The following is a 72,089-nucleotide window of genomic DNA, read 5'->3' on the forward strand; positions in this document are numbered from 1 at the left end:
TTGAGGTTGCCTAAACACCACATTGTTGAGGTTGTCTAAACATCACATTTGTGAGGTTGACTAAACACAACATTGTTGAGGTTGCCTAAACACAACATTCTTGAGGTTGCCTAAACATCACATTGGTGGGGTTGCCTAAACACCACATTGTTGAGGTTGTCTAAACATCACATTTGTGAGGTTGCCTAAACACCACATTGTTGAGGTTGCCTAAACACCACATCGTTGAGGTTGCCTAAACATCACATTGTTGGGGTTGCTTAAACACAACATTGTGGAGCTTGCCTAAACCTCATATTGTTGAGGTTGCCTAAACACCACATTGTTGAGGTTGCCTAAACATCACATTGGTGGGGTTGACTAAACACAGCATTGTTGAGGTTGCTTTAACATCACATTGTTGAGGTTGCCAAAACACCACATTGTTGAGGTTGCCTAAACATCACATTGGTGGGGTTGACTAAACACAACATTGTTGAGCTTGCCCAAACCTCATATTGTTGAGGTTGCCTAAACATCACATTGGTGGGGCTGACAAAACACAACATTGTTGAGGTTGCCTAAAGATCACATTGTTGAGATTGCCAAAACACCACATTGTTGGGGTTGCCTAAACCTCACATTGTTGAGGTTGCCTAAACACCACATTGTTGAGGTTGCCAAAACACCTCATTTTGGAGGTTGCCTAAACATCCCATACGTGGGGTTGCCTAAACACAACATTTGTGGGGTTTGCTAAACATCACGTTGTTGAGGTTGCCGAAACACCACATTGTTGAGATTGACTAAACATCATATTGGTGGGGTTGCCAAAACACCACATTGTTTGGGTTGCATAAACATCATATTGGTGGGGTTGCCTAAAGATCACATTGTTGGGACTGCCTAAACACCTCATTGTTGGGGTTGTCTAAACACCACGTCACATTGTTGAGGTTGTCTTAGCATCACATTATTGGGGTTGCTTCAGCACCACATTGTTGGGGTTGTTTCAACACAACATTGTTGAGGTTGCCTAAACACCACATTGTTGGGTTTGCCTAAACAAAACATTGTTGAGGTTGCCTACACACAACACTGTTGAGGTTGCCTAAAGAACACATTGTTGAGGTTGCCTAAACACAACATCGTTGAGGTTGCCTAAACATCACATTGTTGAGGTTGCCTAAACATCACATTGGTGAGGTTGCCTAAACACCTCATTGTTGAGGTTGCCTAAACACCACATCGTTGAGGTTGCCTAAACATCACATTGATTGGGTTGCTTAAACACAACATTGCTGAGGTTGCCTAAACCTCACATTGTTGAGGTTGCCTAAACACAACGTTGTTGAAGTTGCCTAAACATCACATTGTTGAGGTTGCCTAAAATTCACATTCTTGAGGATGCCTAAACACCACATTGTTGAGGTTGCCTAAACCTCACATTGGTGGGGTTGCCTCAACACCACATTGTTGAGGTTGCCTAAACATCATATTGGTGGGGTTGCAAAACATCACACTGTTGAGTTTGCGTAAACGTCACATTGGCGGGGTTGCCAAAACACAACATTGTTAAGGTTGCCTCAACGCCACATTGGTTGTGTTGCTTAAACGCAACATTGTTGGGGATGCCTAAACACCACATTGTTGAGGTTGCCTAAACACCACATTGTTAGGGATGTTTCAGCACCACATTGTTGAGGTTGCCAAAACACCACATTGTTGAGGTTGCCTAAACATCACATTCTTTGGGTTGCTTCAGCACCACATTTTTTGGGGTGCTTCAGAACCAAATAGTTGAGGTTAATTAAACACCACATTGATGAGGGTGCCTCAACACCACATTGTTGAGGTTGCCTAAAGATCACATTGTTGAGTGTGCCTAAACATCACATTGGTGGGGTTGTCTAAACACAACATTGGTGGGGTTTGCTAAACATCACGTTGTTGAGGTTGCCTAAACACCACATTGTTGGTGTTGCCTCAACAGCACATTGTTGGGGTTGCCTCAGCACCACACTGTTGAGGTTGCCTAAACACCACATTGCTGAGGTTGTCTAAACATCACATTGTTGCGGTTGCTTCAGCACCACACTGTTGAGGTTGCCTAAACACCACATTGTTGAGGTTGTCTAAACATCACATTTGTGAGGTTGCCTAAACACCACATTGTTGAGGTTGCCTAAACACCACATCGTTGAGGTTGCCTAAACATCACATTGTTGGGGTTGCTTAAACACAACATTGTTGAGCTTGCCTAAACCTCATATTGTTGAGGTTGCCTAAACATCACATTGATGAGGTTGCCTAAACATCACATTGGTGTGGTTGCCAAAACACAACATTGTTGAGGTTGCCTCAACATCACATTGGTTGGGTTGCTTAAACGCAACATTGTTGGGGTTGCCTAAACATCACATTGTTGAGGTTGCCTAAACACCACATTGTTAGGGATGTTTCAGCACCACATTGTTGAGGTTGCCAAAACACAACATTGTTGAGGTTGCCTAAACACCACATTGATGAGGGTGCCTCAACACCACATTGTTGAGGTTGCCTAAAGATCACATTGTTGAGTGTGCCTAAACATCACATTGGTGGGGTTGTCTAAACACAACATTGGTGGGGTTTGCTAAACATCACGTTGTTGAGGTTGCCTAAACACCACATTGTTGGTGTTGCCTCAACAGCACATTGTTGGGGTTGCTTCAGCACCACACTGTTGAGGTTGCCTAAACACCACATTGTTGAGGTTGTCTAAACATCACATTTGTGAGGTTGCCTAAACACCACATTGTTGAGGTTGCCTAAACACCACATCGTTGAGGCTGCCTAAACATCACATTGTTGGGGTTGCTTAAACACAACATTGTTGAGCTTGCCCAAACCTCATATTGTTGAGGTTGCCTAAACACCACATTGTTGAGGTTGTCTAAAGATCACATTGGTAGGGCTGAGAAAACACAACATTGTTGAGGTTGCCTAAACATCACATTGGTGAGGTTGCCTAAACACCTCATTGTTGAGGTTGCCTAAACACCACATCGTTGAGGTTGCCTAAACATCACATTGATGGGGTTGCTTAAACACAACATTGTTGAGGTTGCCTAAACACCACATTGTAGAGGTTGCCTAAACACAACGTTATTGAAGTTGCCTAAGCATCAGATTCTTGAGGTTGCCTAAAATTCACATTGTTGAGGTTGCCTAAACACCACATTGTTGAGGTTGCCTAAACCTCACATTTTTGGGGTTGCCTCAACACCACATTGTTGAGGTTGCCTAAACATCATATTGGTGGGGTTGCAGAACATCACACTGTTGAGGTTGCCTAAACATCACATTGTTGAGGTTGCGTAAAGATCACATTGGTGGGGTTGCCAAAACACCACATTGTTGAGGTTGCCTAAACACCACATTGTTAGGGTTACTTCAGCACCACATTGTTGAGGTTGTCTAAACACCACATTGTTAGGGTTCAACACTAAGCTTCAGGTTGCCCCCCACATTGTTGAGGTTGCCTAAACATCACATTGGTGGGGTTGCCTAAACACAACATTGTTGAGGTTGCCTAAACATCACATTGTTGAGGTTGCCAAAACACCACATTGTTGAGGTTGCCTAAACCTCACATTGTTGAGGTTGCCTAAACACCACATTGTTGAGGTTGCCAAAACACCTCATTTTGGAGGTTGCCTAAACACCACATTGTTGAGGTTGCCTAAATACCATTGTTGAGGTTGCCTAAATACCACATTGTTGAGGTTGCCTAAACATCACATTGTTGAGGTTGCCTAAACACCACATTGTTGAGGTTGCCTAAACATCACATTGTTGAGGTTGCCTAAACACCACATTGTTGAGGTTGCCTAAACATCACATTGGTTGGGTTGCCTAAACGCAACATTGTTGGGGTTGCCTTAACACCAAATTGTTGGTGTTGTCTAAACAGCACGTCACATTGTTGAGGTTGCCTTAGCATCACATTATTGGGGTTGCATCACACCACATTGTTGGGGTTGTTTCACCCACACAACATTGTTGCCTAAACACAACATTGTTGAGGTTGCCTAAACACCACATTGTTTGTTGGGTTGCCTAAACACAACATTGTTGGGGTTACTCCTAAACACAACATTGTTGAGGTTGCCTACACACAACACTGTTGAGGTTGCCTAAACATCACATTGTTGAGGTTGCCTAAACACAACATTGTTGAGGTTGCCTAAACACCACATTGTTGAGGTTGCCTAAACATCACATTGTTGGGGTTGCCTAAACATCCACATTGTTGAGGTTGCCTAAACATCACATTGGTGGGGTTGCCTAAAACATCACATTGCCTCTTAAAGATTGGGGTTGCCTAAACATCACATTGTTGGGGTTGCATTGTTGGGGGTGCCTAAACATCACATTGGTAGGGTTTCCTAAACATGAAATTGTTGGGATTGGCTAACCACCACATTATTGCGGTTGCCTAAACATCACATTGTGTTATGATTGACTGAAGACGACATAGATGGATTGCCTCAATGGCATTGGATCACAATGTTTGAATATTTACCTAAATCGTCAACAGCTGTAGTCGCATCATGACTATGTGTCTAAATGGTCAATACACTTAGTCATATAATTAATATTTATCTAAATAGTCAGTACGTGTAGTCATATACTGCATATTTATCTAAATAGTCAGTACATGTAGTCATATAATGAATATTTATGTAAATAGCCAATACATGCAGTCATATAATGACTATGTATCTAAATAGTCAGTACGTGTAGTCATATAATGAATATTGATCTAAGTAATCAATACATGGAATCATATAATAACTATTTTTCTAAATAGTCAGTACGTGCAGTCACATAATGAATTATTTTCTAAATAGTCCATTCATGCTGTCACATAATGAATATTTATCTAAATAGTCAATACACGTAGTCATATGTATAATCAATATTTATCTAAATAGTCCATGCATGTAGTTATATAATCAATATTTATCTAAATTGTCAATACATGTAGTTATATAATGAATATTGATCTAAATAGTCAACACATGTAGTCATATCATGAATATTTATCTAAACTGTCAATATATTTTTCATGTCATGAATATTGATCTAAATAGTCAATACATGTTGTCATATCATGAATATTGATCTAAATAGTCAATACATGTAGTCATATCATGAATATTAATCTAAACAGCCAATACATGTAGCCATATAATAAATATTTTTCTAAATAGTCAATACATGTAGTCATATCATGAATATTGATCTATATAGTCAATACATGTAGTCATATCATAAATATTGATCTAAATAGTCAATACATGTAGTCATATCATGAATATTTATCTAAATAGTCAATACATGTAGTCATATAAGGAATATTTATCTAAATAGTCAATACATGTAGTCATATCATGAATATTTGTCTAAATAGTCAATATATGTAGTCATTTAAGGAATATTTATCTAAATAGTCAATACATGTAGCCATATAAGGAATATTTATCTAAATAGTCAATACATGTAGTCAGATAAGGAATATTTTTTCCCCTATCATGAATATTGTTCTAAATAGTCAATACCCGTAATCTTATAATGAACATTGATCTGAATAGTCAATACATGTAGTTATAGAATGAATATTGTTCTGAGTAACCAATACATGTAATTATTATTATTGATCGAAATAGTCAATATATGTAGTTAGATCATAGATATTCATCTAAATAATCTATACACATAGTCATATCAGAATATTTATCGAAAATAGTCAATACATGTACAAGCGCGTCCGGTAATTCTGCGCAGCTGCAATAGCGTACTTCCGTATCGAAGGTAAACATCGCCTTCTACCACATTTACGCTTGAAATCGGGACATTTCTACAAGGGACTGGCTTTTAATCACTAAAGATAGGTAAATAACAGTTACTGACAAATAAAATGACGTTTTCATCGGACTTTAAACCTTTTTTCTTCATCATTCATAATCGGATTTAATATGAAACACTCTTCCTTAAATTGATGAAGCGATCTTTGAAAATAATCTGGCCCTAAAACGCTTCCATACTTCGGATCGCCATCTGGATGTTATGCGCATCAGTTGCTGCGCAGAATTACCGGACAGCAAGCGATGTCGTCAGAACGCCGGTAAAGTCAACCGCATGGCATAATGAAACGTTAGAATCTTATAGTCGTCAATAAAACTTATATTTCTAGGTAAATATGATGCATACCAGCATGTTTAGTCACGTAAACCACAAAAAAATAGTTAGTTTCCGTGTTGCGAACGATGTGCTTAGGTGCGCGGAATTACCGGACGGCATTGTATGATGTCCAAGGTCCCTGCACTAACAAATCCACCCTTTGATTACAACCATTGAAACAAGAGCCATGTTTTATCAAGATCTCAGTCTGCCATTATTACCTTTGGGTTATTAAATTCGTTTGAAACCTACACCAGGTAATACAGGTAATACTAGTCCAACTGCATTGACATCCGTGTTGAATATGCAAATGATTTTCGGTCACTGAACCCGCTAGAAAACATTTGACAATACTTATAATAAATACTCTGCTTTGTAACACGTGTACATAGTCACTTGGTTATTGCTCTGTTTCAAATATCTGTAACTGTAGCGGTAACACGATACATATACTTGCTTCAGTACACTGTTTCCTTAACGTCCATGGTGTAATGGTTGCAACCATGATATAGTTCCCTGAAGTGATATGTTCTAAATGAAAATGAACATTTCTCTTTGTATTTACCAAGCATTACAGGTACAAAGTTATGCTACCGGGACTGTTAATGCATATTCAATACTCTCACCTGTGAACACAGTTCCGTGTGGTTAGTCCACTTATTTCCAAGCTGTACGTGGCGCACCCGCAAACACCGTCGTCTACCACACTGGTCACGTGAGCAGATGTTATAACAAGTGTGACCTGTCACCGTGACACTCCCAGCAATATAATTGTATCGATTTGTGTTCTGAAATTCTTCACAGCCAGTTAAAATAACGACTGGTCATTATAAAGGTTTACTAAACATACCCTTTCCTGTGCAATCCCCGAAAGTCCCTAAGGATAGTTGCACAACGCCCACAGATAACTCTTTTCTGGCTTGTTTAAAATACCTCTGGCAACAACAACCATTGTACACCGTGATCATGAAGGGCTGTATGTTCTCGCTTTGTCAACCGGGTCTCTGCGGGTATATGCTGCGGTCTTCTCGTGTCAGTTCTCAATTGTTAGTCTATTTTACAGCATTCTGGTTAGGCCAGTTCAGAATGGTTGAGTGATTTCTAACTACCAGCTGTCACCCCTTCCCTGTGACACTTGGACTGACTGACTGACTGAGTTTAGTTTTACGCCGCTTTTAGCAATATTCCAGCAATATCACGGCGGGGGACACCAGAAATGGGCTTAACACAGTGTGCCCATGTGGGGAATCGAACCCGGGTATTCGGCGTGACGCTGTGACACTTGGAACAGTCCAAGGAGCTAGAAGATCTTGTCAGTATGACTATGGTACTTTTGCATTACGTGTTGAACATACAAGGAAAATGAACGTATATTTCCTTCTGCCTACTTATTATCTTCTTTCAAAAACAAGATGTAAAATAAAACAGTAGGAAAACATACACAGTATAGTTGCAGTAGTACCATAGCACTTAGTACGATGTGTGTGTGTGTGTGTGTGTGTGTGTGTGTGTGTGTGTGTGTGTGTGAGTGTATTAACGTATCTGATATAAATAATCTGTACATTACATAATTACTGATTTGTATTATTGCACTGTCACATGTACACTAAACATAGCATGAGTCGCATTACATTGATGAGTAACTCATTCAACGTCAGTGTTTTAACCTTCTATACATAGTATTCCATACTGCTAAAATATCACTTAGACCACTATATTAAGGAATGTATTTGCAGCTACCTGTATTATGGCTACTCGGTGTAACTCATTAATAACATAAGCCAAATAGTTGGACGAGTCCATTCGGGCATAGGGTACCTACCTGTATAGGACGTAAAAGGATGTGTATTTCTACTACTGTAGTGAAGTTGGGATGTAGTCATACTGGGTCGTAGTCATAAGGGGATAGAACCGTGTCATACACGTGGGTAATTATCGACGCCACAGTAACAGGTAATCGGCGGGTGTATTTTCTCAGACCCTCAGAACTTTTTGTAAACATGTGACAGCCTCTCAATCGCTATCCTGTCACGGTTTCTTGTGTGTAAAATAATATCTTGTCACAGACTCGATGAAGTTAGGTCCCCAGCCGGACGTTATTCATCTCATACGCGCCACACCCTGAAGTGTAAGTAAAGACCTCAACAAAGCTTATAGTGTGTCAGATTAGTTTCGGTGAGTTAGCAATATTAGAGTAGGGGAACAAGAAATGGGCTTCAAGCAGTGTACCCATGTGGGCAAAGCTTATAGAAAGACTTGTGGTAGAAATATGGAGGGGGGTCTTCCTATGTTTGAGGAAAACAATTGACCTGCTTTTGAATGTGGCTGGGACGGGCTTCCTGCTGGGAGGTGGTTCGCGAACACCTGGTGTCATCACTATTTCAATCGGAATCGGAAAATGATTCTGCTTTCGTAGAGATCTCTTGTGATTATGCAAATGTTTTTGTCGCTTTGTATCCAGCTGATATTTCAACTGCAATTTTAATCCTATAATGACTTCAGTAAATAATTGATTGTGATTAGTTAATTAAAGTCATTCAGAGGTATATAATCACGTCCCATACCTCTGATTATCCAACACTGTGTGTATTTAAAAAAAAATCTTAATAACGCGGTTATTGTAGAATGCAGATAAACGTACTGTGTTGGAAAATCAGAGGTATATTACGAAATTATAATAGCCCTAAATTTGAACGCGAAATTTAGAGCTATTCTAATTTCGTTATATACTCTGATTTTCCAACACAGTATGTTAAGCTCCTAATTATACGTACACCTGGTCGATACAAAGACCGATTCGAGTTTGGCAAAACAAGATAACAGACTCCATAAATCATCATTTATAGGCGAACCCTTTAGACTTGGAATCCTTTTTCGCTTTAACATGTTCAGAACATAATCTTTGGAAACAATTTTAGAATTTCCCAAAAAGATTCAGTAGAACTATTTTGTCCCTATTCGTCCAATTGTACATTGTATTCCTGCAATTTGACTGCATATCTATTAATTTCGACAAAAACTTCATGACCTATCTCAATATGAAAATAAGCTATATCGAAACACAAATATTATCAAAGAAGATTTAGATATATTAACAAATACAAAAGCATATACATTACCCGGAATAACTACATGAACTATCCTACACCAATCCATTTTGTCGAAATGATTTTAGATTTTATGGACAAATACTTGGATATCATTGAAATCAATATATTAGCAATACACCTACTGTGAACACGTATATCCTAAAGCCTATTGCGTCCTTATCAAGATGCAGCTGGCGCTTGAAGTGGAGAGCTTTCATATATTTAAACCAGTATATCCAATAAAGCTTTATATTACATTCATTGATATCCTGCTGAGATATGGCTAACAATATTTTCAGGCAAATCAGTTGAAAAGATTATACTTTTATAGAACCCGTCGCGTTATTTCATATTAATGTGCCTGAAAATAGATTATGAGGACGTGATTAATCCCACTATAACACGGTATACTTGCCATAGGGAAATGTAAATCTACATGTGGTGTTATCTGTGTTTGCGTGGACGGTGGAACAGAAATGTTTAGATTGTCATGGTTATTAGGATGAGGAAGAGAGTTTTTATGGACATAAACGTCTTTATTATGACATTCAAACACCTGTTGTTAGGATGCATACTGACATATCTAGATTTCAAAATATGTATCATAAATGATAAATATGTACATGTGAAAATAATTGCTTGTTTGTTTTTACGTTTTGTGTGATGGTTTTATCAACTTCGATTATTGCACTTCCAGGATGTTGAAGTACCGTAGAAAGATTGTCCCCCTGTGTGAAGTATAATTCCATTATCGTCAACCTGTAATTTAATTATACACATTGCTCAGCAGTTTTCTTTGATATTGTCCGCATTGCGTACAACCACCGGTAGATGTGGAAACCTTTCTAGAATCCGCTACGTGGATTCATACAGTTTACACATCGTTTTTGCAACCCACACCTGGACCCATCATACGTATTCATATATCAGGTAGAATGGTTGCAGGGTGTGACAGTCCATATAGATTGAAAGGCACTGGTACAAGCAGATCTTTACGTTGATGGTTGTTCAGCGTATGTTCAATTAAACCTTTAATGTGAAGCGTTCTGGTTTACTGAAGATAAATAACGGTTCTGCACGGAAGCTATACTTGATGTGGGCTGACTTGTTCTACTGCTTAGCCCTGTTTCTGAATAGAATATTGTGTGTGAAAGAACCAGGAAGTAAATTAGGCATGTTGTACACGCTATAAGAAGAAATTCTAAAGGCAAACCGACTTTAAATACTTTAGGAATAACACGTAAGGATACTGAAGTATATCGGCCATTAAACTGTTGACATACGTGGAATAAATGTTCAAGTGTCTATAGGAAGCTATCGTGTGCACGTAATGGCGATAAGAGGGCATCTTTACGTGTACCTCTGGCTGGCTATCACGGGAGGTAAGTGACAGTGCATTGGCTGGGCTTGGTTCGTGATGATGGTGATTCGTGGGATTGTACATGTGAATATGTGTGTTCTAGTTCTAGTTCTAGAGAGAGAGTTCTAGAGAGAGAGAGAGAGTTCTAGAGAGAGAGTTCTAGAGAGAGAGAGAGAGTTCTAGAGAGAGAGAGAGAGAGAGAGAGAGAGAGAGAGAGAGAGAGAGAGAGAGAGAGAGAGAGAGAGAGAGAGAGAGAGAGAGAGAGAGAATCCATTTATCTACAACATAAAACGGCCAATTAAACCGTTCATTCAACAATGACAGTGGTCTGTAAATAATCAAATCTGGACCAGACAATCCATTGATTGACATCAGCATCAATTAGGATGCGATGCCATGCATCAGACCATGGCATCAGACCTTGCTCAAGACCAATTCTGTCCCGGATCTTCACAGGTTATCTCCTGTAAATAGAGGTATTTGTATAGGCAGATATAATCGTGGTGTGTCGTGATTGATGTCAGGTTTGTTCTCCTCATGTGAGGGTGTCGTCTCTCACATATCTCTCTCCCCTTCTCTCTCCCCCTCTCTCTCTCTCTGTCCCCTACCCCCCTCTCTGTCAGTGTATCTATCTCTCTCCCTCCCGAATGGTTGGGACGCTGTCTAATGCTATTTATAGACTGGCTCAGAAGTAGGCCAGTGGCACTTATTCGGGGTACAGAATATGGCAGAAAGAATTCAAAGCGAATGCTATACAGTATGTGTTGAACAACCACTGCTTTTGAAAGCAGGCGCTGTAGCTTGGGGCAACGCACTGTATTCCGGTTTGCGTACGTGTAAACAACAAAGAATAGTAACTAACTTACGTGGCATTTTAGAAGTAGGGGAGTTCAATATTGACAAACTTTATGGATAACGGCGAGAACTTATGGGTGTCAACTTATTTATTTGAAGACCACGACGTTTCGGAGTATATTCCTACTTCTTCAGGTGAATGAAAGCCTGGTACATAGATAGTTGTATATGTACATACTTATAAAACAGTGATGAAATAACAAGGGAAGTCAGACTGAGTATTTAATTAGAGCTTGCAAAGGTGGATGGACAGGTGGAAGTCAAGGATTATTAAATATGTATGCCTGGATTAGTAATCCTTGGATAATAACTTCGTGTATTTCGTGAGTGCGACATTTTTTAGACCGATGTTTGTATCGTTGTCTTTGAATTATAGGTGCATATGCCATAACACTATTGACCAATCCCCTTACACGCATGGGTCAAGCGTGACGCTTCCGACCGAATGTTTCACATTGTTCACGCGTCACTCTTTGACCAAAGTTTGACCATGTGAAACTGAAGTCAAATACTCTGTCACGTCTCACAAACCCTGATCGAAGATGTTAAAGTAAAGTGGAATGATTCTGTTCAATGCCACAACAACAAAATATAAGTGGAAACTGACAACCGACAAACATTATCATTCAGTTACTTTGTTCGAGGAATACATCCGTCAATATGCAGGTCACAGTGACAAAGAAATGTGCTCGATGCCACGTGACAATGTCACACATTTCGACAATGAGGGTATTATCCCTTACGACTTGCCTGAAATCGATAATTGAAACTTCGAGGCGAACAGCTTCCAGAGAACACTTGCCATATATGGAATGTAGACAATTACTCCGTACATCGAAAACTGTAGCACGCTGTTGTTGTTTGCGGTTGTTGTTTGGTGGTTTCAATCACAAGTTGTGCGTAGGATATTCGTAAAGAGCGCTCCAAGGGACATAACTCTATGGGGTTCGCTTGAAATAATGTTCGGCTGGTGGAGGGCGCGAGAGTTTGATTTATTGCAACGTTGCATTAATTCATTCGAACTTATTAATTTAATATTGTAATCTAAATACGTAATTGTTTTTGGAATAAATTATTATAGTGTAGCTTCCCTGAGGCCTGATAGTTTTATTGTGAGAAATGCAGTATTTCTCTTTAGAGAAGTGTGGTGTGATATTGGTGCCTTTAACAATCAGGTTTGTACAATACATGTAGCGTTCCGGGGTATTACAACTGGTGATAACTTCTCAACTTTGTACCGGTTGTTTTCACATAGGTGTAAAGTCATATTGGTGATCCGAGATAGCACACGTGACAACTATGCATGGGTCTTTGAAAAAAATAATTTAGTTCGATCCTAAGGAACAATCAATCAACGCATTATCGGCTAATCCTGGAAATAACGGACGCTGTTTTTATAACAGGCAATTTTACAAATGTGGGTGTATTTCATCTACTGTGTTAACTTTTCGTACACAAAAAATGTACTTTTGGTAAGTCCACTGTCAAGATAACAGTGATTAATCTATCAACGTACTATCGTTTAATCTTTTGATTGAATATTTGTTAAAACACTAAACTGATAAACCCTCTCTTAATGCACTTCCACGTGAATATTGCATGACATGTAACACAGTCACCGCATCAGACACCCCACCCCCATCCCCAATCGTTTATTGTCTGTTCATTCTCCGATAAAGAGAAGAAAAAGTAGGGTGGTGGAAAAAATGTTGGAGACTTGCGTCTACGGTTGGAATACAGGGCAATGAAGGTGTCTTCAAATTCCGGGGCTCAAATCTACCACATATTGACAGGGTGTACTGCGCCCTCGTTGAATGGTATATGCATCTAAGTCGAGCGACAGCACATTAATCAGTTCTAGACCAAATGCAATCAAGTGCCTATCTTTTATAGGTTGGTTGGTTTCTCGCACTCAGCAATGTTCCAGCTGTCGGTGGTCTGTAAATAATCGAGTCTGGACCAGACAATCCAGTAATCAACAGCATGAGCATCGATCTACGCAATTGGGATACGATGACATGTGTCAACCAAGTCAGCCAGCCTGACCATCTTAGTCGCCTCTTACGACAAGCATGGCTTCCTGAAGACCAATTCTAGGATCTTCACGTGTCCTATCTTTTAGGATCTCTCTAGTGAAAGTGTTATCAAGTGACATTTATGAAACCTCCCACCATCCAGATTTTGTCTCTATCTTCTAGCCACAGAATGTATCCGGTAACTGAAAACAGGTCACGTAAGTAGGTCACGACACTTTGCGAGACTTTAGTACTTCCGGCGACAAACAACGTTTACGGCAATGACGATAGCACTGTTACGAGGGGCATGTCCTGACTAATCATACTCGACACACGCTGCGTGACTTAGAAAACTATGATATGCATCAGGCTACAAAAACACTTAGACTATGTTGCATGAACAGCACGTGTATATCTGTCAACCGCTGTGCAGCAAAGTGTGGTAGTACAATTGATCCAATCTCGTGAAGTCATATTTTGCGGTCGCGCAATTTGGAACCAGAACTCGTTCTTGAATGCATGCGAGTCACCGGAAATCTATTACTGGAAGTAGCCACTCGCGACACGTACGGGCCCTATAGCATAAAAATGGTGCAAATTGTAAATTTCATTGCTTTACTCTGATATGTTTTATACTGAAGAAGAAGAAGATGTACTGTCCATAAATGTCCTCATGGGTCAAGTGGAAAAGCATGAACTCAAAAAGTTACACCGGCAAGTTATAAATTTTTGATGGAGACGTTAACATTGTAACGGAAATATTAATATATTAAGGTCAAGAGAGTATGATCATGTTTCCTTTACACGAACTACCATCCTTTCTCAAATAAGATCAGAACTTGGAGCAGCTATGCTGACCAACTACATGAATACTGAACAACCCCCTCTCTCTCACAGCCACACACACACACACACACACCACACCATGAACTTTATCATCCAAGGAGATATCGTTTTGACAGTAGATTTTGTACAATGCCCTGACAATGCTAAGGCGTCATGACTTGATTACGTCACAATGCTATGACATCGCTGCACTACAAGTCTAATGGCAGTATCGTTTTCAGAGATGTACATTTTTTAAATGAAACCTAATAATGAAGAGTGATTTTTGATGATAAGTAGAATCTCAGCCTCGTGTCTATTGATATCAAATATATCAACACTCGTTGATAAAAGTAAAAATATCCGAGGCTTGCTGGCTTTATCAACTCGTGGCGATGTATTTGATATCAAAAGACGCTCGAGTGAGATTCTCCATTTATTACCCACGTGGTCAACGTATGGGTAGTTGCATACTAATCTCGTACGTCACACGAGTGTCGTATCGCGTTGACCTGTGTCGTAACAACTTGACCTGAGATTCTAACGATTTGATTGGATAACCGATGACCTCTCAATTAGGTCACATTCTGACGTAACTATTTTTTCATTCATAACAAACACGTGAATCCATTCATTCTACAACTTAAATGCATTGTGGGAATGTAAACATCGCGAACGTTGCCGTGTCGCTGTTAAATTGTGAGCCGAACTGAGACATTCTACCCGTCGCAAAACGTAAACGCAATGTTTCCACCAGTGATGTTAGCCGAATGAAGCAACTGCAAACCAAGAAACGGGGTGCTACGGAGTAGTTTACTGTAGCATTCGTCACCATAGGAGGCTGTACGAGGCGATGACAACTGACATGCATCGTGACGTCGGTTACCAAGGCAGTGACGTCATTACAGTGACGTCATGCAAATATTGTACTACAGTGCAAAACTCATCCGCAACCTCTTTATGAAACCGGTTTCGGTTTGAAACCAAAATATTAACAAAAATACGCTATTTTGTCAATTTAATGCATGTAAGACGTGGGTAATAAATAAAATACCACACTCGGTCTCATTACATACGAATTATACGAAACTCGTGATCTTCCTATGATATTCTGACCTCGCTTTCGCTCGGTCAGATACCATAGGAAGGACACTCGTTTCGTATAATTCGTATGTAATGAGACCTCGTGTAGTATTCTCTATATATTCACAGTGGAGATAAGACCGGGTGTACCTGATACCCTAATATTATATCTACATTTGGCATAGGAGTATAATTAAGAATGGCCGACCTTGCCTTTATGGTCTGGTGAACTAAGTTAGGGGCGGCCCATGAACTCAAGATTTGCATATCACAGTCTCACACCCGTGTTACCCCCGTGTTTATGCATTCCCAATCCCTGTGGGGAGAACTGAGTGGGTGAGTTTAGTTTTACGCCACTTATAGCAATACTCCAGCAATATCACTGCGGGGGACACCAGCAATGGGCTTCACACAATGTACCCATGTAGTTATCGCGCATCTACGTCAGCAAATAATATGTCCCGCCCAACTTTATATTGAATTGCTAACGATCGCCAGCACACAAAGTCAGACGCCTAGACCGCTCAGCCACAGCCGCGGTGGCAGAGCGGTCTAGGCGTCTGACTTTGTGTGGAAGCTGCGGTTGCTGAGCGGTCTAGGCGTCTGACTTTCTGTGCTGGCGTTTAGGTGCCTGACTCTGAGGGTCAAGTGCTAGAATCTGTACTTTACTAAGAAAAAGTAATCCCAAATATAACATATGTTACAATTAATGTGAAACCACCGAATGACTGAGGAATCAATCTTAAGATTTCATCGATATCAGCAAACGGTTTAAACACCGGGTTCCCCTTCCTGATTGATGAAGGCGGTTGTTTCAATTGATTTGGGGGCGTCGGGTAGCCTAGCGGTTACAGCGTTCAAACGCCACACCCAAGACCCGGGTTCAATTCCCAACACGTGTGCAATGTGTGAAACCATTTCTGGTGTCCCCCGCCGTGATATTGCTGGAATATTACTAAATTAAAAGCGGCGTCAAACTAAATTCACTCACTCACTTCAATTGGTTTTAAGTGACTCACGTTTCATTACAGTTTCACAAGGAGCAGACCTTGACTGTGACTTTGAGACCGACTTCTGTCAGTGGACACATGGATCATCTGTCAGACAATGGCAGAGACATTTATTAGAGACTCAAATAACGGGAACTGGACCAAACACGGGTCACACCATCTCAGGAAGTAACGGTAAGTATCAATACTAGTATACAGAGAAGTTCCGTTAATCCTACGATTTTAGTCCTTTCTTTAGATTTAGACGATTTTATGCAATTTCACGTCAGTGATTTCTGGCAGAAAATCCTTTTCCGTCTGTGATGCAAAGCAACCAATTTTCTATTGAAACATATTTTAATGTATACGAACCCCTTTCATAACTGGGGCGGTGGGGTAGCGTAATTGTTAAATTGTTGTATAGGAGGGGTAAATAGATCGAAAAGGATTGCCATTTTATTTTTCTTATGAAATGTGACCTACTTAACTTGATGAGTTTGATTAATGAGTTTTTAATTCCTCTCACATGACCTCACACGTGGGTTGCTAGGTGACCTAATGGAAAAACCCATCCTTATCAGTTCAAGACACTCATAAGGGCATCTGTTGACATGGAAAATACTGAGACTACAAGCCAGTCTATGTAGGTTGAAACGTTTGAGTAACTGTATTTAGGCATCTTCATATCTGGGTATATGTATATGCCGTCTGTTTGTTGTTGGACTGGCCGTGATCTGATGTGTCTAGTGATCTGTCTGTTGTAACATCTAATCATCAGCCAATCACTTTACCTGATATTTTATCCATGAAATGAAATTACGGTAACATTCATGAAGAAATCACACTGTATGTGTTATAAGACTCAGTCACAACTTGAACCAAGACAGCTGTCTCCACCATGTCCAGCTTTGACAGTGTAAAGTCAGAGAGAGATAAATCCAGGTAGGGGTCACTGTCCGTTTACTTCATGACACAGTTGATGGGAAGTATGCTGATAATACATCGAGGGGCTCCTTAGATCGTTAAGTGGTCAAAATGTAGCCTGACCCATGTAAACTCATCTGCTGTGTATTGAATACCCTGAAACTACCATTAGCATTGAGTTGGTGTGTGCTTTAAACAAACTACAACGATAATAGCCCTTCATGAACTGATAAGGGTGGGTTTTTCCATTGTGTCACCTAGCAACCCACGTATGAGGTCGTGTGTTAACACACAGTCTTCATATTATAACGCGTGTATGCCATTCTTAATGGCAGTTAATTCATCTTTGAAGAAGGAAAAACGCAAAACATATCATTTTATTTAACTCGATGTACCGTTTAAGCAGTTAAGGATAAGCAATCTAAGATGTCTCCTGTGCATATACATGTAGTTAACACCATGAGAAGATCCGGGTTAGAACTGGTTCAGGTTGGTCTAGAAGCCTAGGCCCCGTTTCACAAAGCTATCGTAGCGCCATGACTGTCACAAATCCTATACTGTAACATAGACTTACGACAGTCGTAGCGCTAGGATAATTTGTGAAACGGGGTCCAGACCCCCAAAATGGGGAAAATGTGGTGCAGTAGTTCTGGTGACCGAATGGGATGTGACTTTTCACAATCAGGAATGATTTAGCTTTGATTTAAAGCCGGTTGTCATCAGCTACCGTGCGTCAATATGCAAGGGCCCTTTAAGCTGTAACATATCAGATCAGTTATGGTAATATTTCAACCGATAACTGGATGGTTTAATTTAATAACTCTGGTTTGGATAGACCGATTTCCATAAAAATAGTAGTTTTGGAATGCTCAGATCATGATTTAAAAATGTGGACAATTGCTCATCGCAAAGATATTTTGGTAAGGTCAAAGGTCAGTTTTAACAGAAAATGCATTTGATGAGAACAGTATGAATTAAACTTTACAGATTAAATATTGTTTTTTTTAATTCAGCTATATCATTTGAAGATCATATATACGTTTGATTGGCACTGTATGCATTGCAAGGAAATAAAAATTGCTACTTTGTATTTAGATCGGCAAAATGTTACAAAATGTCAGTCAAACAGTAACAGCTCCATGATTTACATAGTATCAACGATACCAAATATGTCGAAGATACTGTAAGACTGTCATTGAAATCACACAACATTACAGAAAGCTCTTAAATGTATAATGCTATTATAGCAGGTGTCTTTCTTTGCTCATCAAAGAATGATGGGTCATGTCATCATAATGCAAGCATCATTTCCTTCATATGAATCCGTATCTATTGTTCTTAATAGTCATGGTGTATTCCCAGTTGACATGTTATCACGGAGGAATATCTGATGGAGATCTATTACGACAGAAACCCATTGCTTTAAATACGAAACATTAAGTGCCAGCTTTCATGGACCACTCAAAGATATTCCTTGATAATATTTATATAAAATTTCCACTATAAGGTTCATAAAACTATGCAGGCCGCAGTTTTAGTAATATTTATGATATACACGAAAGAGTTACACATAGCCTCGTCATAACTAGCTCTAAATCAAAGCTAAATCATTCCTGATTGTGAAAAATCACATCCCATTCGGTCGCCATAACTGCACCACATTTGGGGATTCTGGCTTGTAGACCAGGGACCCGTTTCACAAAGCCCTCTTACCGGTACGACCTCGTAAAGCAGGTCGTAGACCACCTCCTACTTTTTTACCCTGTTTCACAAAGACCTCGTATATTTACACTGTACCGTAAACAGCCCAAAATGTAGGACCCCGATTGACCTGTCGTAAATGCTTTAGGAGGTCGTAAACACTACAAAGATGGCGTCGTCGTAGACCACCTCTTACTTTTTTACCCTGTTTCACAAAGACCTCGTATATTTTCACTGTACCGTAAACAGCCCAAAATTTAGGACCCCGATTGACCTGTCGTAAATGCTTTAGGAGGTCGTAAACACTACAAAGATGGCGTCAACGATTATGGCACTGCAAGTGATTAAAACGCGCTAACAAAGAAGACCTGAGAAATTTTGAGACAGGTCGAACGTGCTCGACACTCATGTTGTTTTCTAACTGTGCAGAAAGTTAGAGCCCCAACTGAACAAACCTACAAGGCGTTCACATGCTATTCCGACCTCCCTGCAAGTGTTGTGTACACAGAGGTATTTGGCAAAAGGGGTTTTCCTCAGTGAAATCGGGGATCTCCATGGAGTATACCGAGCTAGTGTGTCAAGAATACTCCGCGACACCGCTAGTGCTCTGGGGCGGTATTTATAAAAATTCTAAGAATTAAAAGTTACTCCTAAGTGTAGAAAATACTGAGAATTTTGTGAGAGTTACTCTTAATTTTAAGAATTTTCTCAAGACCTATTTATAAAGCCTCTTTACTCTTAAGAGTACTCTTAGAGTGAGGAAATGTTAGGAGTCCTCACAGAGGACTCCTAAGGCGACCTAAGAATTTTCTTAACTCAACAAAATGGCGGCCGCTAGACAACGCAGCCGTCACCTCAGACATTTTCAAGAACGTAAGGACGTTTTAACTTTTTACAATGACAATGAATTAGTCAAAAGATTCCGTTTTGATCGAGCGGGAATCATATTTTTGACAGATTTGGTGAGAGAATCTTTGCAATCACCCACGGACAGAAATTACTCTATCGCACCTGAACTGAAAATTGCCATCACCTTACGCTATTTATAGTCCAGTGGCCATTCTTCAAAAGGCCTATAAAAATAGGAGCAACCCCAACCGATGGTATAACAAGACACAACCTATATTTTCTTGTACATATATGTGTATTCTTCAAGAAAAGTATGGTTGTGGTCATATGAAATTGGTATGTAATATATATAATGCTCTGTTTCCATGGTTACAAGAGCAAAATATGTTTCGGACGGGAGGTTCACTTAACCACCCACTACAACATTATTTGATGGGGTACAACTCTCATCTTTTTTTTAAAATGATCTGTAATGTTCATCAATTCTTTCAGTACTAATCATTAACTCTATTGAAGCCACCGATGGACACAATGAATTATTTAATGCATCAGTTAGTGCAGAAAAAAATAATTGATAGTTTTCATTTATCATAAATAATTTTCAGAATGACACAGAAAGCCCTGTTTACACTCATATGATAGCACATGTAGAGGGCATTAATTTATTTGAAGGTATGTTACCATTACCAACTGTGACTAGGTCAAACAACCATTCTCAAAAACACTGTCTATTCATAAAGTTTCACCCAAGATTTTATGGGCGCTTAATTATTACTAAATTTGGCAATGTTTGTTGAGAGTGATTTCCCCTTCTGCTATCCAATATGGAGTATTAGTGACTGCTCTGTCTGTGATGACATAGATATTGAACACAGTGAAGTTTCAGTGATCAATGTAAGTTGGACTATGATGCTCATTATTGTGTAAACAATATAAGGATGGATTTGGCACCACCTGCCAAAAGAATCCGCCCAGTCCCACCAGATATAGGACATTGTATTCTCTGTCATAGACAGCTTGGGGAAAAAGGGAAAGAGGCATCAAATATTGTAAGAAAACCCACAGTAGATGGACTGCAAGCATTGTTTACAGCTTCTGAAGTACGTCTGGATGAAGTGTATCATCATCTATTGCCATTCAAAGATGATATTTTGACAGGGACTATTGAAGTTGCTTTTCACAAGTCTTGTCGAGCATCGTATACCAGCAAATCCAATTTGAAGCATGTACATGTAGACAACAGTCAAATATCTGACAACACACAGTCTGATGAATCCATATACAACAACACCCGCTTAAGCAGAAATGACACATCATCATTTAACATCCGGCAACATTGCTTCATTTGTAGCAAAGGGTGGAAAAAGGGTGAGAAACTAACACAGATTGCCACAGGAACAGGGCAGAGTACACATGAAAAGGTATTGGCTGCAGCTATTGCTAGAAATGATGAAACGGTTATTCTACGTATGACAACCTATTCTGACTTGTTTGCCTTCGATGCAAAGTACCACCGTTCTTGTTATGCTGCATACATCTCAGAACGAAACATTACAGCAGCAAGGAGAAAGTTTGACCATGACAAGGGAGATTCAGAATATGACAAGGCCTTTAAGCAACTTGTGTCTAACATTCAAGAAACAATACTTTCCAGGAGTAAATCTGTAAAAACATTATCTCAAGTAAGGATGGAATTTGAAAAGAATTTGTCAAGTTTGGGAATGCATGTTGAGGTGTATTCATGGAAACTGAAAGAGAAATTAAGTCAATATTTTGGAGAAAAACTTGTTTTCATTGAACGCCATGGACGTTCAGACTTATTGGTCTCCAGTACAGTCTCTGTGGGTGATGCTCTACGAAAAGCATCTGAATTGCAAGAACAGTATTTCATTGAAGATGCTGAAGATCTTTGTGATCTTACACCAACATCTGGACTATCTGAGATTGATGAAAGACAGATCCTTCATTCTGCAGCCAAGATATTGAGATACCAGATGTCAAGCATTTGTGACTCAAATTTGTATTATGAACCATGTACTCAACTAAATATGTTGACATGTGCCAAATTTGTTCCCAATTTACTGTATGATTTTGTAATGTGGGTTACCAACGAAAAATCATACAAACACATTTCAGATTGTGGTGATGCAAATGTTTCAAAGAATGATCTTGCAACACTTGCAATTTGTCATGACATCATCTCTAAATCTAGGCATGTAAGAACCCCCATGACTTTGGGTATTGGTGTGTACGTACATCATGAATTTGGGAGTAAGCTGCTCATAGATAAACTCCATTCACTGGGTCACTGTGTATCCTATGATGAAGTTCGGCGATTTCTTACCTCGGTCGCCCTTGATCAACAGGATCAAACTATGTATGTGCCTAGAGGTCTCCAGTTGTCAAGTGATCATAACCTTCAAATCAATGCAGCAATTGATAACTTTGATCAAAATGAAGAGACCCTTGTTGGAAAATCAACCACCCATGCCATGGCTGCGGTTGTGTTTCAGAGGGGAGAAACAGGAATATCAGTGGAATCTCCTATTCCACGTGTCACTCAAAAGTCCATCCAGCATGATGACAATGAAGCTCCATTGGCAAGGTATGTTATGAATTATTTGGGAATAGAAACCAAAATAAATAAATAAATTTAGTTGTATACATTGAAAAGAGTACATGATACTTACCACAATCTGATCATATAACTATCAGTTACATGCAATGTCAATTTCATAAATACAATGTGATATGAACAAGAAACAACATTGTTTGGAGTAATATTGTCAACCAACTATACTGGTTCATGAGAGTCTGGATTCAGTTCTAAGTAGGACCAAAGATGAGCCCAGTAGTAGACATACTGCACTGACGTAGATACATGACTAGCATTATCTAAGGTAAATGAATTTTCTTACTTCGTTTCAGGTATACCAAACCAGCACAACGTCCTCAGCCCAATCCAGTGGCTGATAGTTCTACTACTGAGGCCTATTCAACTTCCACTGCCTATGCTCGTGCCCAGAACAAGGACATGATATGGAAGCTAGCTCGTGTGAGAAAAGAAGAAGGGCAATCTCAGCATATTCCATCCTGGACCGGGTTCAATTCTTTTATATCAGAGGAAAGTTCACCTGTTGCATCCGTGAGATATCTTCCCTTTATTCAGGCATCTCCTACAGATCTCTCCACAATATACACTGTACTACTGCAGTTAGTTCAGCTGGCTGAGAAACTAGGCCAAGGCCATATACTTGTAACTGCTGACATGGCCATCTACTCGAAGGCACAGGAAATCCTGTGGGCAAAACCTCCTGCCTTGTACAAAAAAGTAACCATGAGAGTTGGAGGCATGCATCTCACAATGGCTTTTATTGCTAGCCTCGGCCATCTCTATTGTGAAGGAGGCCTTCTGTCTTTATTGACAGACTTTGATGTCTATGCAGTCAACACAGCCCGTAAGATGCTGCAGGGAAAGGAATATGCAAGAGGACTTCGAGGCTTGAAGTTGGTACATGAAGCTCTATTCCGTATGTTGCTTGTGGCAATGGAGTCATGGCTTCAAGAACAAGGACGCACTTTAGAGGCTTCCATTCTTGGCCAAAAATTGAAGGAACTGCAAGATGCATTTGCTACAAAAGATCATGATTCAGCAATCAAGATATCAAATGAACTTCAGTTTCAACACCTTGATACACTCATCAAAACTATTGATGAGTTTAGACAGGTTGGACGAACCATGTCTCAAACGTTCTCCTACTGGGACACTTTCTTGGATGGAGGAGATATACTTCTGCGCTTACTTAGGGCAGAGCGTGAAGCAAACTTCAGTCTTCATCTGAATACTGTATGTGAAACTATTCCCTGGTTTGTGGCTGCAGGTAGACACACATATGCCAAGTTTGTTCCAACATATGTAGCGGACATGAACAACTTGAAAGACAATGATCTGCCAGCCTACAGACACTTGGATGGAGGTGGGTTTGTCATACGAAGATCTTCAAGGCACAGCTTCAATAGTGTGGCAACAGATCAAGCCCTGGAACAAACCATCAACAGGGATGGCAAAAGCAAAGGAGGAGTTATTGGTCTGACACTACGCAAAGGTGCTCTTACCCGATGGTTAAAGACAAGGCATATCACTGCAGAATACGCTGAAGCGTTTAAGTCTCTGTGTAGTGATCGGAGCAGGACTGATAAGCCACATGAGGAACTTGGAAATGCAAGGCTTGTCAGGGATGAACAGGATGTTACCAAGATCATGGAGGCTGCTTCCCAATATCAAAATCCATTTGACCTACTGACTGTGCCTTCAGAATTGATCAACATTGCCACTGGACAGGTTGCCTCAGTTGAGGTAAGTAAAAGTTTGAATGGCTTCTTGGATAAAGGCAAGAAGAAACACCAGGATTTCCTAGCAAAGCGCCTCGTTAAAGAAACTAAGAACAAGAGTTTCTGGGATCCGGAACCTCGCATGAAAGTACTGACATTTTCAGAGATGCGCAAAGGTTTGCCAACAAAGAAGACTGACAGGTTTATGGTGGATTCTGAGGTGCTTTTTCGTCGACTGCTGGTTGTATCGAAGCAGAGAGATGTCAGTTTGGAATCTGTCCTTAAACATGAACTTGCAGCAGTCCCACCTTCCCTTTTCCATGATGATGGCACGATGAGGAAATGCACCAAATCTGATCTAGCAAAGAAACTTGAAGCTACATGTGATGAAGTTCACAGCTTGAACACAGGTCCTAGCACAGCTTATGTAGTTGATGGCATGGCACTCTTGCAAAGCTTGAAAGACACACAGTTCACCACCTTTGATGACTTAGGACATTGCGTTCTTCGACGGTTGAAGGTAATTCTTGATAGCAATCTTGGTGTTGGCGCCATTGCCATTGTGTTTGATAGATATGACAGCCCAAATTCAATCAAACAGTTGGAGCGACAAAGACGTGGAGATGAGTCAGGAGCCACGTTTGATGTAAAAGGTGGCCGTACAGTTCCAAACTACAGAAAATTCCTAAAGAATTCTGCTAACAAGGCAAGCTTAGCAGTATTTGTTTCAGATTATATTCTGCAAAGAAAAGAATTTCTTCTCAGTGGACAGGAACTCATCATTGCTGGTGGATTTGTTGATGGGTGTCCGATCTCACGGACCTATTCAGTTCCCACGAGGAAGCCGATACAAGGATGGTGCTGCATGCAATTCACTTTTCAGAGTGATATGACCGTATCGTTATTCGAAGTGACGACACAGATGTCATGGTACTTCTCCTGTACTATACAAATAATGCCATGCTTAGATCATCTGTATATATGGAAGCTGGACACAACACACAGTCAACCAACAGTCGGAGGTACGTTCCCATCAGTACCATAGCTGTAACAGTGGGACATGATGTCTGTCAGAGTTTGCCTGCAGCTCACACACTAACTGGCTGTGACACAACTAGCAGTTTCTACAAAGTTGGAAAATCCACTGTTTACAGCAAACTCTTGCAACATGTCAAGGAAGAATATGCATCTTTGGGGAGATTTGGTATGTCAGGCAATTTTGAGGATGATGTTACAATAGCAAGGAGATTTATTCTGTCAATATTCAAGAGAAAAAACCAGCCCTGTGCAACTCTGGATCGTTTGCGATATGTGATGGCGTCAACGACTGACAAGTCTGCTGCTGATCTACCTCCCACTGAAGATGCCTTCTCCGAGCATGTGAGGAGAGCCAGGTACCAAGTAGCCATTTGGTGCCAAAGTCACGTACCCATGCCAGTTCTTGGTGAGCCCAAGGACAATGGGTGGGCAGTAGCTGTGAATGGTTCTTTGGAACCTGTGATGTTCTCAAAGGAGATAGCTCCAACTGAACTGAGAAATCTCACACACTTGTATTGCACAGACAACGACTGTAGTGTTGGGAAGAAGTGTCAGTGTCTCCATTCAGGCCTCAAATGCACAGAATTTTGTAAATGTGGAGGACAGGATTGTCAGAACACTATTTCTTCCACATTCTCTGACAGTGATGGAGATGAAGAATGTGACTAACACTGATCATACTACACAGAAGTTTTAAACATGACGGTTGTTGGCATATGTGATAGTCTGGATCTTACCCACAAAGTAGGTTCAAATGTGAATAACTCTTTCTATGGATATGTGAACAAATAGATAAACTTGTAGTTACATATTTTGTAGAAACTATTAGATATCTTGACGAGAGTGATAATGTGATATTAACATAGGCGTACATTTAAGTCGTGCTCAATGTATCATGAAAACAGGTGCTTGATGGGGGGACAACCCCTTTTTACTATTAGGTTGTTATCAAATCCCGATACTGTTGTCATACAAAACATACAAATTGCTTTTTTTCCCTTGACAGATCATAGTACAACTTACCTAATATGTATATGGGGGTAATCAAACAAAAGATGTATTGGCTACTTACCCCAAATTGAAGTGTCCATAAAATATTCGTGTTTTTTTTCTGTAATATGTCCCAATTAAAATCAGATAAATTAACAAGTTTATTACAACTATTCTCAGTTTTATTGATGGTTTTGTAAAGCTGAAGTCTTAAACAATCTAATGGACACAACCTTACTCTTGTTTTTGTCATTTTATTCTTTCAGTGAATTTTGAAAACACATGAATTTGCAATTTTGGCTAAAATTTCATTTTTGGTGAACCAAATACAACCATTACAATTTTTTTCAAAATACATATCTATGTTGTGAAAAAAAGGCCACACTATGTCCTTTAATTTGCAATCAGTTTTGTTGAAATATATGATATATTTCAGAAGTTATCACACATTTCGTGAAAATGTGTGTTTGTGTAAATTTTCATGTGTTGCTATGGCAACATGTTGGTTACCGTGTGCCATACCTATTTTGTGCGACCACAACCTTACTTTTCATGAAGGGTAGATATGTACCATGATATAAATTTAGGTTGTGGCTTGTTATACCTCCGGTTGGGGTTCATCTCTCTGACGAGTCAGAAACCACTAGTCTATTAGCCACAGTTAAAATGCAATTCTAATTCAACTTAGTATGTAACACGAGTTCTGATTGGTCAATGCTATAAATTTCCGACCGTATAATCAGCATATACGGTCGCAATTTGAGAACCGCTTCACCGAAACTTTTGAATGTATCCCTACACACGTTGTTGACAAACAAAGATGGCGACCTGTCAATCAAGCGAGAACGCTAGCTTAGATTACGGTGATTTTGTTATCGATTACGATGAAACATTTGAAAGTGGTTTGACCGATCTAAACATTCTACTTGCTGCTGAAGAAATCGACAACATTTTGGCTACATCGGCATATGAAAAGACAGGGGATGTCAACGCCGCGTCTAACGCGGAAGTGACAGCCGTCAATCATGGCGTCACCGATGTCGATAACAGTGTCCCGGCGAGGGATACCGCATCTGTGAAAACAGAGGACAAAGATCGTTTCCCTGAACTGGAGGAGTCAGATTTGGAAAATCTTTTGACCAACGCTAACAGTACCAACACGGATAGAATGACCAAGTGGGGTGTCAACACTTTTCGTCGTATGTAATTCTATGTCTGTGAATAATTCAAAGCTTAGAGGATTGACTTTTCACCAGAATAAAAAAATGATGATCACAACACGAAATAAAGAATTGATATCTTATCCTTTCAATAATAGCTGTACGTAATCGTCAAAATATCATGGATATGTCGAAGTAATAACAGGCGATTTATCTCAGAACAACTGTGAAACCATATCAAACGAAGTGTTTTAATTCAAATGATATAGGAAAGAAATATCGGTAATGGTGTAGGCAGTAAAATGTAATCACCAATGAAACAATTTGAAAATAAAAACTAAGACTATCATATTGTTTTGGTTACAGAATGGCTACAAAAACGGGGAGAGAGTTCGGTGTTTCAGTCCCTACCAACAGACAAATTAGATGTACAACTTCGACGGTTCTATGCTGAAATTAGAAATGCCAACGGAGATATGTACAGCAAAAGCACCTTCGTTGGTATCAGGGCATCATTAAACAGGCACTTGAGATCAGCACCCTACAGCCGAAATATTTCGCTCCTCGAGGACAAGGAATTCTTTAAATCTAACCACATGTTTAAATGCATGTTAAAAAAGCTCAAACGTGAGGGTCACGACAAAACCGAGCACCATCCGGCTATCTCTGAAGGAGATTTGAAAAAATTGAGATCAAATGACACTAATGTTTTTGATGTAAACAACCCGCGGTCACTACAAAACAAAGTATGGTTCGATATTACTTTGAGTTTCGCACGCCGAGGCCGAGAAAATCAGCGAAACTTAAAGCCTGATTCCTTTGTATTCAAAAAAGATGATTCCGGTGTGGAATATGTGGAAATGGCCTATAACGAGGCCACGAAAAACCACCAAGGTGATGATCTACGAGATCGCGACTTTGAAAGCAAACCCCGAATGTATGCTACGATGGATGAACAATGTCCTATCTCCTCCTTACGACTTTTTCTCGAAAAACGTAATCCGGACAACGATACATTCTTTCAGAAACCCAAGGCCTAAATATCTGTATCTGATTCATGTTGGAATACAAGCAGACCAGTCGGTGTCAAAACTCTGAATGATATGATGAAAACAATCTCAACTGAGGCCAACCTTAGTCGAAGTTATACAAATCACAGTGTCAGAGCTACTACAATTACCCTACTTTCTCACGCTGGTGTCGCAACCAGAGATATAATGAGAATTTCTGGCCACAAAAATGAGCAGAGCATCCGCAGCTATAACACTGATTCATCTGATTTTCAGAAACGTCAGTACTCTTCTATCATACACGGCAAGGGTGACAACAATGCTACTGTATCAACACACTTACACCAAGAACCACTATCTGTGAGCTCTACCACTCTACCTTTCTTGAAGCAACTTGAAGTGCACAACTCACAAGTTAATGTGTACAATTACTTTAGTACCCCCGATCCTAAGCATGTGGCCTAATTAACAAAAGATTTAACCGAACGCTTCGACCTAGACTTCATTGTAAACATGTAGATCTAACACTGTCCAAACACGTCAATCGGAGGTTTTATGTTGTTCGATGTTCATGTTACCGTTGGAAATAAGCAATGACCTTGCATTTATTACGTTATTTGATATGTTTGAAACAAAAATAAGTTTAACTTACTTTAATAATAACGCCAAGATGACACTCTAGTGAAATAACTGGATAATATTGTTGATTCTTCTTCTCCACTGCTTTTGTCTCGACGTTCGAATGGCCGATTACCACGTTGTGTGAAGGTCAAGGTTATCATGACGTCACAAATATTTGCTCTATCGCTACGAGTTTTAAAATTGTTATGTGCAGAAGAGTTACACTATAATGTATTCATCACTGTCAGATTGAGTCAGTGTGCACATAATAAACGTGTTTATCGTGATCATTTGACTTGTTATTCAATTTGTTGAAGTTTAAAAAGGGAACTACTTTTTCTGGCTATAGTGTAAGTTCAAGGAGTGATATGATTAACCTTTGACCTAGAGGAACTTGGACCTGGTTTAAATAATGAATTTCTTTCACGAAAAAACAGCATAAAACGAGTTGAATTAGAATGGGGATAACTGTACTGTGTTTGACGAATTGGGGACGTATACCGGTGGTTATATAGCCGCAAATTTAACGTTATATCGGCTCCGCTTACGCGTCGCCGATATAACTAAATTTGCGGCTATATAACCACCAGTATACGTCCCCAATTCGTCAAACACAGTACAGTTATCCCCTAAATGTGCAATGGAGATGACTTGGGACCGTCACAGCCCACGGTCAGCTGTGTCATCAATGATACATTGAATGCTTTGACATCGCCATCTATCGTGAAGCAGTTCATAAAATTCCCAGTTCATGTGCGTGAAATACAAAGAAAACAAGCAGCGTTCATGAACATAGCAGGTTTCCCAGGCGTCATTGGTGTCATTGACGGTACACAAGTACGTGTAATTGCACCGCGAGATCATGAGGCAGAATACGTGAACCGAAAACATTATCACAGCATCAACACACAGGTTGTATTCGATGCCGATTATTACATTTTGGATGTGATTGCGAAGTGGCCTGGTTCTACCCATGACGCTCGCATATTAAACGAGAGTGGTTTAAAAGTGCTGTTTGAGAGGAACTACATGCCCACAAGTTGCCATCTACTCGGAGACAGTGGCTACCCCTGCAAACGCTGGTTACTAACGCCATATTTGAGACCTCTACCCGGCCCCCAGACAGATTACAACAGGTATGATATGTTTCCTTGTTTTGTTTACCTCGTGACCTATAAACGATAGATACGTGTGCTCAAAAAAAACATTATTACGAATTTGCATTCATAAAAACTACATTTTACCTACCCACAGAGAGTTCTGACATAGCACACATGTTAAGCCTGTCATAAAAAGGGCACGGTCTGCAACATCCCCTTTAACTTTATTGGTTAGAGTAATTTCCCTTTCTTTGTGGGTTTCTACTAAAATCATGCAGGACAATCCCAGAAATAAGATCATTATTCCTTGGATATTAATCAAATTGTAACACAAGCTGTTATTACTTTACCCTGCATCATCACAAAAGTATACATGACTTCACTGCAATCCAGTTATCAATATGTATATTTTTAAATACATACCTTTACTCCCATCAAATTAAAACCAAATGATATTTTTGTAAATACACAACATCTCTGCCATCCAGTTATCAGAATTTTTTTTTTAAATACATCACTTCACTGACATCCAGTTAGCAAAAAAAGATATTTTCAAGCCAATCATCTGAAATAAATATATTTTAGAAAAAAAAATTCAATTGAGAAGACTTTATGCAAATAGTCCTTACCAATCTTATTTCAGTTTTTACATAGTTATTTTAATGGCAAATAAAATATGATTCTAAATACATTCTGTATGTATGATATTTGTGAAAAGAAACACTTAATAGATGCAATGATTCATGAAATTGATTATATTGTAGAAAAATGACACCCGCATTTAATGAATAAATAACTTACTAAATATACAAGATGCTTATAGCTCTTAGGTAAAAAAGACTTTCCACTTTATATCCATTGTTACATATGTCATGTATATTTGTTTGGGAAAATATTTTATGACAAGACACTGCACAATGTAAGTTCCAACTTCTCTTTGATAATGACATATGTTCAAATTTCATGTTTCTTTTAAGGGACAGAGATATACTGTCAATAGAAAATTAAAATTTTTGTTTTGATTTTATTTCAGAGCACACAAGCGCACAAGATCTGTTGTAGAAAGGGGGATTGGTCAGCTAAAGCGAAGGTTTCATGTTTTGCATAGTGAAGTGAGGGTATGCCCAGAGAAAGCATGTAGGATAATCATTGCTTGTGCCATACTGCACAACCTATGCAAGCAGAGGAATCTTTATATACCTCCTGATGAAGACACTGATGATGAGGGCGATGAGGATGGGGACAGTGATGATGGTGAAGATAGTGTTGATGGTAGCCTTCCTCCACAACAAACTTCCACCGTTGATGGACAGCGATACAGACAGCACTTCACAAATGTTCATTTTCAGAGTATGTAGCAACATTTATTTAGAAAATGCATGAAAATCAGTACAAACATAATTTTTAAGGAGTAACTTCAATATCTCTACTATAACCATGTTACCCCTGTAGTAATTCAAACAATTTTGATATTGGAAAGCATGTACAGACATAGTTCTTGCATTTACTTATCAGATTGATCTGTCTTCATCTTTTCCAATTTAAGCATTAATAATTCTTTCTGAAGCTGAAGCACATCAATCTGCAACAATGTTTTTTTCCTGGAAAGTTCTTTGTCACTGATGTGCCCGTTCATTGTGCAGGGTAGAACTTGAGTGGAGAATGCTGCAGTAGCTGCACAGCTGGGCTGGGGTGAGGCTAGCACATCCAGGGGGAAGCAGGCTTCAGCTTCAACGACAGCAGCTTCCTGACTTCTGAAAAGAAATATTTAACTGTATTGCATGAAAAATCTTTGAGAAGAGTTTTCTGTAAATTCAGAATGTCCTTGCATGATTTCAATGTAAACTCTAAGCGTAAATATAACAATTTGAATCCAAGTGAAATTTTATGTGTAAAATGTAATAGCAACCACATCGAAGATGAATATCATGTGTTATTTGTGTGCAAGAACTATGGAGACCTGCCAAATAAATATCTTCCAAACTTATGTACAGGGTATAAGGATCAACATTTTATGATAAATCTTTTAAATTCTAAGAATGAAGATGTTATTACCTCTGTAGCTCGTTTTCTGAAAAATGTGTTTATATAATATATATTTAATACATGATAAGTATGTACATTTTGAAAATGTGTAACTGTACTATGTGTCATTTGGCCTAAATTACTGAATAAACTGTCTGTCTGTGAAAAGAAATATTTTAAATGAATGTTTGAATGTAAAATTTAAAGTGAATATTAAAAAAGTATTGTAAACCAAAAGGAAAAATTGTTAACCTGTTTGATATGTCCATGACCTGTAAAAGGGTTGAATCGAAGCTCCCCTCAATTCCACTTATGATGACATTGGATTGGCCAAGAACATCATAAACTGCTTCAGAAACAGCACTCGGCTTGCTTGGACCAGGCCCTCCACCTGCAAACATTTCAAACTTTTGAATGCTTATGTACTTTTTGATGCATTTAATAACCGATATCAAATAAAAGAAATAAAAAAAATTATTAATTATTTTGCATAGATCAGTCTTTTTGTTAGGTGTAGAAAACATGTGAAATGTGATCATTCTTCTAAACACTGGTTCTATACTAGTGGCTCATGTCTATTGTATCATGGTTCATATTACTCAATTATGTAGCTATCGTGTTTGAATTTACAAGATAGTGTATAATAAAACAAACTCTGAAAATAATTACAATTAATATGTTTTATTAAAAAAAATTTACATTTATTTATGTTCTAGGAATATGCCCCTGTAGATTATGTTGTATAAATGAGAACACATCTCTCACGTAGAAATACAACATACATGTATGTACAAGTATCAAGCAATGTTTTTCAGTTCATACACTGGCCCATATATCAGTATAACTAACCTTATTTTAAAAACTTGTATTTAAACAAAATAGCTCTTTAATTCTCATATATATCTACAAGTGTGTGTTCACATGTACTATATATCTGTATCTAACTCTAACTTTGTGTATACTTGAAATAATTGAGGCTTGTATAGTGTGCATAACAATTTGAAATTGAATAATATTATCATTTTCCAAGATATCTGTGATCAAAAGACTTAGAAATGTAATTACTTACCAGTGCCACTGAGCTGTCTCTTGAAAGCAGATATTTCTTGCCTTGACTTGGACTGGATGTTGTACCATCTTTTCTCGCAGTCATCGTTTGACCTAACAACGTTAGGAAATGCAGCATTGATATTGGCTGCCACCTCCCCCCATGCCTCCTTCATTCTTGATGTTACTCCCGGTCCAAACTTGCCCTTGATGATTGACTTCCGCTCATCAACAAGTCGGACCAACAGCAATGACTGGTCGTGTATCTGACTTGATTACAAACCCCTGGGTGCCACAGGGACATATGTCCTTCCTCTTCAACCCTCACTTTGAAGTCCAATAAAATTCTAAATATATCACGCACACAAATATACTTCACAGTTTTGTATTCTGCGGGAAATTCCCTGTTTCTTGATACCATCCACTAAAATCCACTCAGACAAAGCTAAAGTGCTTAAATAACCTTTCATTATAGGCTTCATCGTAAATGTCGCCATTTTATACACAATACGAAATCACGATTCACAGCATTATTTGCTGTACAGTGTAGACAGTATGTTTTCAAATGTGAAAATCGGATAATTACTGGGAGTATTGAATTTCAAAAATAACATATTAATGATCACTGAAATCAGTTTTTCATGATATCACTAATGATAATCTGAAACGCTGCCGATGAACCTAGAATCGGTTTGGATGTTTCGAAAATATACGCCGAAGTGCGCTTTCCACCATATTGGATATTGTTTACAAAATCACGTCTCGCAAAGGCCGGTATTGAGACGCCTATTACATCACGTATATTTCATAGTCAACTGCGACAAATGCATAAATGAATTCCCCATACATTTAAAATCAAATCACAGTTGGTCTTTGTTACCAATACCAACTGGATATTGGGTGTGAAAACAAACGCTGTGCTCGGAAGACTGCGCTACTGTAGTTTGAAATGTAAACAAAGAAAAAATCCGATTTATACTGCGTAGCAGCCGGCTCTTCATTGCTTGCAATGGCTCAATACCTTTAGAATATGTATGGAAAGAGTATCATAGCAAGAAAGAGGAAATTACAAATAGATACAATGCAATGATTTCCGTGCAGCGTGACGCCATAACAGACGCAAAATCACGCAGAACGACAACGGTAATTATCAGCATTTCTGGCTTCTTCTCTTACTTACAAAGAAAACATATAACAATACACAGATAGTCAGAGTCACTCTGATTACTTACATTTCATATTTATGTACAAACGATCCCTGAAGCAAGGGAAGAGTCCTCGCAAAATCCTGTGTATCCTTGTCAGCGAAGCTGCCATTTTGTAAGAAATCGGTCATCGGTTGTGATGTCACACGTCAACATTGTTGTAGTACTACATATTAGGCAATATCTTTGAGGTGAAGGTCGGATGAAAAAAAAGTAAACACAATCGTCCTATCCTTCTGATTACACTTTCAGTAATATGATGTATATTTTGCGTATCATTCAGATATGTTTTTTCATGAAACCAATTTCAGTACCTACATTTAGGCTTGTTCAATATCATATCATACTTGGATATAGGGTATGCGTTTTTATTCTTTGAAAGTTTTTGATTGTTTGAATAAAAGTTACAAAAAAAGAAATTGACACATTTAGAGTATCACACCATATTTTAAACCTTTACACAAGAGTTAGTAGATCAAGCGTAGCCATGTTCTGCAACATTGACTTTAGGTCCTATAGTGTGCAATATTCAATACATTGGGACTAATATTGCAGTTTCATATGAACAAGTTAATGGACAGCGATTTAATTCAAACATTGTAAGTAAAACTGATTACATTAATGGAAATGATTTATACATTTTATTTTGTAATTTTCAATGGAATGTAGTGAGACAATCCAAAAAAATTCATTTATTGATATTATTTTACGATAAGATAACCTGTACATTGAATTAAAACATAACATTTGCATTGTTATTCAAACTGTATTTCTATTTTGAAATACTTTGGGAATAACAAGATAAGCAGGTGCCCGTTCGGTCTCGCTTTATGCGTTGCTATGCAACAAAGTACCTCTTATACAATGTACGACATGGATTTAGGACCGCGTCGTACGACATGGATATGACGTCTTTGTGAAACGGTCGTAAAGGAGGTCGGAAGAGGGTCGTAAACAAGGTCGTATGGGCTACGACCTCCTAAATTTAGGAGGCTTTTGTGAAACGCGGGCCAGGTCTCCAGCTGCCCGTGCCTGTTGTCAGATGCGACTAACAGGTGGTTAAACTCGGTGATTTGATTGATTGCTTCATCGTTATATCCAAATGTTCATGATGTTAATCACTGGACTGCCAGGCCCAGACTCGATTATTACAGACCACTGTCAGAACGCTAGAATATTGCTGACTTTGGCAAATAGACACACCAGGCATCCAATGAGTTGCAGTCATGTTTAATAAATCAGTTACGATGCATACCAAGCTTGCAATGCGTACCGAGACCACCTACATGTATTTTGCCTTGCATGAAATATTTCTTTACTCCCTACCAATTCAATGACTCAATCATTAAGTGATTCACTCTCTCACTCCCTTCGCTTCAATGAATGTCATCGAAAGACTTTTTGTTTAACAAGCAAGAGCCAAACCTCATGGTTTATTCAACTTTTCCAGTGTTGTACATATTTCATATCTACTTCACAGATATTTACACACAACCAGAGAGGTTATTCTTATAATTAGACTCAACGTGGTTTCTTGCGTAATCAACACATACAATTAATCCCCAGTCAATTCAATATTTACATGCAATCGTTTGCATCATGATGATTTCCCAGGAATATTTTTCAGAGACCATTTCCGAAACTCATTCATTTGTTCACTGGGTGTAATTTTTAACAAATGACTTATATTATCGTTGATGTTAAAATTGCATATGAATGAACTGAGAACAAGAACAATTTGCTATTTTCTGCAGATTACTACATTTATCTACATGCCGGCGAGAGAAAAAATCAAAACGGCTTTGTTGAAAGTGGCAATTGTGTCCTACTGAGTCCGGTTTTTAACACAACTTCCGGTGGAGGCTGTTTCCGGTTCTGGTATCACATGGAAGGATCAGGCATCGGCAACCTCTCTGCAGCGGTTTTAGAAGGTTCATCATCTGATGCAATCTGGTCCAAGACAGGAGAACAAGGACCGGATTGGAAATGCGCTCATGTGTCTCTTGAGCAAGGAAGAGAAGGTCTCAAGGTTCGTGTTTATTGGTTATACAAAACCAAATATTCCCATAGGCGCCTGACTCTGATGTATTTATAAGTATGACCTATATATATAAGATATAAGAAAGGTGTGTCAGTAAATCTAAACAAAATGGCGGCCCGGCTCGGCTCGGCTGGGTTTCGGTCTGACAAACGCTTCCATCGCTTTGACCGTTGAATAAACTGCATAATTTATGCTCAGTTGACCTCTGTAAAGTACCTTGCGTATCACTAACCTGGTGATTTTATTCTCATTTAAAGCTTTCAATAATTTTGCCGTCCATTCTCGCACCAAGTCAGGACATATGCCCGGAAGTAAACAAATCTCAGGCTACAGACCCGAACCGAATAGTAGAGCGAGTCTCTGATTGTATAATACAGTTGCACGTTAAAAGAGGTGGGAATAATAGAAGACGCTATCCAATCAGAGACTCGCTCTGCTATTCGGTGCGGGTCTGTAGCCTGAGATTTGTTTACTTCCGGGCACATGTCCTGACTTCGTGCGAGAATGGACGGCAAAAGTATTGAAAACTTCTTACATATATAAGTCATACTTATAAATATATCAGAGTCAGGTGCCTATGAATATTTCCCATTGACTTCTATAGTAACGATCTATATTTTTGTGATTTTTAAGTAACTAAGCAGCCAACAACTATTACATGTACATGTGTGCATAGTCTGGCCTTAAAGCGGACCTTTAAAAAATGGCTACCTCAGTCAGCGCCTTTTCCAAGTATAGGGCCCTGTTGCACAAAGCTATCATAGCACTACGACTGTCGTAAGTGTATGATACAGTGTAGGAGATATACGACAGTCATAGTCCTACGATAGCTTTGTGAACGGGGCCCAGGAAGCTAAACAGACCAACCCCAGCTCCGAACAAAATATCACCCGCTTGAAAATACCTGTGGTCACATTCAGCATAAGTTGTCAGGTTAAAAGGACAGCACGAAATATTAAAAATAAAATATGGTCAGTTTTAATTACTGAATTGATGTACAAAACATATTTAAAAAATATGATCAGTTTTAATTAATGGATTGATGAACAAAAAATATTTTGAAAATATTATCAATTTTAATTACTGGATTGATGTACAAAAAATATTTTGAAAATATTATCAGTTTTAATTACTGGATTGATGTATAAAAACCGGAAATTCTTGTACAAAATCACCCAATCGCAGATGTCAGATGATTCAGCCTGCACAGAAAAGTGCACTACGATAAGTACTTGTTAAACTACGGAATCTAATTCGTGCAGTATAACCTAATATAAGAGTGGGATGTCCCAGTACGTGGGCTACATTTCTTTAAGGAACGGAGAGTTACGAAGATATAATTTTAAAAAAATATATTTTTTAATTAAATGTTTAATCATATTTTATGTGATTTGGTACATGATACATTTCCTACTTCCTAATGCAGAAGTTTCCGAATTATCGCGAAAATGTATTGAGCGACTCACGCTGTTGTTCATACCCGCTTGACGTGTTCAACGTGTACCATGTGCGCTGAAACAACTACTCCCATTTACTTCAGCAACTCGCCATTTCTTATAAATAACGGAGTGTTAAAACAATAGAATGGCGTCACAAATGTAATTTAAGCAGCGTTCAGAAGTAGTGCCGATGGACACTGTACCGACTAATGGATTTAGGGAGTTGAACTCCATGGGTTAGTGTCTCGTCGTTTCCTTGTTTAAAGGGCTGTTTCACTAATCTTAGCCCTATGGGGAATCTAGGCCGGGATGGCTGCTACGTGTATCGTGGTTTGCATGGGCGTTGTCCAGAAAAAAGGCGATCGGATGATCAAACTGAAACTTGGCTGTCACCGTAATTGCATGGTTTGGACCAGTGCTCGTGCTTTGGTGATTATCAGCTGATTATTTACAGACCTCTGTCATATATACTTTGTGCTGAGACATTAAATACCATTATCTTTTGAAATATCCGTGTTAATGTGAGTTCCTCATCAGTGTACGATACGTGTCTATGAAAGATCCGTGTCAGTGTACGATACGTGTCTATGTAAGATCCGTGTTAGTGTACGATCCCTGTCTCTGTAAGACACGTGTCAGTGTACGATCCGTGTATATATAAGATCCGTGTCAGTGTACGATCCGTGTCAGTGTGAAACACTGATCTATGTAAGATCTGTGTCAGTGTACGATACGTGTCTATCTAAGATCCGTGTCAGTGTACGATCCGTGTCTATATAGGATCCGTGTCAGTGTACGATCCGTGTCTAAATAAGATCCGTGTCAGTGTACGATCCGTGTCTATATAGGATCCGTGTCAGCGTACGATCCGTGTCTAAATAAGATCCGTGTCAGTGTACGATCCGTGTCAGTGTACGATATGTGTCTGTGAAAGATCCGTGAAAGTGTACGATACGTGTCTATGTAAGATCCGTTTTAGTGTACGATCCATGTCAGTGTACGATCCGTGTCAGTGTGAAATACTGGTCTATTTAGATCCGTGGCAGTGTACGATCCGTGTCAGTGTGAACTACTGGTCTATGTAAGATCCGTGTCAGTGTACGGTACGTGTCTATATAAGATCCGTGTCAGTGTACGATCCGTGTCTGTGTAAGATCAATGTCAGTGTAAGATCCATGTCAGTGTACGATCCGTGTCAGTGTACGATCCGTGTCTGTGTAAGATCAATGTCAGTGTACGATCCGTGTCTATATAAGATCCGTGTCAGTGTAAGATCCATGTCAGTGTACGATCCGTGTCAGTGTACGATCCGTGTCAGTGTCGATACTGGTCTATGGAAGATCCGTGTCAGTGTACGATACGTCTCTATCTAAGATTCGTGTCAGTGTACGATACGTCTCTATCTAAGATCCGTGTCAGTGTACGATCAGTGTCTATATAAGATCCGTGTCAGTGTACGATCCGTGTCAGTGTACAATACTGGTCTATGTAAGATCGGTGTGAGTGTACGATTCCCGTCAATGTAAGATCCGTGTTAGTGTACGATACGTGTCTCTGTAAGATCCGTGTCAGTGTACGATACGTGTGAATGTAAGATCCGTGTTAGAGTACGATACGTGTCTCTGTAAGATTCATGTCAGTGTACGATTCGTGTCTATATAAGATTCATGTCAGTGTACGATTCATGTCTATATAAGATCCATGTCAGTGTACGATACGTGTCAGTGTACGATCCGTGTCAGTGTACAATACTGGTCTATGTAAGATCGGTGTGAGTGTACGATACGTGTCTAGGTAAGATCCGTGTCAGTTCACGATACGTGTCAGTGTAAGATCCCTGTCAGTTTACGATACGTGTCTATATAAGATCCGTGTCAGTGTACGATACGTGTCAGTGTACGATCCGTGTCTATATAAGATCCGTGTCAGTGTACGATCCGTGTCTATTTAAGATCCGTGTCAGTGTACGATACGTCTCTATCTAAGATCCGTGTCAGTGTACGATCAGTGTCTATATAAGATCCGTGTCAGTGTACGATCTGTGTGAGTGTACGATACGTGTCTGTGTAAGATCCATGTGAGTGTACTATCCGTGTCTATATAAGATCCGTGTCAGTGTACGATACGTGACAGTGTACGATCCGTGTCAGTGTACAATACTGGTCTATGTAAGATCGGTGTCAGTGTACGATACCCGTCAATGTAAGATCCGTGTTAGTGTACGATACGTGTCTCTGTAAGATCCGTGTCAGTGTACGATACGTGTCAATGTAAGATCCGTGTCAGTGTACGATACGTGTCTCTGTAAGATTCATGTCAGTGTGCGATTCGTGTCTATATAAGATCCGTGTCAGTGTACGATACGTGTCAGTGTACGATTCGTGTCAGTGTACAATACTGGTCTATTTAAGACCGGTGTGAGTGTACGATACGTGTCTAGGTAAGATCCGTGTCAGTGTAAGATCCGTGTCAGTTTACGATAGTGTCAATGTAAGATCCGTGCTAGTGTACGATACGTGTCTCTGTAAGATCTTTGTCAGTGTACGATACGTGTCAATGTAAGATCCGTGTCAGTGTACGATACGTGTCTCTGTAAGATCAGTGTAAGTGTACGATACGTGTCAGTGTATGATACGTGTCTATGTAAATTCCGTGTCAGTGTACGGGCCGTATCAATAAGAGATCCATGTCAGTGAACGATACGTGTCAATGTGTGATACGTATCTATTTAAGATCCGTGTCAATGTGCGATACGAGGCAATGCACAAAACATGGCAATGTACAATCCGTGTCAATTTACGATAGTGTCTATGTAAGATCCATGTTAGTGTACGATGCGTGACAATGTAAGATGCGTGTCAGTGTACGATACGTGTCTATGTAAGACACGTGTCAGTGTACGATCCGTGTCAATATGGAATCCGTGTTAGTGTACGATCGGTGTCAATATGAAATCCGTGTCAGTGTACGATACGTGTCAATTTACAATACATGGCAACGTACAATCCGTGTCAGTGTACGATACGTGTCTATGTAAAATCCGTGCCAGTGTACGATACGTATCAAAGTACAATCCGTGTCAGTGTACGATACTTGTCAATTTAAAATCCGTGTTAGTGTACGATACGTGTCAATGTTAGATCCGTATCAGTGTACGATACGTGTCTATGTAAAATCCGTGTTAGTGTACAATACGTGTCTATGTAAGATCCGTATTAGTGTACGATACGTGTCAATGTACAATCCGTGTCAATGTGCGATACGTGTCTATGTAAGATCCGTGTCAGTGTACGATACGTGTCTATGCCAGATCCGTATCAGTGTACGATACGTGTCTGAGTAATTGAGATCCGTGTGATTATGATGCATTTTAATAGAAGATCCGTGTCTATGTACAATGCGTGTCGACGTGAGAAACGTATTTATGTAAGATCTGTGTAACTGTAATTTTGAACCAGTTATTTAAGGAGTAACGTAGCTATTCTGTGCTTTTGTACTGGACAGATCGAGATGACTGCGTGGACGGGTCTTAACCTTTTGGGGGACATCGCGCTGGATGACTTCAAATTCTTTGACAGTAAATGTAGCGGAATAACTGACGGTAAGTGCATCACGCTATCTGGCTGCTGGTGACTGTCGTTAGACAACCCCCATTGTGGCCAATAATACAGTAAGTGAGGGACAACCCTAATGGAAATTTTGGGGATTCTGTTCATGTTCCTGTCGGTTCGCCAGATGATCTCAGAGATGTTCAATGGGGTTCATGTCTGGAGTACGTTGACGTTAACATTGTGCAGGTATTCTCGAACAATTCTGGCGTTGTCGTGCTGCACAACTACTCCTCTTAGCTGTTGTCGAATACAGAGCACCACAAAAGGTCTCAGCATTTCATCTCTGTATCGCTGGCATTCAGATTTCCTCGGATGATAAGCAGTCTTGTTCTCTGGCCACAAATGCCGCCCCAAACCATGACACATCCTGATGAACTTCTTGAACGCAGTTTGGCACCTTCGCTCTCCTCCACGTGGAAACACTCGAACTCTGCTATCGTGTCTGAACAGACTTTCATCTGTAAAGAGCAGTTCGTGCCCATTGCAGTCTGCGTTGACGGTGTAGGCGGATCAAGGCCATTCCACGGAAGTTGCGGTAGGCTCGCCGCTGACGTCGCAGTCTCATAGATGGCTCTGCCAGATGTAGCGGTCTTTGGCCGGTGTCGTGATTCTTGGTCTTCCCGATCTTGGGCAGTCTTGGGTCTGGCCAATTTGCTGATGGTGGACAGGCTATAGTTGAAGGTTCTTGCCAGCTGACGTTGTGAAGCCCCCACATTGAACATGCCAATCGCCCTGTCTCGTTGCGCTTGCGTAAGTCTTGGCGTATTCGTGGTGTTGATTTTTGGTTACTGCATGTTTGCTCTGTCCAACATCGGTATTTATGCCACAATCATGCACATGCATGCCCCACAATGACGTTTTTCACGTTTTGAAAAATACACGATTTGTACGAAGTTTTCATACAGCTACGTTGTTATCCGGACAATGTTGCGTTTTGGCAAATATTGAGTGTTTTTATTCAAACCTGTACCAGCGTCTTTGTATTTTATGCAATTACTCTAAAAGTAATAACGTTTACTTGCCCGGTAGTTTAGTATTGTTGCGTGAATCAATGATCAATGATCAATTTAACATACATGAACTTACAATAGTTTTCATTTTTATTAAACTGAAAGTATGTGGCAACGCCACAACGCCACCGACAGCACCTCCACCAACGCAGTTACCAACGCCAGACAAGCTGTCGTCTACGTCTACTACAGCACCTGGTGTGTCCACAACGCCAACAGAAGACGGTTCGTGTGTACTTCAGTGTTGCTTAATCACTGGATTGTCTGGTCCAGACTCGCCTGTTTACAGACCGTGTCGTACAGCTGGAATACTGCTGAATGCGGCCTCAAACAAACACATACTCATGATATAGTCACAATTCTACTCTAGTTTCGGCAGAGATTTCTTACGAATACGGAGAGGGTTCTGTCGTCTCTATTTACGAGTCTTATCATGGATGCCTATTTCTAAAATGAACCAAAATATACTACAAGGCGTTAGAACGTATGATGATGGAAAATATTAAACAAACAAGAAATGTATTTTCGATGAAAATGTATTTAATACGGACTTCATAGTTGCCATTTGAACCTTGGGTTTGAAGTGTTTTGTGTCTAGTAACACATTCTTAACGCAACTTAGTCTATATTTTATAGGGGCGGTGGAGTAGCCTGATGGTTAAAGCGTTCGCTCGTCACGCCGAAGACCCGAGCACGATTCCCCACATGTGTACAAAGTGTGAAGCCCATTTCTGATGTCCCCCGTCGTGATATTGCTGGAATATTTCTAAAGGCGGCGTAAAACCATACTCACTCACTTTATCTTATACGGGACAGCAACGCGTGAGGAAACATAGGGACTGTTCATAATTTATGGCTAGGGGCAGTGATGATGATTTTTATGGAGAAGCATGTACAATGTGAATGACCCCCACTAAAATGTATGTACAAAGTACCCCCTCTGCATGTCATGAACAAATTCAATGACCACCTCTCCCCCTTCCCCTTTACGAATAACTTTTAAATATCTCTATGTACAAAATTGTTGGAACACCCCCCACTCCTGTCCCCCACCCCGTACATGCACGTGCACAAAAAAGCTGACCCCCTACCATCCCAGAACAATATGGGTGACACCAAGGTCGAGTGGTATACAGTAGGCCGGATGGCGTCACTGATGACCGTTGTATTATGTGTTATGTGTTATCATGAGAATGGAAAAATATATATGTCGTTTTGATTCTAAAACGGAGCTGCTTCAGGGTGTGAGTAAACCACCGATACCATTCATTGTATAACCCGGTGTTTCGAGAAGTAGCTCCATTGTATCTCACTTTCGTTGGTGACGTTTCGAAACAACCATTTGTAGAATACATGTTATCTGACACACACTTGTTTAGCAATCTTTAAGTATAAATAAAGTGTGTAAAATATGTAACCATTCGGACTTAACCATATCTATAAAACAGTTTAATAAATGTTTTCAGATATTACGATGACGATTGTGTACATCTCAATTGCTCCCATTGTCTTACTGCTTGTTGCGGCTATTGTGGCAGTGGTAGTCTACCGAAGCTCAAGGTAAGTAATGATCAGTCAAGACTGTACACTGATTTCTACTAGTTATTGCATCTAAAACTACAATAGTGGAACGGCTAAACAGACAAATTGTGCATTTAATGATAAAGCATAAAACTTTGCACATTTATTGACTGATGCATAATGAACATTTTCAGATATGGAGGCACTCAGAATTATTTCATTTTGCGCATGCGCAGAAGGTTTGTTTGTTGTTAACAAACAGCAATATTCCTGCTTCCTCCTGTTATATGGAAGCGGTCTGTAAATATTCGACTCTGGGCCAGACAATCAAGTGATCGACAGCATGAACATGGAACTACACAGTTGGGGTATGATGGCATATGTCAACCAAGTCAGCGAGCCTGACCACCCGATCCTGTTGTCTTACCCGAATCTTCATGGGTCTATAATTTGACACCAGCCTCACACACCCTCGAGTTACTCAAACGAGCCTTCACACATATACCCATGGCAACCCTAAAGTAGAATGGTACACTCAACATACGGGAAACGTGCTGTATTCGCTGTAAGAGGATGTGCATTGATGTGCAGTGCTTGAAGAATGTCAGCGAGAATGATCACCCGATATCATTTAGTCGCCTCTTACAAGTATGGATTCCAGAAGACCAATTCAAACTCGCATATTCACGGGCGTTTGGGGAGAGAGTAAATACTACTTTGCCTTAGCTCGCTACTGATTTAGCTTTGGAAAGGCCATCAATGCATTACAGGGAAATTTTAACCAAAATAGTAATTACTCACATATTCTGGTTGAATGTCCAGAGAGTCCAGTGCATTTAAGTGAGGACTGTTTGCACTTGCATGTGTTGTTACACCCCTTTCTGCAGTCTCAAGAGACCACCTCCTGACACGACGTTGATGCGTGGTGAAGTGTCCTCCATTAGGGAACATATTTAGCACTTTCCTGCTGTATCCAGACTTAAGGCTGTGGAAGAAGTGACTTACCCCATGTATGTCCTGCCTGGTAAGCTGTTTTTAACATGCTGTACAAGAGCTGCATGCGTCGGTGGGATGGCATGTATTGAGCGTTACTGCAAAGACTACAACATCTGCAGCTACAGTTCGCAACATAATCGTTTCATGGCCATGTTTTGCAGTATTGTCAACATGAAATATGATAAATATTTTAATTATGGGTTTCTTGGTGACTGCAAAGGACAAATGAAGTCATATATTCATCAAATATTTTGACAGTACCAAGTTTCACCTTTAGAACAGTGACGTTGGCTCTTCTGATATTACTGTAACATATACTTCTATATGTGCCAACAGGCCACGTTTTTGTACGAGTGAGAAAGCATCAATTTTCCAATAGGGATGGTGTCTGCTTTTCATGCTGATCAGAATCCTCTAAATTTCCCCACATGACTGTCGCCTAGTGTACACTCTGATAAGAGTTCACTCTTCCAGTTCTTCTTTACCCCTTTTACGGCCTTTTTAATCAATCAAAGTTAAAATAATAGGTACAAGACACATACTCGGCTTTGTTCTGGCCACAAACTTTATCTTGTAAAGGTCTCAAACTGCCCTTTCCTTACGGGTCCCATTTTCCCATGATGCGATGGTCCCGAGCAAAGTGGTGTATACATTTCAAAACAGTAGTATGTGCGCTTCAATTTCCGGAAATGATTTAAAAGACGACAGTACTTGACAAGACAAGACGCAGAGGTTCTGAAAATACATGATCTCAAGCTATTGGCTTGCATGATGCAGGGATGTCCTGTCGTAACATTGGTGCTTTAACCACATGGCTGTTAGTCCATGTGCGAAGAATCTTGTGGCCTACGAGGAACCATGTGGCTACCGGTGAAGTAAAGTGTCCTGGCGGACTGGGGAACATCAATGACCATGATGAACGGGTGTAAATTCGTCTTGCAAGACATCAGTATGATAAACCACGCCGAAGAACTCAAATTGGGAGTGGGAGTCTCTCACACAATTCATCATTACCATCGTCCGCCTGGTGTAGTGCAAACTCCAAGAACTGCAACTTGAGGAAATGGCGTAGGGTTCATTGGTCTCATGAACGTCGCTTTCTTCTACACGTTGCCCACGGCCGTTGTCACTATACTGCCGTCGTATCATCAGGAGATGATCTATGCAACTGAACCCATCAGTGATGGTGTGGGGTTGCGTTTCGTATGGCTGCCAGTTGGATCTCATTATAGTACCTGGGAAACACAACGTTTTTGACTGGAAGTACTGATACTGCCATGGGGACACATTTTGTTAGCTTTGCCAATCGTCAGATATTCATGGATGACAACGCTAGGCCGTCTCGTGCCGTCATCACCCTTTTTAGAGAGCAATTCCATCGAAACATTACCATGGCCCGCAAGGAGCCGTGATATAAACCTCATTGAACATATTTCGGACTATGTTAGATGCCAAGTTCGTTTGATCTTATCCTGTTGAAAGTGAAGAATTCAGGCATACACTGTATCGGGAATGACAGAGGAATCAGATGCTAATAATACAATGCTTGATTGGCAGTATGAGGAGGAGACTGGCAGATATTATAAGTCCGAGGGATGCTACACCTGATACTAATGTGGTCGCCTGTGGTGGTGCATAGTAACTTCATACAATCAGAACAACCATTGTCTGAAAACTGTGCAATTTCTTGGGTAGTCGTGGTGACCATACGTTCCAGCATTGTTGATGTTCACGTTTTTGCGTATTCTTCTCAGATTGCAGTAATGTGTTACCATGTTTCAATCTCAGTTTTGTTTTTGTTGAAATCAAAGTAAAATGTGTTACATGCAGTTACGATGTTAATTTGTCGGTAAGTTTGGTTTTCAAAGCATATGCACCAACATGTGTCTTGGTACTCATATTAATAAAGTGGGTTATTGCACGATTAGTGCTCATGGATATATTTCATTATGGCCTTGAACATGAACTCCAAATTCAGTATCGTAACTTGTCATTTGTAGTATAACTGCCACGGGGTCTGTAAGCGACGACGATAATTGTGTCACCATGAGTTATCAATTTCTAATAAAATATTTTATGAACATAAACATAGTGTATCATCATCAACCATCTTGAAAACCCAAACACCACAACTTAATGATGCTGAATCTGGATTATCTGCCACACTTGTACTTGAGTCTAATAACTTTATTGTTAAACATGTCCAAAAACTTATGAATTATTGTCCTGGAGTTCTTTTGCCAAATAGTTCGTGTATTTTGAGTCACTATTCATCAGATGAAACCATAACATACTTGTCTTTTGTCATGGAGCTCCATATTCGAAAAGGTGTCTGCTACCTGCCATTTTGGATGGAAGGAGCATTTATATTTTGGGGAAATGTTTATTTAATTTAATGAACTATTTCTCTTCTATTCCTATACCTGTAAACAATTAATTCTGAAATTATTGGTATGCAATGACTGCGTATGCTGACTATGTAAGACGAAACATTGAAAGCAGTACGGCATTTCTTGTCTCCTGCACATGCGCACACGGACATTAAAATATGTGCCTCCATATCTGAAATCATTTCAGAAATGTCCTTGAAAATGATGACCAACTTTTGTGATTTTATCATTGAAGGCACATTTTTAATGGAAACTTGATCTCAGACGCTTCACTAAGATATGTTTCTGAGGCAAGGGGTGTCCAAAGTCCAATGACTAATTTAGGTTACATTGAACCCCTTTTATATGTAAGTGAGTGAGTTTAGTTTTACGCCTCACTCAGCTGTATGGCGGCGGTCTGTAAATAATCAGACAATCCAGTGATCAACAGCATGAGCATCGATTCGCAATTGGAAAACTGATGACATGTGTCAACCAAGTCAGCGAGCCTGACCACCCGATCCCGTTAGTCGCCTCTTACGACAAGCATGGGTTACTGAAGATCAATATTCTAACTCGGACCATCATGGGTTTTTTATATGGTAGGAAAAAATTGGATCTTTGTCCCATTTCCGATGACACATCTCTGCATGTATTGAGAGTACTACCCAGGTCTGATCTATAAGGAGTTACTTTTAGACAGTCAAAACATTGAGTTTTTTTCATAACTGTATATGTTTCTTCCGTTTGTATCATGGTTTTGATTTTTAGGGATACATTTGTATGCACACCCACAAGAGCTTTCCATATATCTATAAGACATATTATGATTTCCAAAATGGGCCAATCCATATAGCATTATAACTTTGAACCGAGTTTGGACGTACAGGATATGTGATTTCTCTTCAACTTTCGCCACAGGTGATGTAACTATCAAATAGGTTACTGACGAGGCAATTGTTGGGTTGGGGTCACTTTTAATTTATTTTCTGGACATTGCAATGCTTTTGTGGCAACACAAGGGAGAGTACTCAGAACAGGATAAATAGGACATACACTGCAATCATTTTCAAACTCTTTGATTTGCAATGTAACCTCGTTATGTCGATGTTATTGAGACCATTACCTTGGCCGTGCGTGTATTTACAATTCCCATGGCGTGGTAAATAACGTCAATTTTCACCTCGTTACGTCGTTATTGAGACAATTACCTTGGCCGTGCGTGTATTTACAATTCCCTTGGTGTGGTGAATAGCGTCAGATCGGTCTATCCCCATGTACACAACTGTGTTCGACTGTATATCGAGTTATCCACAGCTCGAGTTCTCATAGTTACTCTTCGGTTGTCGTGATACTGCCATGGCTTAACACAGCATACCAGGAAAGAGTGTATGAGTACGTTTTCAAAACTTAACCGGCCAGGGCGCCATTGTTCAAAGCAACCTTAGCGCTACGCCAGTCGTAAGTCTGCGTTAAGGTATGGGAGTTACGATCCCCTTAGCGCTAAGGTTGCTTTGGACAACGGCACACAGGAGAACACACAAAGTGTTCTAGTACTCATCATATTATACTAGCCCTTCCTTATGGTAACGCCCTACATACTTGGGTTGACCTAAATGTATTTTGCGAGTTTGTGGTGGTTCTTAGACTTTGACACGCATCGCTATTGACAGACGTACATGCGTATCCGACAAAATCGGCGTACAGCAAAAGCCCGATTTACTCCTTCGCGTTTCGGATAAACTGTGACATGACAACAAAATGACAACAATCTTTGACATTAACCGACGCATTAACTGACTTAAAGTTGGTAATTCGAAGAAATATATATGTATTGACAAGCATTTTCAACTGGAGAGCTGGGTCAGCTTCACGGAAGTGTTACTATCCCTTATCAAAAGTCACCGGCGTTTGACTGGGTGAACCACAGGGGCCACACTGACCCTCGCATTAGCACTACCCTCTGTTTTGAACAGGCGGCTTCCCGTAGCCGATTGCGCACTGTCAGGTCGGACACAATTTCATGATGCACGCGCATTTCATGTAGGGTGCGTTTTAGCGATTCATTACAAACGTGAGTGTAACGTTACGTTTTTGTACAAAGTTTCTTTTTTTAAACGTTTTGTCGTTGGCAACGTACCATTCCTCCATATGTTGTGATTCAGCGATGCACTGGTTTGTGTCAAATATTGTCCTAAAATTGAGATTGTTCCTATGTCAAGTTTCCTTTTTTAAGAGTATACTTTTAAACAAGACCGATAACTCTATTCATTTTTTTATTCCAATGGTACTTAATATCACTGAAGCACTCGTATATTGCATTTGCTGTGTTTGTTTTTTGGTTTTAATAAATATCTTAAAGAATTAAACGTCTTTGATTATAACAATAAAAGGAGAGAAAACACATTTGTTAAACATATTCTCACGTACTTATTACACGAATGTTCACTTTGAGAAATACTTTAAGGTCATTTTGGAGTATCTGCTTTCGGACTTATTGTAGCTGAAAAAATGATTATTTATTTGCATATTCAATTAAACAAATCCCATTTGTGGTTCTTAAACCCTATTTAGAAACATAGATTTGTAAATATAAGGTGAACAGCTGGTAATAATTACTCGAGAACATGTGTTTAACAAATATTTCTTTTCTCCTTCTTTTAGTTATTACAAATATGTAGTAATATTCAAGGTCCTAAAAGCTTGTGACACCTTCGTTAAAGTCCCTTGTAACATCATTGTTACTGTTATTCTTGCAAGAATCTTGAAATGTGTCCTCTTACCCCAAATTTAGCGAGTGGGTGAATTAGTTTTATGCCGTTTTAGCAATATTTAATTTCTGCAGCAGATTTAAAATCTCGTGATTCCACGTTTCTACACTGAGCGAAAGTATACAAATCTGTGCGGTTGTACTACTGCTGTAATGACCATTTTTCCAGGCATTCTTCTAGGCGGATTTCAGTGTACGTAAATGAAGATGTTAGATGTTTCTATGATTTTCTGCACAAAACAAATATTATTGACATTTTTTATTTACATTATATTATTTTATCCTTCAGGTCAAAAACCCTGACCATGAGAACAGCAATTCCATCTTACAAAACAACAACAACAACCAAACTGATCCAGATGTTGATGATTATTGTTATATTCGCGACGAAGTGTATGATGTGTTGGATGAATCAAAGATGAACAACGATGAACATGTGTTCCCAAACAGTACCAATGATGACCTAAGACAACCTGTGCCCTCCGTTACCATAAACGACTACCATCCTACATCAGACCAACACGGGCATCAGGATGTACCTACTGTATTGTATAGAGCGGTCGGTTCTTCTGGACGAACTGAAATCGGCAATGATATCACTGGATCTTATATGACGCTGAAAACAAGAGACGAGGACGCTGTATCAGAAGGTGATAACTATATTGTAACTATCCCTGGTCCAAATGAGATAGGAGGGAGTGACGTAACAGCTATGGAGGATGAGGCAAATGTTTCTGGGAAAGAAGGTGGTGCTTCAGAAGCATCTCATGGTGATGTCGATGTCACTGAAGGAGGACTGAAACTGCCCCAACCTCATTGCGGGCCAACGTCGTCTTATATCTCCCCCGTTTTTGAAAATGACTGATACGTGTTGGCCAAAAGCCACTTGGAGGAATGCTTTAGTTACAATATGGCCTATCAGCATAGTGACAGATGGCAGATCGTTTCGAAAGTGACCTTTACCTTTTTAGCAGCGAACCGAAATGATGTCAAGACGAACCTGCACAACCAGCGGATCCTTGGCGGACAAAGGGACTCAACTTTTTGCAAATTGTATAATATTGGAAGCACGCAGCTGTCCATTTCAAATAGTATTGAAAGCTTTTATTATTCTTTGAGGCCTTGCCATAGAACACTACCCCTTTATTATATTGGCTATTGATATACTAGTTATTTTCCTCAGGCATCTTTCATATTAATATGCTTATGATGTTCTGGACAGCAAGCAATAAAACATCTGTGATACATAGAGTGAGTGGAGTGTGGCGTAAAAATAAACTCACTTGCTCACTTATAGAGTGAGTGAGTGAGTTCGGGTTATCGCGGCTTGTCACCCGCGTGAGGAAAGCCTAGGGTGATACAGGCCATACGTTTACCACTTTGATGAAACCCACAAACAAGAGTATGGCGTTGACGTGATACAGAAACCACAAGCATTCTGGATTTTGTTACTTCTATATTTCAAATCAATTGCTTTACCTGTTCGTATTGTAGATTTCAAGTTTTCAAAATATTGGAATGTAGTTAAGATTCAGTAAAAAGTATTAAGCATTTGGACAAGTGTGTTTTCTATACTTTGTTATAATACACACTACGTGTATGTATGCATGCATTATTATTATTATATTATGCTAACATTTGTATAGCACCAATATCCAACTCAGCTGCTCAAAGGCGCTTTGACTTTTCCTCGATCATTTGATGTCCAACTCAAAAGGCATATCGTATTATCAGTCTCAACTTCCTAGGGAGTATACAACTCTTGTAGCCACTAGGCGCACCGAGTTAATGTGGCGTTCCCATCCTTACGAGGTACCCATTCACAGCTGGGTGGACTGGGACACATAGTCACAGTACTTGTCCAAGTTTACTGCACGTTGCTGTACCCGCAACTAGGTGTTTGCACGTGTTCATGTAGCCACCATCTGGTCATTTACCAACGGATTCGTTGGTTCTTTTAAGTGCACAGGGTTGTGTACTGTACACTAGGGGTTGTGACAACACTGAAAGATTCTGCACACAAAGTTGACTCCTAGATAATTTACACCCGGTCACAGGATGGATCGATCCGGCAACTCAAGCTCGCTGGATCACTAGCTCAGCCCCTTAGACAGCTCGCCCACCACATTGATTGATTGTTGTTTAACACCGCATCAACATATATTATAACAAGTTGTCGATTTATGCCGTCAAGGACGATTACACACATTTCAACCACCCGATCACCATTTTAGTCTGCCCATACGACAAGGACAGTTCATTGTAAATGTGTATTGGACCTGTATATGAACAGTTAAAAAACTAAACTCAGAGTAACTTTTTATTTTACAAGTGTATATGACTGGAGGTGGGGGTGATCAGTAAGGGAACTTGTGGGGCCATAAATATATTCCTCCAGACTTCTTGCCCGCCGCTGTGGAAATCGATGCCCTGAATACACTCTTATCCTTCACGCTAATATATGTATCACCAGGTCAGCTTGATCTTTCTTATCTATTTATGCTAAAAATGCATGTTTTCGAAGCAAAGCGACTTGATCTACATCATACTTTTATTCAAAGACTATTACCAAGTTGTGTAAGTTTTCAAATTTCATAAAGTAAACCGGCAACAACTAAACACTTTGGTGACAAGAAAACCCATTTCTGTAATCATTATAAATCACTTCTTTTGATTCATTTTCACAAATTGTCCTAAACATCTGAACCATGCATGTGCTTACATCCGGCACAAACTGTACACGTCATAAACATACTTTGGCTTAAACCCGCTACGAAATAAATAGGCCATAAACATACTTTGGGTTGAAACCGCAACGAAATATACACATCATAACCATACCTTGTGTTGAACCAGCCACGAAATGTACACGCCATAAACATACCTTGGGTTGAACCAGCCACGAAATATACACGCTATTAACATATATCGGGTTGAACCTGCCACGACATGTACACGCCATAAACATATATTGGCTTAAACCAGCCACGAAATGTACACGTCATAACCATACCTTGGGTTGAACCCGCCACAAAATGTACACGTCATAAACATATATTGGGTTGAACCTGCCACGAAATTAGACGCTATTAACATATATTGGGTTGAACCTGCCACGACATGTACACGTCATAAACATATATTGGCTTAAACCGCCACGAAATGTACACGCCGTAATCATATATTAGCTTAAACCAGCCACGAAATATACGCGTCATAACCATACCTTGGGTTGAACCCGCCACAAAATGTACACGTCATAACTATACCTTGGGTTGAACCAGCCAGGAAATGTACACGTCATAAACATACCTTTGGTTGAACCAGCCACGAAATGTACACGTCATAACTATACCTTGGGTTGAACCAGCCACGAAATGTACACGCCATAAACATACCTTGGGTTGAACTACCCACAAAATGTACACGTCATAAACATACCTTGGGTTGAACCAGCCACGAAATGTACACGCCACAGATCATCACCATGGTATTTGTTATGGTTTTATTAGGCAACAGCTTTTGGAAAGTTTGGTTTGACAACGAAAGGTCATGCGACGTCCAGTGACTAGGTGGGGAAGTGTAGCATTCCTTTAATGAGGGTAGGTTATACATAGGAGGATACTGTAGAGGGATCTAGAGGGTTCTGTAGACTTCAGGGGCGGTGGGGTAGACTAGTGGTTAAAGCTTTCGTTCTTCACGCCGAAGGCCCGGGTTCGATTCCCAATATGGATACAATGTGTGAAGCCCGCCGTGATGTTGCTGCACTAAAAAAGCGGCATAAAACCCATCTCACTCACATGTAGACTTTAGCGCGGGGCTGTGTATAAAGCTGGCGTGGCGTTATGGTATCGCAGTTACACTATGGTGTTGGTATAAGAATCAAACACTTACCACATTTCTTACAATCGCCAGCAGCTGAAGGGATGGTGTAAACCCAACTAGGGTGCATGCAGGTAGCAAAGCTACTATAAGTCATCATGGTCCCTAGTATGGTGATCTACCTTCAGTTGTTGGCGATCTATAGCCTGTTTATATATTGTCTTGTCATTCATAGTTAACGTATTTTAGATTTAATTACTAGTTTTAAATGTATTTCTGTGATAATCTAGTTGTTCTACTGTGCTTTGCAGACAGGTAAGTATATTTGCTAACTTTCTTTATATTCATTTATGTACAACTTTCTTAGTCACGATATAGCTGAAATACTGCCGATGTGACTAAAATTTTAACTCACTCACTCACTCACACAAACACCTACCTGGTTGTTGTGTGGACCCAGCACAAAGCAATTCTTGACAGATACTGATCAACTGAAATAACGATACCTGTTTAGAATTGCAGGTTTTGTCAGTACAATATGTAACAGATGTTGACATTATTCATTTATACATATTGACTTCATCCAGACTGATGAATACGTCCAGGCAGGATCAAGACATTGGACAAAGAAAACTCACACACTCACTCACTCCAGTGTGTGCTGTCAAATCAATATAGACAAGTACAGAAATGTCCATAACGAGAAAGATACATAGCCACCATGTCAGTACCATGTATCGAAATTACAGCATTCATCAATCATTTAATACCTGTTTCATAACTGCGTTCAAATGTCCCAGCTGGTTTGAGCAAAATATTGATCTCATTGGTGAAACATCCAGACCACTCAACATACGCATCAAAGAACACAAGACATCCACAAACAAAGCAGACACCAAATCAGCCATTTCGGAACACATCACCAAATTTCCTCAACACAACATCAACTGGGACACTGTCAAAACACTTACAAACAACAAACATGATTACACTCAGCGGAAATTGGCCGAAGCATTACAAATACGCCGTTTTAATCCCTCTATTAACAGAGATCAAGGCTATTACATCCCCTCAGCTTACAACCACCTAATCCACAAATAATCCACAGATATCTTATTGCATGTGTGGAATGGCATGGGCATTGCCAGAATGTTAACTGACACTGTCACAGACCCCTCAAAAACAGAAAGTTTAGAACTATCACAAAGCGTTGTAAACACCTTTCCAGTTCTGTCAAATACTAAGATCAACAGGAAAGAAAGAAGTTTTAGAACTATATCACTCAAGCATCACAAGCATAAATGGCGTATCAGAACAGATCGGCGATATGTCATATTTTTCACACACCTCAAATACACCCTAACAAAAAAAAATTAAATTATAAAACTATTACTATTACTTGCAAACACCTTTCACCTGATGGTATATTCCCCTCATAAAAATAAAGGTGTATGTGAAAGATGTTTTAGAACAATAACTAGAAACACTCAAACAACGCCCTACAGGTAGTATTTCAATGGCAGATCGGCGATATGTCATATTTTTCACACACCTCAAATACACCCTAACAAAATTTTTAGTTATAAAACTATCACTATTACTTGCAAACACCTTTCAACTAAAGGTTTATTTCCCTTCTAAAAATTAAACGAATATGTGAAAGAAGTTTTTAGCGATAGAATTTAGTCTTTCTTCGCTGTGTACTGAGAATTGAAGCCAGTGAGCTACAACATGCCGACTTGAAACTTTACTACAAATCTACTGTACTAATACTCATACTAATAACAATTATTTGACTTAAAATGAAGTGACAAAATGGGTAACTTATCTTCTACACGTAGGTTTTCAGTTGTCACAACACTCAGCGTATGTAATCAGCTGTTGAAAATAAACCGGGCTCAATCTAAAAACTACGCCGCCGCCATATTGGCTACACTGGTCACGTGACGAGCCGAGGCATACGCTAAGGGGCTTTCCGAGGAGTGACCACTCCCCCTAATATAGTCTCCCTGCTCTTACATAAGAGCGTGAATGGCATAATTATCCATGCAGATACATTGTACAATTGAACAATAATAATTATAGGTTGACAATATGATAATGCAAAAGTTGATAGGGTTAACTCCCTTGCAGTTTGGTACAAATTCTGAGAAAGAGCATATCAAGTCATAGCAAATTGTATATGTATATAGTGATGAATGAGCACAATAATTTGTAATGGTTATAAGTCAAACAATTAAATCATAGTTGTAGGTAGACAAGATGTTATGCGGAATATGATTGAGTGGTCTCGCTTGCATCAGGTATTGAGGAACTTCTGTCTCACAGCTGAGGCCTTGAATATGTATTCTGCTAATAGTGACCGATTCTCGCACTTCATGATGTGGATACATTTCTTTTCGTTGGAGAGATAATGGAGAATATTCAACAGTTGGGATCGAAGATCATGATATTGAGAGCAAGTAATAAGAAAATGAATTTCGTCCTCAAGTACACAACTTTTGGACATAGACAAACAGTATTTACACACTCTCTCATCTCTAATAATTCCTAACCATCTCCCTGTTTCAATAGCAAGATCATGATTTGTACATCTAAATCTGGTTAGAGCTATTCTATATCTGTCTATTTGCACCACATTAAAATATGACTCCATTTCAAGTGAAGATTTATACTGGCAATAAAGAGATAACTTGTTGCTTTCCTTGATGTTTACTGACCAATTTTGTCTCCAACAGTCAATAACTCTCTGCTTGAAAATGGTTAAAAACAGTGACTTGTCTCCAACTCCTTGGTTTTCCCACACCATACCAAAACCATAAGACAGGTGTTTGTGAAACTCGTTATATTAGCCTACACTTATCCAATAAGCATTCATTTCCATATGTAGGAATATGTTTATTAATTTGGGGAGAAAATATGTCGGAAATGCAACATATCTACATTGCCACAACATTAATCAATATATTTCTTGTGCATGCTTGTCACTTTTCCCTTCTTGATGTTCTTTCATATTAGGCAGGGGGCCGTGCTGTAGACCAGTGGTTAAAGCGTTCACTCGTCACGCAAAGAGCTCGGGTTTGATTACCCACATGGATATTTCTGGTGTCATCCGCCGTGATATTGCTTACTCACCCATACTAGGCAAATGAGATTCGCTTCAGGCCATATGGCCAGACACAGAGAGGCAAGTCCAGACCCTACCAACACAACTATGGCAGAGGTCGGACAAGCTCATCAACCGAGGGTGGTCAGACTGTTTTTTTATCCAAGCGACAATACCCAGGGAAAACAGATCGGAAGAAATTTTAACACCTGTTGACGAGACAAGCCCTCGGGTGGGATATCATGGTTTAAAACCACTCATAAATACACCGGAAAAAATTTGGGCAGGAAATATCAGTGCTTATTTTGATAATTGGACAAAAATAACATCTGACTCTTGGGTTCTGTCTTGTGTGAAAGGTGCAGAGAAAGAATTTTTGGATAATCCCTGTCAGACTCTGCATCCTAAACCCATCTGTTTCCAAGGTGGAGAGTGAGTTAAAGTGGATAACGAGGTATCTTCAATGTTACAAAGGGGAGTAATTGGAATGTGCTTTCATGGAGATGGGGAGTTTATATCAAACATTTTCAGCAGAGAAAAGAAAGACAATTCCCTTCGTATCATCCTTAATTTGAAAACATTGAATAATGTTGTTGATTCCTCCCACTTTAAAATGGATACTTTGAGATCTGCCCTACTTTTGGTTCAAAAGGATTGCTTTTTCGCTTCAGTAGATCTAACAGATGCATATTTTTCCATCCAAGTTGCTCAAAAGGACAGAAAGTATCTGTGATTTGTTTGGGAAGGTCATCTGTACCAATTTACCTGTCTCCCAAATGGCCTTTCCTCAGCACCTAGACTATTTACAAAAATGTTGAAGCCAGTGTTTTCCTCCTTGCGTAAGCAAGGACATGCTAACACCTGATATATTGACGACTCCCTACTTGTCGGGGATACTAGAGAGAGTTGTCAGGATAATGTGGTGTCATGTGTACAGTTCGAACTTTTGATCAGCTTGGGTTTACTGTTCACCCAGATAAGTCAGTGTTGCGACCCACTCAGTGCATTACATATCTTGGATTTGTCATTGATAGCAGATATATGACTGTAAATCTGACTGAGGAAAAAATTCAGAGGATAAAACAAACCTGCAAAGATACATTAAATCAGAAGAACTTGACGATTCGAGAACTATCAGCTGTGATAGGACAGTTAAATGCAAGTTCAGCTGGGGTGAAATATGGGCCCGTGTACTACAAGCATTTGGAAATCATCAAAAACAAAGGTCTAAAATTACAAAAAGGAAACTATGATGGCTTAGTGCAATTAGACAGTGTGTGTTGTGACCATTTGCGTTGGTGGATAAACGATGTTGGTACCATGCCACAAACTTTAGAACTATCCCAACCTGAACTCATAGTCAAGTCAGATGCTTCAAAGTCAGGCTGGGGAGGTGTATCTAATAGTGTTAGTGCTTTGGGACTGTGGTCGTTAGAGGAGAGTGAAATGCACATTAATTACCTTGAACTTTATGCAGCCAGGCTTGTGTTGAAGTCCCTTTGTTCAGATAGAGATAACATTCACATACGATTGTTATTGGACAACACCACAGCAGTGACATACGTAAATCATATGGGAGGCATTAAAGTAATGTGCAACAATTTAAAGAGACAGATGTGGGAATGGTGTATCTCATAGGGAATATGGCTTTCATCAGCTCATCTACCAGGTGTGTGTAATGTAGAGGCAGACTGGCACTCCCGTAATGCGTCAGATGACAAGGAGTGGCAATTAAGCTGTGTTGTGTTTCAAAGAATTGTGTGTATATTTAACACCCCATGTAGAGATTTGTTTGCTTCAAGATTAAATCATCAGCTTGAGCGCTATGTTTCTTGGCAGCCAGATCCTGAGGCTGAAGCAGTTGATGCTTTTACTGTGTATTGGGGAAAACTGTATGAATATATTCGTGGTGCCCCTGTGGACGACACAGCCTTGGTTTACAAAGCTACTGCATTTGTTAACAGACTGTCCGAGGCTGCTTCCAAAGTCACAGAATCTCTTGTCACTTCGGAATCGTCCAGATTATATCCATCCTCTACATCAAACTTGTAGCCGCAAGATTACCCGGAAAGCAGTGGAAAGTGAAGGCCTATCTGCAGAGGCTACAAACATTATCTTGCAATCATGGAGAGATTCAACCCACAAACAATATGGGACGTATTTCAAATTGTGGGTGCTGTTTTGCAGTACAAGGAACTCTGATCCCTTTTCACCATCTTTGAAGCAAGCACTTGACTTTCTAGCTAAACTGTACAAAGACGGAATGAGCTACTCCGCCATAAATTCAGCCAAGTCAGCAATTTCTGTCTGGACAAAGAATTCAGTCAATGCATCTTATGGACTGCAGGAATATTGACATTAATGATGATCATGTGAAGATCAGATTTGGTGATAAATTGAAACAGACTCGACCAGGTTTTCACCAGAGTGAAATAATACTGAAGGGTTACCCAGACAAGAAGTTGTGTGTAGTGGATAATCTTAGGTTGTATTTAGAGATAACAAATCCTCTCAGGGGAACTGAAAATGCTTTATTTATCAGTACTCAGAAACCCCATAGACCAAGGACACTATTAGCCGGTGGGTGAGGACAGTGTTGTGTGAGGCAGGTGTTGACATGTCAGTCTTTAAACCTCACAGCATTAGGTCTGCTTCCACCAGTGGGGCTTTCTCCCTGAAAGTGCCATTAAAGACAATTCTGAACACAGCTGGCTGGAGCAGTGATTGTGTGTTTGGCAAATTCTACAACAAACGGGTGATAGATGGACAATACAGTGAATGTATTCTTAGTCATAGTTCTTAGGTAGCAATTGTAGTGAACCTGTAGCTACACTTGAAGATGATTCTGTTGTATAGTAAAGCAAAGGTTGGAAAACCCTTGGTTGAGAGACATTTCACGTGATATCTGGACACATGCATGTGTACATTGTTTTTCGTTTTGTTTTCATGGTAACAATCCTGTTTCATTTGAAATGATTTTGAAGCAATTTCAATACAGTTGTACTAGTTAAGAAATTAAAGATTGTAACCAGATGGGTTTTGTTTCTGTTTATGGTTATGATTGTATCAGAAATAGGAATATTTCTCCAAAACTCTCACGTGATTCCGATAGTACGGAATAGGGAGGTGGAATTCAAAGATTAAACGAGACTTACCCTGAGGTTTAACTCTGTAAATAGTCCTATTTCTGATTTGAAGACTTGTGATAATGCGCATGCGCACATCTCTCACGTTATCCCTCAGTTCTTCATAGGTCAGTGGAATTCAGATCAAACTTCACCTTACAGGTAAGTCTCGTTTAATCTTTAAATTCATGCTGAATATTTAAGAAAACACGCACGAGCACACACACATACACACACACTACATACCATAAAAGGCTACACAGCGTGCAAGCTGAATGTTGGATCTAACAACAGTTGTTAAATGTATGAGAAATTCAGCGTTAAAGGTATGGTCTCATAAAACCAATAAACATATCCGAGGCATGATAAGATACATAATTACAAGCGCCGGCAAGTCACTGAAAATAGGACATTTTGATGGAAAAAGATACTCCATTTATATTGAATTAGCCCCAGTGAGCTCGAGGATTCTGAACAACGTGAGTTTTGACTTCCTTCATTTTGGACCTTTGAATTGCAGAGAGGGTTTCGGCGAAAAGGAAACTAACGAGGTTCTGAGGCTATATGACAGACTACTTGCATGTCTAAAGTTCTACTGATATCTTTCTGACCATAACAATCCACCACATGTACGTGTAGCTTCAGTGTCTTAATTAGTTGCAGATAGTTATAGAAGACAGTTGGCTTGGTAGTATTCATCTACAGGGGCATAGCTATCATTATGAGAGTGAGTGAGTGAGTAAGTTTAGTTTTACGCCGCACTCAGCAATATTCCAGCTATATGGCGGCGGTCTGTAAATAATCGAGTCTGGACCAGACAATCCAGCGATCAACAGCATGAGCATCGATTTGCGCAATTGGGAACCGATGACATGTGTCAGCGAGCCTGACTACCCGATCCCGTTCGTCGCCTATTATGACAAGCATGGGTTACTGAAGGCGCATTCTAACCCGGACCTTCACGGGTCATCATTATAAGAAAAAGGCTCGGGCATACACAGGATTGTTGCAAAGAAGGTTGGGCAAGACCTCACTGCCATCTAAATATAAAGCTTTGCAACTTATTGGGCTTACACGAAAATATTGGCTTCCTAAGCGCCTGTTCTAGGTCACGAACTACTGTTCATATGTATGTACGATTTCAAGGTTTTCCGCGCAACACCTATCTCTTATGCATCTAACACATTTGCCAGTGTCTATACCAACCTCTGTGTGTGTATTGAACAGCTGATTGTGAATATATGTAATATGACAATTCCTTCTGTACGACTTATGCAGAGACCAGTTGATATTGGCGACATGCATTGTGTTGTCTGTAATAGCATTTGGAATGATCTACAGTCCATATCATGAGACTGACTATGCAGATATTCACTAAGCATTCTTGCAGGTTCACAAATATGCTGAAAGATAAAACTGTCTGGGTCAGATTGCTCTCAGCAATCCATGTTGTCGTAAGAGGGAGCTAATGTGATCGGGGGATCGTTTGGTGCATACCTGCATACCTGCATCCCACTTGCGAAGATTAATGCCCATGGTGTCATGACTCATATTGCAAATCTTTTGTGTATATCATTAGATTAAAACTGAGGCCTGCATATTTAACGTTAAAGTAAAAGCAAACTGTTCATATGAATATTATCTAGGAATATCTTTGAGTTGTTCATAAAAGTTGACACGTAATGATTTGCATCTAAAACAATATTACGTTTTTGTCGAAATAGGTTCAAATATTCCTCTGTGATAAAGTTGCAACTAAGTTTACATTAGGTCCTCCCGTGGCCACAAGAAATTAAATGTTCCTCGCTAATGTACTTTGTCCAAGTTAACGAGCTGTGACTTTGTTTAGAAATATAGAATTAGTTAAATGTACTGATATTTCCAATACATTCATTTTGGTTTGAGTAAGTTAGTGAGTGAGTGAGTTAAAATTCAAAGTCATTTTGGCAATATTTCAGCCATATTGTGACTAAATCAAGGTTTATATTAATAATTTTTAAAGGTAAATTATCAAAATCTGTCAACGAAGGACAGTAAAACAACTAGAAAATCGCAGATATAAATGTAAAACTAGTAACATTATCTAAAACATTTTAACTATATATGACAACTGAAAGTAGATCACCATAATAGGGACCATGGGTACTTTTCCTACCTGCATGGACCCTAGCGGTTTGATTAAGCATTCATGTCTGCCTATGGTCTTGAAGGGAAATACAATGACACATGCTTTGGCATGTGAGTTGCCCATGTGTATAGTTACGAATCGTATCTCATATATACCAAACGTGCGCAAATCTCCATCTCCGGAAATTCAATGGCAAAATGTCAGTTCGAACGTTTGAAATAATGTTTGAAATTGTAACTGCCCAAATTATTCCAAATGGTGTGACTGACGTACGGGCGTACAGACTGTTTATTCAGTGTTTGAGGTCCCATGACTCAGGGTACAATTAGACACATTGCATGATGATGTGTGTTTTGCAGCATATGAATACAGCAGGTTAGAATATCACTTACTATAAAAATGCCTTTTCAGAAAGAAGGCTTGTCCTTTTAAGATTTTGTTATTTAATTTCTTGGTGACAAAAGATCTACAAGTTTCTGCCCTAATGTATATCAATGTAGTAAATGGGTAACAACATCTCTCTGCTTGACTTAAAGTGCTTATATTTATTCATTACATTTATCTCTTTGTGGATCATACGTTTTGCTAAAGTGTTTCATCTGTATTTTTAAATCACATGATAAACATAGGAAATTTGGCTAGAATATTCATATTAGGATTTTTCTCAAAATTTGACACAATGTATATTTTTGGTTCTAGTAATGATTAATATAATCCATAATATGTGTGAATACAGAAGAATTTTACAGAAGAAATTCCTGCTAAAAGCAATGTCGATTGTACACTTATGACTGTATCATGAGTAGGCATTTGTTTCATCAGTGTTACAGCTGTATGATGTTGTTTGTAAACAATCGTGTTTGGACCAGTGTCGTTCTCCTATGTAACATTTGCACTCAAATGGTTATGAGGGCATACCATAAACCTACATATTCAATGTTCTGATTCCACAATCAAAATAGATATATTCAATGTGTACACCAAAACTTGACATTCGTATCTCACAGTAATGAACGCGTATCTATGTTCTGCTTTCGACACGTCACATTGGCTGTGCTGGACAACACAAATTGAGGCGGCTCAACCTTGTGTTCCTGGTCCGGTGAACATGGATCCATGGACGCATCATGTTTTATTCACTTGTTATGCTATACCGTCACCATTTCCCCGTGGAACACAGAGAATAAATTCCAGGAGTTCCTGCAAGTACTCGTCTTTTTTCCATACAAAAGGCAATACCCCTGTAACATGTATAATTTTACATTACTACACATTAACTTATATTGGAGCTTCTTATCCGTTTCTATGGATGCATAAAAAGGCAATATGACATCCCTTTCACCACAATCCTTCTTTTTTTAATTCATTTAGGTAACTCAATATTACATTCGCTTTCACTACATTCATTCCAAGGCCGTAATGTTCACCATCAAAACTCATCATTCCGTCAGTCATGTTAAAAGTGTTGAAAATAGGAACCTTCAAAGGTTTAAGGAAAGTTTCCATTTTGCTATTGTAGCGTTTTACACTCTCATACGATTGCGTCAACACTTTGGGGGACTTCAGGGCACTTGGAGCGTGACTCGCTGCCCACAGAAATTGTGGCCAAAGTCTTTTGCTCTTGCCTATGTAGGACAGTGTTGGTAGTAGAAACTTCTTTTGAACTTCCGTATGATTAAAGTGATTGTGTATGCCTATGCCTGTAAAAATTATTGATTTGTTATTTAAATTTGTAACCATTTGTTTCAGATTTCTTCCAAATGATGCAGCGAAGAAGTACTTCAGTTCCAGATGAACAGTGCCATTGCAAGCACGGACACTATAGTTCAGTTGGTGTCGACACAATTTTTCCGTGAACATATACATTCCGCTACACTCGTTTCGAACATCTGAAAGATAAAATCAACATGAGTCAAGGCAAATAATAAACTTGACAAATGTCTAGGTTATTTGTTGAGCACTTGCCTATGAGAAACCGACCTGCATTCGTTTGTTACATCCTGGTTCTCTGGGAATGCTTTGGCACAAATGGGCGTTTTTCTTATAAGGGTAATGCTATTTTTGAGGGCATTATCATTTGCAGAAATCCGTGGTCTTCCATTAACTGCCCGACGAAAGAGGGCAGTTGAAAAAGACCGAGGGCTTCTGCAAACGATAATGCCCCCCAAAATAGCATCACCGTTATTATGCTAAAATACATGGAATTTGTGTTAAAAAGAAAAAGGAAACAATGAAACAATGGAATTTGACTGTAAGTTTACTCAAAACCAACTTCTGACGGGGTTGACTGCCCGAATGCAATTGCGTCATCGAACAATTCAAGTGACGTCACAACAGAAAGTGACGATTTAGACCTTGGCCTTTGACAAGACCACAGCCTGCAACATGTCAAACTATGTCAGTGTTTGGTTTTGATCAAACAACAACGTTAATAGTGCAATTGTTAAGGTTAGCACCAACAAGAAAGCCAATATTACCGCTATTTAAAGCGGGAATTCGGGTTGCTTTGACTTGTTTGACCCAGAATATCTGCCAGTCCAAAGCCAATGTCGAATGAACCGTAAGTCCACGCACCCACTATGACGTCACTTGACAACAGAGCTGATAGTGGCCCGTCGTTAAGGTTGAGCAGTCCAATATCATTTGCAGCGGACGGAAATTTCTGGTAATGGGAGGGCCGTTTCATGATAATTCCATGTATTTTAGCTATAATACTTTGTTATCGTATTGTGCCTACTTGAGGCCGCCTTGTGCAATCAGTGTGTCAGTGAAGTGTTAGCACAGCATACCCAGGGAAGAAGGTTGACGTTTGTTTCACATGATTCAAGGCAAATAATACACTTGACTTATGTTTAGGTTATCTATTGAGCAGCTGTCTATGAGCAAATGGCTCACGTTATTAAAGAAGAATGCATAGAATCTCGAAAACATTTTTTGAAAAAAAAAGAAATAATTTTCAACAAATACACATCGTTTTTCAAATGTAATATGTGAAAGTGTTCATTACATGGGTGTTGTAATAAAAGTAAGTAAAGAGTACTTTTCCTTTCATGAGTTTCTGAGTTTCAGTGATACACTTTTATCTGGTCTAATGTTTCCTTCCAAAGTGCCTGTACTATGTAAATGCATTTGTTCCTCAAATTCAAACCGCCAGTACTTATGTGCTCAGTGAATCATTTGAACTTACTCTTTGGTGTGTTAGCATTCATGGCTCCATCTTTCATATTCCCCGTCACAATCAACAACATAGCTGTATACACATGGCGGACAAGGGAATCCCCCACAAACAGAATGGTGCTGCCATCGAGGATTCTGCAAGCTTCTTGGGGACTGTGTTGCTTGTAGCCATGGCTTGGGTCTGATGGGATCCAGGTGGAATATTCAGCATGTTTCTGGTTCCTCATGTCATAACAATCCGGACACACACATTCCTCCACAGACTTTAAAACACACTTGTTGTTGAAGCAGCAAGGAGTTGTTCCTTTAGGATCACACAAGGCTCTTATCCACTCCGCAGTTTTAGATCCCGTGTGGGTAACGTTTCCACAGAGACCGTCACTCCTTTGATAATTCGAAGGAAAGTTGTAGCGGACATTTACGTTCGAAAGAAAATTCAATATATCTTTATCTTCCTTTTCAGTCAAAGGTCTTGTTTCCCAGTTTCCGTTCAATAAGTGAGACAGAATACTTGAACGTTGAGCATATGGTGTTATGGGTTTAGGTAAAGAATATACCGACGTTCTGCTTACTGAATGATGCCCCTGGAAAACGTATCTCGTTACATTGCTCAGCATTTCAAAAGTCATCACTTGAGAGCCGTGTTTGTATGTTATAAGAGCTACAAACGACGTCATCACTACCATTAGTGTGAATATCTTCTTGTATGAAGTCATGGTGCCAATTCTGAAACCAAGAAAACATAAGCCAGAGTTAATAAATATACAGGCACGAATTGTAACATTTTTTCTGTTAATGAGAGTCAGATGCTATAAATTCGGTCACGATTGTCCAATCTTACTGACTGACACATCTTGTTGATCTCATCCAACCAATAGTTTCCATGGGGCGTGAAAGGCAGAATGGTGGTGACAATTACAATTACATGCATGGATCACTGAAAACCAACGATGGCACCAAGGATTCCCGCAAAGGGGAAACATGTCCTGCCCTTCCTGTTATACCAAACGCTCACACAATTTGCACAAAACTGCACTGTCATTAACTAAGTACATTGCTTCAAAAATATTTTAGTTGTTAGTTTCAATGCAATTGTTGTCCTGACCGCCTCCGGGGTGTTGTGGTTAGAGCGTCCGCCCGGAGAGCGGAAGGTCGCGGTTCGATCCCCGACCGCGTCATACCAAAATACGTTAAGATATGGTACTTGTTGGTCCCTGCCTGGCACTCGGCATTAATGGGTACAACAAGGACTGGTCGGCTCGGAGTCAGTATAATGTGTCTGAGTGGGGTATTCATGCTTCACTGCGGCATGGTATCTCAGTTGGCTAGCACTATAAAACCAGCTTAAGTCTGGGCTAGTACAAGCAGGCGCACATACACATACACATACACACGCATGCACGTCGTCATATGAGCGAAATATTCTCAAGTACGACGTAAAACCCAATTTCATCTCACCTCACCTGGTACCGTCACACTGTCCATATCCAACCCTGGTCTTCAGCGTGACGAGCGGACGCTTTAACCACTAGGCTACCCCACCGCCTCGCTAAGCTTAGTTGGTTAACGAGAACAATCCAAATACCTCGCCCAAAAGTATAAAAAGGCAAATACACCACCCGGATAATACAAATACCAATCTCTCAGGGTCTCATGTATACCCCGCAAATGTTTTCTTAATTTGACGTCGACTTCATTTGTATTCAACAACGCCTTAATGATAGCCTTGTGCGGATAATGATTGTTCGTGGAATTGACGAGTGGGCCCTGTAGCCGCACGTCCACTTGAGAGAATAGACAATGCAGAAATGGCGATTGATGTTCTCGGGATTTTCAGTGACAAAAGTACGGCAACGGTTCAAGAACCTGCTAGATGAGTATTCTACTAGTGGCTGGGTGGGTTAGACAGCTTACTTTATGTAAATCTGTACTTTACTGAGAAAGTGTAACATATTACATTTTGTTGGGGTTGCCTAAACACAACATGTCCAGGTTGTCCAGGTTGCTCAAACACCACATTGTTGGGGTTGCTCAAACACCACCTTGTTGAGGTTCCCTAAACATCACATTGGTGGAGTTGCCTAAACACCAACATCTCAAACATTGGTGGAGTTGCCTCACATTGGTGGGGTTGCCCTAAACATCACATTGGTGGAGTTGCCTAAACATCACATTGGTGGAGTTGACTAAACATCACATTGGTGGAGTTGCCTAAACATCACATTGGTGGAGTTGCCTAAACACCACATTGGTGGAGTTGCCTAAACATCACATTGGTGGAGCTGCCTAAACATCACATGCCTAAACACCACATTGGTGGGGTTGCCTAAACACCACATTGGTGGAGCCTAAACATCACATGCCTAAACACCACATTGGTGGAGTTGCCTAAACATCACATTGGTGGGGTTGCCTAAACACCACATTGGTGGAGTTGCCTAAACACCACATTGGTGGGAGTTGCCTAAACATCACATTGGTGGAGTTGCCTAAACATCACAATGGTGGTTGCCCTAAACATCACATTGCCTGCCTAAACATCACATTGGTGGAGTTGCCTAAACATCACATTGGTGGGGTTGCCTAAACATCACATTGGTGGGGTTGCCTAAACCTCACATTGGTGGAGTTGCCTAAACATCACATTGGTGGGGTTGCCTAAACACCACATTGGTGGGGTTGCCTAAACATCACATTGGTGGAGTTGCCTAAACATCACATTGTTGAGGTTGCCTAAACATCACATTGGTGGAGTTGCCTAAACATCACCTTGGTGGAGTAGCCTAAACATCACATTGGTGGGGTTGCCTCAACATCACATTGTTGAGGTTGCCTAAACATCACATTGGTGGAGTTGCCTAAACACCACATTGGTGGAGTTGCCTAAACATCACATTGGTGGGGTTGCCTAAACACCACATTGGTGGAGTTGCCTAAACACCACATTGGTGGAGTTGCCTAAACATCACATTGGTGGAGTTGCCTAAACATCACATTGGTGGGGTTGCCTAAACATCACATTGGTGGAGTTGCCTAAACATCACATTGGTGGGGTTGCCTCAACATCACATTGTTGAGGTTGCCTAAACATCGCATTGTTGAGGTTGCCTAAACATCACATTGGTGGGGTTGCCTAAACATCACATTGTTATGGTTGCCTAAACATCACATTGGTGGGGTTGCCTAAGCATCACATTGTTGAGGTTGCCTAAGCACCACATTGGTGGGGTTGCCTAAACACGAAATTGTTGGGTTTGGCTAACCACCACATTATTGCGGTTGCCTAAACATCACATTGTGTTAGGATTGACTGAAGACGACATTGATGGGATTGCCTCAATGGCATTGTATCACAATGTTTGAATATTTACCTAAATCGTCAACAGCTGTAGTCGCATCATGACTATGTATCTAAATAGTCAATACACGTAGTCATATAATTAATATTTATCTAAATAGTCAGTACATGTACTCATATAAGGAATATTTATGTAAATAGCCAATACATGCAGTCATATAATGACTATGTATCTAAATAGCCAGTACGTGTAGTCATATAAGGAATATTGATCTAAGTAGTCAATACATGGAATCCTATAATAACTATTTTTCTAAATAGTCAGTACGTGTAGTCACATAATGAATATTTATCTAAATAGTCCATTCATGCTGTCACATAATTCATATTTATCTAAATAGTCAATACACGTAGTCATATGTATAATCAATATTTATCTAAATAGTCAATGCATGTAGTCAGATAATCAATATTTATCTAAATTGTCAATACACGTAGTCATATAAGTAATATTTATCTAAATGAATATTTATCTAAACTGTCAATATATTTTTTCATGTCAGAATATTGTCAATACATGTCAATATATCATGTCAGGAATATTGATCTAAAATAGTCAATACATGTAGTCATATCATGAATTTTTCATGTCATCTGAATATTGATCTAAATAGTCAATACATGTAGTCATATCATGAATATTGATCTAAATAGTCAATATATGTAGTCATATCATGAATATTTATCTAAACAGTCAATGCATGTAGCCATATAATAAATATTTATGTAAATAGTTTATACATGTAGTCATATCATGAATATTGATCTATATAGTCAATACATGTAGTCATATCATAAATATTGATCTAAATAGTCAATACATGTAGTCATATCATGAATATTTATGTAAATAGTCAATACATGTAGTCATATAAGGAATATTTATCTAAATAGTCAATACATGTAGTCATATCATGAATATTTATCTAAATAGTCAATACATGTAGCCATATAAGGAATATGTATCATAATAGTCAATACATGTAGTCAGATAAGGACTATTTTTTTCGCTATCATGAATATTGATCTAAATAGTCAACACATGTAGTCATATAAGGAATATTTATCTAAACAGTCAATATATTTTTTCATGTCAGGAATATTGATCTAAATAGTCAATACATGTAGTCATATCATGAATATTGATCTAAATAGTCAATATATGTAGTCATATCATGAATATTAATCTAAACAGTAAATACATGTAGTCATATCATGGATATTAATCTAAACAGTCAATACATGTAGCCATATAATAAATATTTATGTAAATAGTTAATACATGTAGTCATATCATGAATATTGATCTATATAGTCAATAAATGTAGTCATATCATGAATATTTATCTAATGGTCAATACATGTAGCCATATAAGGAATATGTATCAAAATAGTCAATACATGTAGTCAGATAAGGACTATTTTTTTCGCTATCATGAATATTGTTCTAAATAGTCAATACCCGTAATTTCATAATGAACATTGATCTGAATAGTCAATACATGTAGTTATATAATGAATATTGTTCTGAGTAACCAATACATGTAATTATTATTATTGATCGAAATAGTCAATATATGTAGTTAGATCATAGATATTCATCTAAACAATCTAAACACATAGTCATATCAGAATATTTATCGAAATAGTCAATACATGTACAAGCGCGTCCGGTAATTCTGCGCAGCTGCAATAGCGTACTTCCGTATCGAAGGTAAACATCGCCTGCTACCACATTTACGCTTGAAATCGGGACATTTCTACAAGGGACTGGCTTTTAATCACTAAAGATAAGTAAATAACAGTTACTGACAGATAAATTGACGTTTTCATCGGACTTTTAAACCTTTTTCTTCATTATTCATAATCGGATTTAAAATGAAACACTCTTCCTTACATTGATGAAGTGATCTTTTAAAAAAATCTGGCCCTAAAACGCTTCCATACTTCGGATCGCCATCTTGATGTTATGCGCATCACTTGCTGCGCAGAATTACCAGACAGCAAGCGATGTCGTCAGAACGCCGGTAAAGTCAACAGTATGGCATAATGCAACGTTAGAATCTTATAGTCGTCAATAAAACTTATATTTCTAGGTAAATATGATGCATACCTGCATGTTTAGTCACGTAAACCACAAAAAATAAGAGACGTTAGTTGCCGTGTTGCGATCGATGTGCTTAGGTGCGCGGAATTACCGGACGGCATTGTATGATGTCCAAGGTCCCTGCACTAACAAATCCACCCTTTGATTACAACCATTGAAACAAGAGCCATGTTTTATCAAGATATCAGTCTGCCATTTTACCTTTGGGTTATTAAATTCGTTTGAAACCTACACCAGGTAATACAGGTAATACTAGTCCAACTGCATTGACATCCGTGTTGAATATGCAAATGATTTTCGGTCACTGAACCCGCTAGAAAACATTTGACAAGACTCTACTTTGTAACACGTGTACATAGTCACTTGGTTATTGCTCTGTTGCAAATATCTGTAACTGTGGCGGTAACATGATACATATACTTGCTTCAGTACACTGTTTCCTTAACGCCCATGGTGTAATGGTTGCAACCATGATATAGTTCCCCTGAAGTGATATGTTCCAAATGAAAATGAACATTTCTTTCTTTGTATTTACCAAGCATTACAGGTACAAAGTAATGCTACCTGGACTGTTAAAACATATTCAATACTCTCACCTGTGAACACAGTTCCGTGTGGTTAGTCCGCTTATTCCCAAGCTGTACGTGGCGCACCCGCAAACACCGTCGTCTCCCACACTGGTCACGTGAGCAGATGTGATAACAAGTATGACCTGTCACCGTGACACTCCCAGCAATATAATTGTTTCGATTTGTGTTCTGAAATTCTTCAAAGCCAGTTAAAATAACGACTGGTCATTATAAAGGTTTACTAAACATACCCTTTCCTGTGCAATCCCCGAACGTCCCTACAGATAGTTGGACAACACCCACAGATAACTCTTTTCTGGCTTGTTTAATATACCTCTGGCTACAACAACCATTGCACACCGTGAAGGGCTGTATGTTCTCGCTTTGTCAACCGGGTCTCTGCGGGTATATGTTGCGGTCTTCCGGTGTCAGTTCTCAAATGTTAGTCTATTTTACAGCATTCTGGTTAGGCTAGCTCAGTGAGGGTCAAAGCTGTGATAGATGTCTTCCCATTA

General features: G+C 39.5%; 2 protein-coding genes and 1 long non-coding RNA gene across 3 annotated transcripts; 1 reads left to right on the plus strand and 2 right to left on the minus strand.

Annotated features, from left to right (window-relative positions):
* Positions 1-10,426: 10,426 nt before the first annotated feature.
* On the plus strand, positions 10,427-51,735 carry LOC124272216 (MAM and LDL-receptor class A domain-containing protein 2-like). The gene is made up of 7 exons (XM_046707369.1): positions 10,427-10,678; positions 16,466-16,618; positions 36,180-36,454; positions 41,410-41,506; positions 42,632-42,751; positions 43,993-44,086; positions 50,472-51,735. Exons 1-7 carry the CDS (start codon positions 10,627-10,629, stop codon positions 50,602-50,604), a joined length of 924 nt encoding a protein of 307 aa, XP_046563325.1. The 5' UTR covers positions 10,427-10,626; the 3' UTR covers positions 50,605-51,735.
* LOC124272217 lies at positions 31,535-46,731 on the minus strand. The gene is made up of 3 exons (XR_006897285.1): positions 46,720-46,731; positions 33,243-33,334; positions 31,535-31,902 (listed from the first exon to the last, which is right to left on the minus strand). It is a non-coding gene; the product is annotated as an uncharacterized LOC124272217 (long non-coding RNA).
* Positions 51,736-63,697: 11,962 nt separating the features above from the next.
* On the minus strand, positions 63,698-71,940 carry LOC124272214. The gene is made up of 3 exons (XM_046707368.1): positions 71,602-71,940; positions 65,551-66,266; positions 63,698-64,252 (listed from the first exon to the last, which is right to left on the minus strand). The coding sequence occupies exons 2-3, from the start codon at positions 66,254-66,256 to the stop codon at positions 63,702-63,704; spliced, it is 1,257 nt and encodes a 418-aa protein (XP_046563324.1). The 5' UTR covers positions 66,257-66,266; positions 71,602-71,940; the 3' UTR covers positions 63,698-63,701.
* Positions 71,941-72,089: the final 149 nt, after the last annotated feature.

The sequence above is a fragment of the Haliotis rubra genome, unplaced genomic scaffold (genome assembly GCF_003918875.1).
Source record: "Haliotis rubra isolate DU_JTF1 unplaced genomic scaffold, ASM391887v1 Scf1672, whole genome shotgun sequence".
In the NCBI taxonomy this organism is placed as follows: domain Eukaryota; kingdom Metazoa; phylum Mollusca; class Gastropoda; order Lepetellida; family Haliotidae; genus Haliotis; species Haliotis rubra.

Excerpts from the sequence above, each read along its gene's own strand:
- LOC124272216 (XM_046707369.1), top strand. The coding sequence starts at position 10,627 with ATGGCGATAAGAGGGCATCTTTACGTGTACCTCTGGCTGGCTATCACG. Across the intron at positions 10,679-16,465 it reads CTGGCTGGCTATCACGGGAG|TTTCACAAGGAGCAGACCTT; the intron begins GTAAGTGACAGT and ends GTTTCATTACAG. Across the intron at positions 16,619-36,179 it reads CACCATCTCAGGAAGTAACG|ATTACTACATTTATCTACAT; the intron begins GTAAGTATCAAT and ends TATTTTCTGCAG.
- LOC124272214 (XM_046707368.1), bottom strand. The coding sequence starts at position 66,256 with ATGACTTCATACAAGAAGATATTCACACTAATGGTAGTGATGACGTCG. Across the intron at positions 64,253-65,550 it reads GAATGCTAACACACCAAAGA|ATGTTCGAAACGAGTGTAGC; the intron begins GTAAGTTCAAAT and ends TTTATCTTTCAG.